Source organism: Macaca fascicularis, chromosome 8 (genome assembly GCF_037993035.2).
Source record: "Macaca fascicularis isolate 582-1 chromosome 8, T2T-MFA8v1.1".
In the NCBI taxonomy this organism is placed as follows: domain Eukaryota; kingdom Metazoa; phylum Chordata; class Mammalia; order Primates; family Cercopithecidae; genus Macaca; species Macaca fascicularis.
This window is the reverse complement of record NC_088382.1, coordinates 64,317,913-64,378,860: the sequence shown is the minus strand read 5'-3', so window position 1 is coordinate 64,378,860 and position 60,948 is coordinate 64,317,913. Positions and strand designations below refer to the sequence as shown.

Here is a 60,948-nt window from a genome sequence, read left to right as displayed (position 1 = left end):
CAGAAGAAGCAGTATTAGCAAAGGGCTGAGAAATGTGTGGGAGATGAGGAAGTCCGGATGATGGGGATGTAGACCAGCAGGCCTCAAGCCTCTTGGCCCTGAGAAATCTTTATACCCTAACAATTATGGAGAAACCCAGATGCTTTTGTTTATGTGGGTCACATCTATCGATAGTAAGCATATTAGAAATTAAAATTGAACACTTTAAGCACTGTTATTTATCCATTTAAAATAACAAATCTATTATAGCCAACACAAATAATATGCGCTTGTGAAAAATAACTATTTTCTAAAACAAAATTAGTATTTTAGATGCTCCATACCCAATTCATAAAGCATATTGCTAACCTACAGGTAATTGTGGACCGACCTTTCTCCTGGTACAAAATTTAAGCAGCCCACTTAGGTATCTTTTTTCTTTTTTTTTTTTTTTTTTTTGAGATAGAGCCTTGCTCTGTTACCCAGGCTAGAGTACAGTGGCACAATATCGGCTCACTGCAACCTCCACCTCCCAGGTTCAAGAGATTCTCCTGCCTCAGTCTCCCAAGTTGCTGAGATTACAGGCATCCACCACCGCACAGGGCTAATTTTTGTATTTTTAGAAGAGACAGATTTTCACCATGTGGCCAGGCTGGTCTCAAACTCCTGACTTCAGGTGATCCATCTGCCTTAGCCTCCCAAAGTGCTGAGATTACAGGTGTGAGCCACCGCGCCTGGCTCACCTATCTCAATCCATCTTCATCTCACAGATAAGAAAATATTTTAAATAAGCATTTTTATTCCTTTCATAATATAATATCACAGGTTATACTGCTATAAATGATAGCATATGCCATGTGGATGAGTAAAGACTACTAACAAATGTGTCACCACGTGATAGAATTTAGGAAACTCGTGTAAATGCCCTTTCCCCTAATCTTATCAGCAAGATACCAGCTTGCATCTTCTGACTACAATATTAATAGTAAGATAAAAAATAAAATACGTGGCTGGGCACAGTGGCTCAGGCCTGTAATCCCAGCACTTTGGGAGGCCGAGGCGGGCAGATCATGAGGTCAGGAGATCGAGACCATCCTGGCTAACACGGTGAAACCCCGTCTCTCCTGAAAAATACAAAAAGTTAGCCGGGCATGTTGAAGGGCGCCTGTAGTCCCAGCTACTCGGGAGGCTGAGGCAGGAGAATGGCGTGAACCTGGGAGGCGGAGCTTGCAGTGAGTCGAGATCGAGCCACCGGACTCCAGCCTGGGCGACAGAGCGAGACTCCGTCTCAAAAAATAAAAAATTAAAATAAAAATAAGATAAAATATGTTCAATTTCACTAATTGATAAATAAAAATTGATAAATAAAAAACTAAATAAAAAATATGTTCAATTTCTAATATCACTGCATATGCTGCATCTTATCCTAGAAACATCAGCCACATTCTTGAACTTTCCAGGTAGAATTAGAAGGATGCTTAAGTATGATATTTGAAATTCTGTCTCTGCAAATAAGATACCTGAGGCCCAAGAGCGATAAAAATGCTTATTGGGCTATTTAGGGACCTAGCTGCAACTAGAATTTAAGGCTACAAACTATTTCCAGTGCTTTTTTTTTTTTTTTTTTTTTTTGAGATGGAGTCTCACTCTTGCTCGGAGTGTAGTGGCATGATCTTGGCTCACTGCAACTTCTGCCTCCCGGGTTCAAGCGATTCTCCTGCCTCAACCTCCCGAGTAGCTGGGATTACAGGCATCTGCCACCACGGCCATCTAATTTTTTGTATTTTTAGTAGAGATGGGGTTTCTCCATGTTGGGCAGGCTGGTCTCGAACTCCTGACCTCAGGTGATCCACCCGCCTCGGCCTCTCAAAGCGCTGGGATTATAGGCATGAACCACCGCGCCTGGCCTCCAGTGCTTTTTAATGAAAAAATATTACAGTGCTTCTTCTTGAATTCATTACGGAGTGTCTTACTGCCCTTCTTCTCAAGGTTGCCTTTCTTTTTTTCCCTGAAAATAGGAGACGAGATGTCAGACAGTCCTCAGCTCTCCCTCCCCTCCTCCACCCAGAGCACACTCAGTACAAGGTGCTCCAGGAATGTGGCAACACCCAACACATCCTGTGGCCCTCTCTGAGACTCAGCATTTCCCATTCAACAGCAAAATCCAGAAGTAATTTATATTTGAGTTTAAAAGTCTAGATGGGGCAGTGGCTCATGCTTGCAATCCTAGCACTTTGGAAGGCCGAGGTGGGCAGATCACTTGAGCCCAGGAGTTCCAGACCAGCCTGTGTGTGTCTCTACAAAAATACAAAAAAAAAGCCAGGCGTGGTGGTGAACGCCTGTAGTCCCAGCTACTCAGGAGGCTGAGGTGGGAGGATCACTTGAACCTGGGAGGTCGAGGATGCAGTGAGTGATGACTGTGCCACTGCACTCTAGCCCGGGCAACAGAATGAAACCCTGTCTCAAAAAAAAAAAAAAAAAAAAGATCAGCATCCACCTACTAGGATGGATGGCTAAAAGTAAACAGACTGATAGTGCCAAATGTTGGCAAGGATGTGGAGAAACTGCAATCCTCATACATGCCTGGTGAAAATGCAAAGTGGTACAGCCACTTTGGGAAACAGTTGACAGTTTCTTTGAAAGTTAAACTCACACATACTTGTACAATGCAGAAACTCAGCCCAGAAGAAACGAGAAATACACATCCACCCAGGCATGTACATAAATGTTCATTGCAGCTTCAGTCGTAATAGCCCAAAACACACCAAATATCCATCTACCAGCATCAGTAAATAAAATGTGTATATCCATCCCATGAAATATTACTCAGCAATGGCTGAGCACAGTGGCTCATGCCTGTAATCCCAGCACTTTGGGAGGCCAAGGAGAGAGGATCACTTGAGGTCAAGAGTTTGAGACGAGCCTCCTGGTGAAACCCCATCTCTACTAAAAATACAAATATTAGGCTGGGCATGATAGCTTATGCCTGTAATCCCAGCACTTTGGGAGGCCAAAGCAGGTGGATCACCTGAGATCAGAAGTTCGAGACCAGCCTGGCCAACGTAATGAAACCCCGTCTCTACTAAAAATACAAAAATTAGCCAGGCATGGTGTTGGGCACCTATAATTCCAGCTACATGGGAGGCTGAGGCAGGAGAATCACTTGAACCCGGGAGGCAGAGGTTGCAGTGAGCCAAGATAGTGCCACTGCACTCCAGCCTGGGTGACAAGAGCAAAACTCTGTCTCAAAAAAACAAAAACAAAACCAAAAACAAATATTACATGGCAATAAAATCAAAGAACTATTAATCTGTGCAACAGCATGGATGCATCTCATAAACATTAAGCTAAGTGAAGAAGCCAGACATAAAATATTGCATATTGTATAACATTTGTATGAACTAAAAAGAAAAGGAAAAGAGGAAGTACAGAGACAGAAAGCAGCTAAATGTGTATAGGGTAGGAGCAAGAATTGACTGCAAATGGGCACCAGGGAACATTTTGGGGTGATGAAATGTTCTAGGTCTGAATTGTAGTGCTATTTGGGCAACCGTATACATTTGCAAAAAATCATTGAATCGTATATTTAAAATGGATGGATTGTATGGTGTGTAAATCATAACTCAATAAATTTGCTTTTAAAAAAGAGGAGGAAAAGAATAATGAAATCCTATGTCATCATTTTTTTCCACAGAGAAAGATAGCTGATCTCTCTTCTCCCAAAGGCCCACTCTTAACTCCAAGGAGAATAGCCCCAAATTTGTGTTTATATTCACACATGTGAGTGGGGAATGAGAGTCAACAACTAATTTTTCTGAAATTATTTTATAAATATTTATAATTTTGTCCTTTAGTCATCCCACAAATATATATTAAATATTCTGTGCTTACTTTCTTCTAAAACTATTTTATAATCCTCACACCACACAGTTCACCCATTTAGAGTATACAGTTTTGTGGTCTCCAGTCTATTCACAGAGTTGCATACACATTACCACAATCTGCTTTAGAATATTTTTATTAACCCCAAAGAAACCCTGATGTCACACCAGTTTTCCCAACTCTCCCAGCCCTAGGCAACCACTAATCAGCTTTGTCTCTATAGATTTGCTTATTCTAGACATTTCATGTAAATATACAATATGTGGTCTTTTCTGACTGGCTTCTTTCCCTTACCATAATTCTCTCAAAGTTTCCTCCATGCTTCAGTGTGTATCAGTATTTTATTTCTCTTTATTGCAAATATTCAACTGTATGTTTACCATGTTTTATTTATTTATTCATCAGTTGGTGACCATTTGGGTTGTTTCCATTTTGTCTGTTACAGTGCTGCTATGAGCACTTTTTTTTTTTTTTTTTTTTTTTTTGAGATGGAGTCTCGCTCTGTCGCCCAGGCTGGAGTGCAGTGGCCGGATCTCAGCTCACTGCAGGCTCTGCCTCCCGGGTTCACGCCATTCTCCTGCCTCAGCCTCCTGAGTAGGTGGGACTACAGGCGTCCGCCACCTCGCCCGGCTAGTTTTTTTGGTTTTTTTTTGCTGGGATTACAGGCTTGAGCCACGGCGCCCGGCCTGCTATGAGCACTTATGTGCAAGTTTGTGTGGATATGTGTTTTTACTATTCTTGAGAATATGCCTAGGAGTGGAACTACTAGATCTTGTGGCAACTGTATGTTTAACCATTTGAGGAACTTCCAGACTGTTTTCTAAAAGGACTGCATGGGCAGAGCATGGTGACTGATGCCTGAAATCTCAGCACTTTGGGAGGATAAGGTGGGAGGATTGCTTGAGCCCAAGAGTTCAAGACCAGCCTGGGCAGCATAGTGAGACCTCGTCTCTATAAAAAATAAAAATCAGCCTGGCATGGTGGTGTTGCCTGTAGTCCCAGCTACTTGGAAGGCTGAGGCGGGACAATTGCTTGAGCTCAGGAGTTCAAGGCTAGAGTGAGCTATGATTGCACCACTGCACTCCACCCTGAGTGACAGAGTTAGACTCTGTCTCTAAAATAATTAAGTAGCTAACTAACTAACTAAATAAATAAATAAATAAAATGGCTGCACCATTTTACATTCCCACCAGTATGGTATGAAGTTTCCAATTTCTCCATATCCTGTTAACATTTATCTGTCTTCTTGATCACAGCCATCCTGGTGCGTGTGAAGAGGTATCTCATGACAGTATTGATGTTCATTTCCTGATGACTAATAACAGCGATTTTTCATGTACTTATAGGCCACCTGTATATCTTCTTTGGAGGTATGTCTATTCAGATCCTTAGTCTTTTTATATTGGACAATTTGCTTTTTATTATACTTTAATATATCCTTTATTGTAGTAAAATATACATAACATAAAATTTACTATTCTAATCATCTTTAATCTACAGTTCTGTGGCATTACTTACATTCCTGAAGATGTGCAACCACCACCAGCATCCATCTCCGGAATTTTTGCATCTTCTCAAGCTGAAACTCTGTACCCATTAAACAATAATTCTTTATTATTTTCTCTACTGAGCCCTGGGCAACCACCTTTCTGTTTTGTCTCTATGAATGTGACTGCTTTCACATAAGTGGAATTGTACAATATTTGCCCTTTCATGACTGAATTATTTCACGTCTTCAAGGTTCATCCATGTTGTAGAATGTGCCAGACTTTCATTTCTTTTTAAGGCTGAATAACATTCCATTATATGTATATACCCCATTTTCATTTTGTTTATTGATTCACCCATCAATGGGCAGACACTTGGGTTTCTTCCACTGTTTGACTGTTGTGGATAATGCAGCCATGGATTTATAGATATTTGTCTGGATCCCTGCTTTTACTTCTTTTAGGTATATTCTCAGAAGTGGAATTGCTGGATCATATGGTAATTCTGTTTATTTTTTCAATAATTATCACACTATTTTATACATTGGCTGTATCATTTTACATTTCTACCAGCAATGCGCAAATGTTCCCATTTCTCCATATCCTCACCTATACTGGTTATTTTCTTCCTTTTTTGTTTTTTATTTTTGAGACGGTTTCACTCTTGTTGCCCAGGCTGGAGTACAATGGCACAATCTCGGCTCACCACAACCTCTACCTCCTGGATTCAAGCGATTCTCCTGCCTCAGCCTCCAGAGTAGCTGGGATTACAGGTGCGTGCCACCACACCTGGCTAATTTTGTATTTTTAGTAGAGACGGGGTTTCTCCATGTTGGTCAGGCCGGTCTCGAACTCCCGGTCTCAGAAGATCTGTCCACCTCGGCCTCCCAAAGTGCTGGGATTACAGGTATGAGCCACCGCGCCCACCTTTATTTAGTGTTTTTTATTTTGTTTTGTTTTTATAATAGCCATCCTAATGGATGTGAGTTGGTATCTCATTTTTGTTTTTATTTGCGTTTCCCTAATTACTAGTGATGTTAAGCATCTTTTCATGTGTGTATTAGTCACTTGTATATTTTCTTCAGAGAAATGTCTATTCTAGTCTTTTGCCCATTTTTTAATTGTGTTGTTTGTGGATTTTGTTTTTTATTGAGTTGCGTTTTTAAAAATTTAATTGCAATATTTCTTTATATATTCTAGATACAAGTACATTATATATGATTATATACTATATATATAGAGCCCAAATTTCTTCCCATTCTGTGAATTGCCTCACATACTTATTAATTAATAATAATTCTTAATTATTGGGCTGGGCACGGTGGCTCGTGCCTGTAATCCCAGCACTTTGGGAGGCTGAGGCAGGTGGATCACCTGAGGTCAGGAGTTCAAGACCAGCCTGACCAACATGGAGAAACCCTATCTCTACTAAAGAAGGAGAAATCCCATCTCATACAAAATTAGCCGGGCGTGGTGGCATGCACCTGTAATCTCAGCTACTCGGGAGGCTGAGGCAGGAGAATCACTTGAACCTGGGAGGCAGAGGTTGTGGTGAGCCAAGATCGTGCCATTGCACTCCAGCCTGGGCAGCAAGAGCGAAACTCCATCTAAAAAGTAATAATAATAATAATTATTATTAATTATTAAGAGAGTAAACTATCTTAATAGTGTCCTTTGAAGTACAAAAGATTTTAATTTTGATGAAGTTCAATTTATTTGTTTTTCTTATTGGCTGCTTGTGCTTGTGCTTTCAGTGCCATAAAAAATAATTATTGCTTAATCCAAGGTTATAATGTTATATTTTCTTCTAAGTGCTTTATAATTTTAGCCCTTACCCTTAAATCTTTAATCAATTTTTTTTTTTTTTTTTTAGATGAAGTTTCGCTCTTGTTGCCCAGGCTGGAGTGCAATGGCGTGGTCTTGGTTCACCTCAACCTCCACCTCCCAGGTTCAAGCAATTCTCCTGCCTCAACCTCCTGAGTATCTGGTATTACAGGTATGTGCCACTATGCCTGGCTAACTTTGTATTTTTAGTAGAGACAGGGTTTTACAATGTTCGTCAGGCTGGTCTCAAACTCCCGACCTCAGGTGATCCACCCACCTCAGCCTCCCAGAGGGCTGGGATTACAGGTGTGAGCCACCACACCTGGCCAATTTTGAATTTTTTTGTATGGCATGATTGTAAGGTCTCAATATCATTCTTTGGCATGTGGATATCCAATTTCCCCAACACCATTTATTGAAGATACTATTCTTTTCCCATTGAATTGTCCTGGTACACTTGTTGAAAATCAACTGACTATAAATGTTAGAGCTTATTTCTGAACTCTCAATTCTGTTTGTTGATCTATATGTCTATCCTTATGCCACCACCATACTGTCTTGATTACTGTTCCTTTATATTATGTTTGGGAATTAGAAAGCATGAGTCCTCCATGCTTTCTTCTTGTTCTTCTTTCTAAGATTGTTTTGGTTGTTCTCTGTTCTTTGAATTTCCACATGAATTTTAGGATCAGTTTGTGAGTTTCTGGAAATAAGTCAGCTAGGATTTTGATAGGAATTGAGTTAAATGTGTAGATCAATTTGAAGAGTATTCCCATCTTAACACTATTAAGTCTTCCAATCCAAGAATATGGGATGACCTTTCATTTGTTTAGAACTTTTAAACTTTCTTTCAGGCCAAGTGTGGTGGCTCATGCCTGTAATCCCAGCAGTTTGGGAGGCCGAGGCAGGTGAATTGCCTGAGGTCAGGGGTTCAAGACCAGCCTGACCAAGATGGTGAAACCCTGTCTCTACTAAAAATACAAAAATCAGCTGGGCATGGTTGCGCACGTCTGTAATCTCAGCTACCTGGGAGACTGAGGCAGGAGAATCGCTTGAACCTGGGAGGCAGAGGTTACAGTGAGCCAAGATTGCGTCACTGCACTCCAGCCTGGGTGACAGAGTGAGACTCATTCTCAAAAAAAAAAAAAAAATTTTTTTCTTTCAACAGTGTTTTGTAGTTGAGTACATGTTTTGCACCACTTTTATTATTCCTAAATATTTTATTTTTCTTTTGCTGCTATTCTAAATGGAACCATTTTCTTAATTTTATCTGTGTTTCTGAGCTTAATCTTATCCACAACAAGACTGATATTTAGATTTCATTTCTGGATTAAGAAAGAAGCTTCAGAGGAGGAAATCTCATTCTGAGATTCTTATGTCTGATCAGAAGATAAAGCTACAAATTTGACTCAGACTGTTTTAAGGATCTCAGATGATAAGTCTGCAGCAAATCTGGACACACTGTTTAAATACATGCATCTAATATTTAGATTGAGAAGACGCAGAAATAGGAATACACTAATATGATAGTGTGGCTTCCTGGAAGTGCTGATGGAAAAACTACAGAAGTCAGTAAGGTTACAGGGTAGACATACAAAGATAACCCACTGGCCTTGGGCAAGGAATTAATAACAGTTTGTATAGTATTTGCAGAGTGGGCTTCAAACAGGGGTGCCAAAACTCCAGCAGTAGACAATCTGCTCTTATGCAAGAAGAAAATATTAGAACTGATATTTATGTTTATTTACATCACTCCTTTAGTTTTTATTTTTGTTTATGCTCTATAAATGTACATAATATGATAGCATGGTGGTACGTTTACATACTTTGTATTAAATTAGCAGACAATTTGTAAGTTCATGCAAGATTGTTTACGGATGGAGACTATTGACTTAACTCACTGCGGAGCACATAGCAAGTGTTCAGTAAATGTTAACTATCATCAAAATAATATGATTGTCATAATATCATAATGAATAAGTCCAAAAGTATTAATTGTACTTTCCTGGTTCGTTTCCTTGCCACCACTGATGAGATTCTTTTTTTTTTTTTTTTTTTTTTTTTTTTTTTTTTTTTTTTTGAGACAGAGTCTCGCTCTGCCGCTGGGGCTGGAGTGCAGTGGCCGGATCTCAGCTCACTGCAAGCTCTGCCTCTCGGGTTTACGCCATTCTCCTGCCTCAGCCTCCCGAGTGGCTGGGACTACAGGCGCCCGCCACCTCGCCCGGCTAGTTTTTTGTATTTTTAGTAGAGACGGGGTTTCACTGTGTTAGCCAGGATGGTCTCGATCTCCTGACCTCGTGATCCGCCCGTCTCAGCCTCCCAAAGTGCTGGGATTACAGGCTTGAGCCACCGCGCCCGGCCCACTGATGAGATTCTAAAGCAAACAAAAGTCAAAGAAAATTATCAAAGTGAGTGGCCCATCAACTCAACCACAAAAATAATGCTTTGTATTATTATCATTTAAAAATACAGGAAGATAGGCCGGGCGCGGTGGCTCAAGCCTGTAATCCCAGTACTTTGGGAGGCCGAGGCGGGTGGATCACGAAGTCAGGAGATCGAGACCATCCTGGCTAACACGGTGAAACCCCGTCTCTACTAAAAAAAATACAAAAAACTAGCCGGGCGTGGTGGCGGGCGCCTGTAGTCCCAGCTACTCTGAGGCTGAGGCAGGAGAATGGCGTAAACCCGGGAGGCGGAGCTTGCAGTGAGCCGAGATCGCGTCACTGCACTCCAGCCTGGGTGACACAGCGAGAGTCCGTCTCAAAAAAAAAAAAAAAAAAAAAAATACAGGAAGATAATATAGTCCAAGAGAGAAGAATATATATTAATTTTCATGTCCTCAGTGTGTAAACACTAACCACACTGAAAAATACTTGCTGTTGGGCCAAAGTTAACATCTATTCAGTTTTCTTCTGTTTCTTGAAACCTCACTCATCTGAAGCACAGGATCCCTGAATTGTGGGAATTACAGACATCTCTGGGTTCCTCAAAGTGGCCAGGTCAAAGATTTAGGCGTCTAATCTGGGAATGGCTCTCTCCAGCCCGGCCAGCTTCCCTGCCATTCTTTACAAGGACTGTGTGTATGGCACTGGACTTATTTTCCCAGAAGTGCTTCTGGGACTGAAGTCTGCACAAAGGGGCTGTTAAATGTGTTTCCCTCCCTCCTGGCTCAGCTGGCTCCTAAGCCTCAGGGCACATACAGCTCATAGTTCCTATCAACTTTTCCCAAAGGACCCCTGGGCTCCTGCAGGAGCCAGCACTTCCCTGGAACAGGAAGCTCTATTTACACTGTCTTGGAGCCTGGTGCTCATCCATAAAAGGGAAAAGAGTCCTTTAGGAAAAGGGCAGGGTGCTTGGAAACTCTTTAAAAGTGAAAGCTTTGCAACCGGTTTCTGTTGTTTTACACTGTTGGTTAACACAATTTTTCAGAACATAAAAACACATGCCCTTTGGCTGAACAGTGCCTCTGAAAAGCTGACGTGCCAATAAACAAAAAAGCTGACGTGCCAATAAACAAAAAATATGGAGAGATTTTCACGGGAATCTTCCAGAGTGCACACCTAGGTCAGATCATCATTTCTTTAGCCCTGTAGAACATAATTCCAGACAGATATACTGGTTTACACATCAATTATCTAACTGTACTTTAAATAAGGAAGAAGGGCTATCTCAGCTTTGGAATAGCATCATGTTTAAGTCAATGAATGATTGTTCCAATTCTCCTTGCAGGTGCTTATCATGTAACTTATGTTCTACCAGCTAACAGATACGCTTGGTGAGTGATCTGAATCTCAAATGAGCAAAAGATACACCAGGAAAAGATTGCAATTGACGTGGGAGAGAGGGCATTACGAATCGGAGCTCTGGGAGGATTCAATCATAATGGTCAATAAATAATCATAATTTAAATTTTAGTAATAAATTTTTGTGGCTTATATTATTTTATTTATTTATTTATTTATTTCAAGACAGGGTCTCACTCTGTCACCCAGGCTGGAGCACAGTGGCACGATCATAGCTCACTGCAGCCTCGAAGTCCTGGGCTCATGTAATCCTCCCACCTCAGCCTCCCAAGTAGCTGGGACTACATGTGTATGCCACTATGCCTAATTTTTTTTAATTGTAATAGAGACGAGGTCTCACAATGTTACTCAGGCTGGTCTCAAACTTCTAGACTGAAGCAATTCCCCCACCTCAACCTCCCAAATTACTGGGATTATAGGCATGAGCCACCGTGCCCAACCTATTTGTGACTTATTATTAATGGTAATTACAAACAATTATCATGAGTCGTTACAAGGCATTGGGTTAAGTGCTATATACCTATAAACTCTTTTAACCTTCATGATAACCTTATGAGTTAGGCACTGTCAGAATTCCCAGTGTACAGATGGCTCAAAGAGATTAAGTAACTTGTCCAAAATCACAGTAAGTGGTGAAGCCAGTATCTGTGTCTCTAGTCCCATAGATGATGCCCTAACCATTACGTTTCACTGCCTCTTGTACTCTGTGCCTAACTCTATTCCTAGTACTTTTAAGTTAAATGACACAAATAATGTGGTAGAATTTCATGAACTAAAATAGTCATTCAACCATTTTTCATTTATTCTGTACCTGCTAGCACCTAGGTCCGTACTTAGGCTAAATATAGTGATTCTGATGTCATTGGGATTGGAGAGACAGACCAGAGGCCAAGATTTGAGCACCCAGGCATTCCTGGTCAGATTTCACCATGAATCCAGCTCCATATGCCATCCCCACACCATACCCCACGCCCCACACACACCTCACTTCCACCCAGGGCTTTCACAGTCCCGCGTGACACGAGCTTCCCTGCATGTCGCACCTGTTGATTTCACTGCCTGGAGTGCACTTCCCCAGCCTCTCAGCCCCTCCATTTCACTTCTCAAACTCCAGCCTGGGCACCACCTCTCCTGCAAAGCCTTTTCCAACCACTCCAGCGAAGGCGGCTCCCCACTCCTTCCTTTGTGCTCTGGGGCCCTTCTTCCTTGGTGGCTGCTGCTGCGTGTGGTGCCCACCACGTACCATCATTGCCCCCCACAGGCCAGTCCACAGGGCCTAGAGAACAGAGCTGGGTCTCATGCTGCTGTGCATTCTCTGGACACGGCCCAGTGCCTCCAGAGTATGCAGTCTGCACCTGTGCCGTTGATTTGTTGAACTGATGATGTAACCTTCTTCGGGAAGTCACTTCCCCAAACCTGCAAGACTCTTCCATCAAGGACCACCTGTGAAAAACACGTTAGGAGACTGAAAAGTGATTTCTTTTGTTTGTTTGTTTGTTTTGGGGTTTTTTTTGGCAGAGGGGGAGTGGGGGCAGTTCTGGTCATCTCAAAGTCATTGGTGACCTTAAGAAAATAATATTGAAATGAGATGTGAAAGTCCTAGAAGATGAAAAAAAAATGACAAGGCAACTCCACGGAGAAATCTGACTATGAAGGGCAGCAATGAATAGGCCAATAGGTGAGGGATGTAAGGCTGAAGGAGGGTTTTCGTTTCTTGTTTATGCAGTTTTTGCTACTGTTTAGAGGACTGAGACCTTTGTCTGTTTAAGGGCTGAAGGGAATGGGGAGAGAGGAAGAAAAGGCAAAAGGAATCACTGAGAGCTTAAGGTTTTGGAGATAGTAGCAATGGCCTCCCGTCATAATGAAATTGCTTAAATGAGTTGTCTATAACTGTCTTGTTTCTCTCTTCACCTAATTCCTTCTCATTTCACTTCAATATGGCTTTTATTAAGGTCACCAATGACTCCCATATTGCTGGGAACACAAAACCACTTCTCAGTACTTTAATGTCCAGAGCAGGATGGGAGATCAGTGTGTTTCAGAAGAGGAGTGGCCACTCCACCGTAACGAGAAGAGAGAAGAGGAAAACCAGGACAGATGCAGCTTGTGTTCCAGATTTGCTGGCCGGAAGGTGAGGGAGGTCTTGGCAGATATTAACATTTCTTTGTGTCACATATGAAGCAAAGTCATTGAGGAGGAAGTGAGACATTTGAGGCAGAAGGATATAGGGTTTGAAAAGCTTTTTCGGGGGGCAGGACAGTAAGCAAGTCAGAGAGGTGTAATGAGATGGCCAGCCGGACAGAGCACTGTGTGTGGTTGGTAACTGTGAGTTTATCGTGACCCCAACCTGCCTGGCTGGGGCTGCTCCTCAGTCCTCAGCTACCTGAGAGAGATCAGACAGCGAGTGTAGTGAGGGTAGTGGGTTCATCAGATTTCAAGTTTGCCAGCACATGCAACAGAAAGAGGGCACGGTTGACATGATGGGACAGAATCCAGCATGGATGTCAGGCAAGTTAACAGTGGCGGGCCATGAATAGGGAAAAAGTGAGGGTCAGGAAAGGTCACCCAGAAGTAAAGGAGGCTGTACAGGGAATACTCGAGCAGGAAGCTGCAGGGCAGGGTTTGCGGGCAGCGAGGAGGATGTTTGAATCTGAGATGCTGGAGGTGGAGCAGTCGCAAGAGATAACATGGTTCAGACTCACATTCTGCATCGTGAGAAAGGGAAGCCGTGGCCCACTGGAAAGCAAGGTCACTGGGTCAAGGAGCTAAGAGGTCACAGAGTCGGATATGTCCAGAATAAAAGCAAATGTGAGGATGGAGAGAAAGAAAGTGGTTGCAAAGTCTCACAAACAGTGGTGAGTGTCCAGGCAGGCCTTGGTGAGACCCTCAGTCATTCCAGCACTGGGAGCTTTATTGTTTGGTGAGAGACAGGAGATGGAGCAGGCTGGTTTTGAAATGCCTTGGTTGTCAGGCAAGGGTAGTTACCCTATGCTCCCAGTAGGGTGCATAGCCTTTAAAAGTCATCAACTAAATCTGTGTTATTTATTGGTGCCATGAAGAGGTAGTGAACCCTACTGTACAGCGTGGAGCCTGGGTGATAATGACAGGTGAGTGTGGCTTCCTCGGCTGCGGCTGACGGATCACTCAGGGGCAGGGTGTTTTCAATGGGGAAGGCTCTGCCAGGGTCGGGGGCAGGGGAACATGGGAAATCTCTGTGCCTTTTGCTCAATTTTGCTGTGAGCCTAATACTGCCCTAGAAAAATTAAGTCTTTAAAGAGAAGATTTAGGAGGAATAGATCTTTAGAGAAACATTAGAGAAGTTGGGAGGCAGTTAGGCCAAAACAAACTACACCCATTTCACAGTCTCACCAGGAGCCAGTGTGGTCTCCAGCATTGCAGACTGAACAATCCAAGGGACTAGGTTTAACACTTTCACTCACATTTTTATTGCCCCGGCCCTGAAATAAATGTAAGGTCCACAGTTCCACCTGCCTCTGGTTGATAGCAAATCTCACAAGAGTTGCTCTGGGTTTCCACAGCTGGAGACTTCTGAGCTAACACTCCACTGGGCAGTTCACCTTCTTTTGACAAAGATGGGCATAATGTCCTCAGAGTCTTGAGGCAGCTTTTTGTCATGTAATCAGAACTGGACCACCCTAAGCCTTCTTTCTCCTCCAAGATGATGTCTACATGCGTCATTTCACTTAATCTACACAATAAAGCCACTTTCTATGAGGTTCTGTTATTGTCATCCTCACTTTCAGGTGAAGAGTCTGAGACACAGAGAATTAATTTTCCCAGGGCCACAGGGAAGAGCTGGAGGTGGGATTTGGCATCAAAGGTGGCACTCTCAGCCTCCCCTGGTTAATGTCACCACATCCTCCCCGCAGGGGATGTTGGTGCTGTCCTCAGTGTCTCCTCCTCCCCGCAATGCCCACACCAGCCACTCACTAAGTCTTGTCCACCCTCCCTGGAATGCCGCCCCCTGACTGTTCCTGGTTCTGACGCCTCCTCCAGGCCCCCAGCCCCTCTCACTCCCAGTCTCCCACCTGCCGTCCCTTTTCCAAGGTCAGCACCACGTGCAGGCCAACCCCTTCACACTTCCAGTTTTTATTCTCACCTCTTAACTGCCTGTCCCCCGCTCCCTCCAAGCTCCTCACACTGAATTGAACTGGTCTGTGACATGCCAAAAGCACAAAACGTTCTGTCCCCCTATAGCCTTTTCCTCTGTCCTTTCTGTCTGAGGCACCAACTCCATCTTCTTCCCCACCATCTCACCGCCGCCCTGCATCATAAATGTCTCTTCATCCTCAGGACTCAGTTCCTAGTCCCAGCTTGAAGCATTCTGTAAGAGCCCTGTGGCGCTCAGTGCTCTGAAGTGTAACACCCGTTTAGGCGTCTGCCTCCCCTACTCCGACTGTCAGCCCCTCCAGGACAAGGCAGGGTCCCACTGATGTCAGCGTTCCTAGTGCCCAGCAGAACTCCCTGCCCATGGGAACCAGGTGTTCTGTCACTGTTGTTTGAACAAGTAGTGAAAAATGGGAGCAACATGAGATCACATAACCCCTCCATGTGTTCTTTTGTCTGATATTTGGACGGTAAATGAAGAGCTCATCAGCACCCAACACAGACAGGCCCACAGTGCTGTGGACTGTTCCCCTGTTAGAACCTGAGTTAAAGACCCATACTTAGGACTTAGCTTCCCCCCGCAACACGGGCTCTACCAAGGCAGGGCTTATCTTTTTTTGCCACCATATTATGAGGTAAGAAACTTGGTGCCCATGCCCATTATGTGTGTTTTGTATGACATGAAACATAAATAAAGAAAAGGTATCTGATCCTTACAACAACCCTATAAGGTTAGTATTCCCCATTGGAAACTGAAGCTCAAAGAGGTTAGTGTCCGAGGTCATCGTAAGACAGTTGGAAAACCTTACCTTTGAAGCCCACTTTCTTTCTACACTTCTGAGTTGCACTCCTGGATCTTCTTAGCTATTAGAACTGGACACTCACATCAAAGAGAAGAATAAAAGTATATTAATAAAATAATGCAAATGAGGCAGGATTTTTCCATTTAAAATCAGAAAACTACCACTAATAAAACTAGACTAGTCAAAGAAAAATTGATGGTGGACTTAGCACCTGGAAGAGAGTGAGCTTTGGAAGCTTTGGGAGAGAAGAGACTGGGCAGTCCGAGCGACTCAGTCCCATGGGGGAGCACAGCTCAGGCTGGAGGAGGCCGCTTTCTCCGGAGTGCACGTGGCCACCGGGAACTAGCCTGTGACCGCCCTGCTCATGGGCAACCAAGCCGCTCTTAGCCAGCACCAAAGAACACCGGAATTCAGCCAGTTTTGTCTCATACTCTAACAAAGCAGGTTGAAGAAAAGTCTTCTATTTTATTTATATCACTTTAGGGTCAGAAAACTCCCAAACAAGTTTCCTATATGATGAAACAGGCATTTTTTTTCTTCTCCCCCTTTTGCTTGAAAAAGTTTCAATTTCTTAGCAAAGATTACTCAGCTAGTCCTTACCATAACCCATGATGAAGGCAGTATTTATTTTTAGTTTCATCTTCACAGCAAGGAAACACACTCACAGATGGAAAACGATTTCACTAAGGTCATCCAGTGAGTCAGTGACAAGACCCAGTGGGGCAAATTAGGCACCTGGGGTTCGGTTATTAAACTTTGAGGCTCTACTAACAATCCAAGACCCAAAAAAAGCAGTCTTACCATATCTTCTGAAAGTAATTTTAATAGCAAGCTTTGTTGTACATTGATATCTGCTTATCAGCCATCGTACTGCAGCATTCTTTCCAATGGAAAGGCCCCACTCATTGTCATTTAGGGATGGCATGAGATATAGGTGTAAAGTACTCAGCATAACATACAGGATATAGTATCTGCTCAATTAAAAAATGCCCCCTTCCAATGTGTGGGAATTCTGTGTCATTTCCCATTTCTCTTGTATCTGATAAAATAAGAGCTACACCTGCCAATCCATGATATTTGCAAAGTGGCAAGTACAAATAAAACCATGCACAGCCAGCTTACTGCACTGTTTCTACTGGCTGACTGTAGTTTCCTGAACATGAATAAAATGAACGGGGCTCATTTGTTTTAGAGCATATTCTCAAATACTATTGGGTGGTTATAAAAATAACACCTACACAGTATTTTTAAAAATATGACAAATGCAAATAAGAAAACAGAAATCATCTATCATGCTAATTAAATTTTAAATGCATTTGGTGATTTCATAGGCCCCAAATAGATATCTAATTATTTTACTCAAATTTACATTTCTTCTATTTTTATTGTGGTCATAAGTACAGTTATGAATAGTCTGTTCAATACCTTTGCCTGTTTATCTGAATTTAGATGTTTTCTGTTGATTCTCAGTCTAAAATTTTAAGAAAGATTTAGGGACTTGGAGTCCTTCCCCCATCTGGGAATGGCCCCTCACATGGCCGTGGCAGGTTGTTCTCTTTATCAGCTACGAGGCCACCGTCAGAGAATGGCCCACTGCTAGACGTTTCGGAAACTAACACAGAAGATCTCACTTCACCTACTGTTGGTGTCTGCGTTTCACAGTTCTCTTGCAACCTAAAAGAGTGTGTCCCAAATCCTCGAATATCACAGCACAGCATCCAAATAAAACACGTATCAGGAATGAGAAAAATATGCTTGTATCTATTATTACCTAGTCGTACTTTAAAAAGAGAAAAAAATCTTGGCTTCTTTGTAAATCTTCATGTAACATGACCTACTTTTTGTGTAATTAAACTCTGAAATCTTTTTATCTAGATCAGGAAATGTGGTTTGATTAACATGAGAGATTTTAAAATAATCTCTCTCAAGTAAATGAGAGAATGAAGTGTGCACACTAAATGACGATGTGATAACTGCTGTTCAACTTAAGAGTTGCCTAGGCACTTGTTCATAGACTTTTTACGGCAGATTAATATTGCGGCACTTTCCTTATGTTGCAGAGTCCCAGACAGAGAAGTTAAATGATGTCTCCAAGGACAAACAGCTGCAGAATTACAGAGCTCAGCTTTTAAGACAGACTTCCATCAGTCAGTTCCCTGGGAGCACTAGTTCAGCTCTGCTCAGTTAAACATGCATTGTAGAAACCACTGAGCGCTGGACACTGTGCTGGGCTTTGAGGTTACGCAGATGCCAAGGAGACTGTCCTCTGGTGGGCATTTGTCTGGTGGTGAGTCACAGTCAGCCAACAATGTCTCCAGATTGTGGGATGCACAGGGTTCCCCCAGAAGAGGCTGCCTAAACAGAGTCGCAAAAATGGGAGTTAGTTGAACAAAGGCAGACTAAATAAAACAAGGCATTTATCTGTACAATCTGGGAGTGAAATATAAACATTGCCCAAGCCAAAGTTTCCAGATTTTCTTTGGCAGAGACACTAAAGCCTAACGTGTGAAACGGATAAAATGTGCAGCTTCCCTAGGGGAGGTAAGAGGCAGAAACCTCTGTCTTCCCCCTTCTGCCTCCTTCTCTGCATTGACAAAGGACAAGGTTGCCCTCGGGGTCCTGCGAGGGTAGAGGGGACTGACCAGAGGGGGGCACAGGGACGTCTGTGTGGCTAGCAATGACATGTTTCACTGTCAGGGAGCTGGTTACACAGGTGGTTCAAGTTTATAAAATTCACCAAGCTGAACCTTGTGGGCATTACGCTAAGTGAAATTTGTCCATCGCAGCAGGACCGAATTTGTATAATTCTATTACATGAGGTGTCCCGAGTAGTCAAATCCATAGAGACAGAAGGTACAATGGGGATTGCCAGGGCCTGGGCCACGGGGCAAGGGAGTGGGGAAACCGTGTTTAATGGGAATGAAGCTTCAGCCTGGGAAAATGAAAATGTTCTGAGATGGATGGTGGTGGTTGCACAGCAATGTGAATGTACTTGATACCACTGAACTGTGCCCCCAAAATGATTAAAATAATAAATTTTGTGTTATGTATAATTTATCACAATTAAAAAAATTAACCTGCGTATTTGTGACTTGTATAATTTTCTACATTAAAAGTTAGAAAAAAAGAAAAAAACTAACCAAATCCCAGTTTCAAACATCACACTCTGGAAACTTCTGGAGTATGGTGTCTCTCCTGTGAAGGACTGAGACCCGTTCCTGCTTTTTCATCTCACCTCCAAACTCAAACCAAGATTTGACAAGCTCGGCGACTCTCCCTTACTACTATTTCCTGAAATTGGTCTGTGGCTGTTTGTGCTTCTCTTTACTTTTCCTGCTTCCCAAATGGTCTGGGCTGACAGGCATTCTCTCCAGGGATGAGGCTCAGGTCTCACCAGGCTTCCTCCACTCTGCTCTTCATGAGAAAACCCCAGGGTTAGACTTGGATGGAGCCTGCCTCTGTGGCCCAGGCTGGAGTGCAGTGGAGCAATCTTGGCTCACTGAAACCTCCCCCTCCTGGAATGAAGCGATTCTCTCGCCTCAGCCTTCTGAGTAGCTGGGACTACAGGCATGCGCCACCACACCGACTAATATTTTTTGTATTTTTAGTAGAGATGGGATGTTGCCATGTTGGCCAGACCAGTCTCAAACTCCTGGCCTCAAGTGATCTGCCGGCCTCGGCCTCCCAAAGTGCTGGGATTACAGGTGTGAGCCACTGTGCCCTGCCCACTTCTCCTTTATTTTTCAGTTCAATTTGACCACACATTGAGAAGACCTACATTGATTCTGCATCTAATTGAATGCACATGACTGATCTCTAAAACTGCTGAAGGATTATTCAGACAACTCTTTGGCTACATTAAGGATTAACTGATTCTCCCCTGACTTTATAAGACATATTACTAATAACACAGTAATCATCCTATCTAACATTTACTGAGCATCTTCTCTTTTCCAGGCACTATTCCTGCACTTTACATGTTTAATCTCATTTCATCCTCCCAGTAACTCTATGGGACTGTTCTATTAGTATCCCCAATTTACAGATGAGGGTACTGATGCACAGAGAAGTTAAATGACATGCAGCTAATATGTGGCAAAGCCAAACTGCTGAGCAGAACTAACCCAGGTTTCTCCTTCATTTCATAACCACGTAAAAGGCAGATGCCACCAGCAGAAGTCAGACACCTGCAGTGCCTGTGAAGTGGGACATTTTCATTCTTCGTCAACTCAGATCTGCCCCCATGCAGGGTGCTGTTTCTACATCTGGCCAACACCGCATCCACAGTCATGTTGATACAAAGCCTGTGCTACCACTGGACCATCACGGGCTTGGGAACAGGGTCAGAACCTCTCCTCTCTACATCTAACATCCCTTCATTTGAGGTACTTCCATAGGCGAGGTCCCACCGGCCACAGACAGTCCTGAGCTTTGCCCAGAACGGCTCATACCTGTAATCCCAGTACTTTGGGAGGCTGAGGCAGGTGGATCACCTGAGGTCAGGAGTTTGAGACCAGCCTGGCCAACATAGTGAAATCCCGTCGCTACTAAAAATACAAAAACTAGCCGAGCGTGGTGGCATGCGCCTGTAATCCCAGCTACCCAGGAGGCTGAGGCAGGAGAATCACTGGAACCTGGGAGGCACAGGCTGCTGTGAGCCGAGATCATGCCACTGCACTCCAGCCTGGGTGACAGAGCAAAACTCAGTCTCAAGAAAAAAAAAAAAAAAAAAGGAAAAGAAAGCGTTGGGCCAAGAAAATCTGGTGCAACCTGGAGTCTGCCCAGTTTTAAATAAAAATAACTTTGAGGCTGACCTCTAATCTTTTATCACTTCAGTAAAGTAGGATTTAGAACATCTCAGGATTTCCTGACTTTACCTTTCCCTCTGAAGGAGAATGCTTCATTTGATAGCCAAGAAGGCCAACTATTTTTAATCAAACCCTTGAACTTTCTTGGCTTTTGAACACTTACTGGAGGGAAATATCCAAAGACTAATATTTCGTTTATTTTCAGAGCCTAAATTAATATCACCACTACATCTGTGGAAGATTCTGGAAAACAGCTAAAGCCAGGATGAGTGAGGTAGTGTCTGGAGACACCCTGGTCAGCAGAAAATGATATAATGAATATATGTGCAAAGCTGAGCACAGTGGCACATAAACATTCTGTAAGAGAGCTAGTTTGTTAAAATACCTCTAGAAAAAGCACATTGTGTAAATTAAGTGACACAACATTTATAAAGCTCTCCGCATAGAAAGCTCTTCACTTTAGCCAGGCGTGGTGGCTCACGCCTGTAATCCCGGCACTTTGGGAGGCCGAGGCGGGTGGACTACTTGAGTTCGGGAGTTCAAAACCAGCCTGGACAACATGGTGAAACCCCATCTCTAGTGGAAATACAAAAATTAGCTGGGCGTGGTGGCAGGCATCTGTAATCCCAACTACTCAGGAGGCTGAGGCAGGAGAATCGCTTGAACCCAGGAGGCAGAGGTTGCAGTGAGCTGAAATCACGCCACTGTACTCCAGCCTGGGTGACAGAGCGAGATTCTGTCTCAAGAAAAAAAAAGAAAGCTTCTCACTTATTAGTAGATTATAGTTTGCTAGTTTTACTCTGCAGGATCTACCTACACATATTAAAAGCAACAGATCGACACCCATGTGAGAAACTGAACTGAAAACCATGTTCTAGTTGTATTTCACAATTCACAACATGGTCTATTCACAATTCAAATTGAAGCTTCTCCTTAGTCTTCTTTTGAATCAGACTCTAGTCTGAGAGAAAAACCTTCATTTACCATGAAAAGTTTCTTTCTTACCTAAATACTAAGGTACTGATTTAAGTATAATTTTGATGAGATATCTTGAAACAGGTTATCTGGTAAAATGCCATTCTGCTACAAATATCAAACAAGAAAAACCATAGTGGTCTCAGGTATTTAATCTTCACCTTGAAAGAGGAGTTAATTTCGAAAGTTATGCAAAGCTTTGTGTGCATTATGTATGCAGTACCAAAGAAAAAAAAATTAACTTTTACAAGATTGAAGAGTTGAGCGGGGCCAGGCACGGAGGCTGATGCCTGTAATCCAGCACTTTGGGAGGTCGAGGTGGGCGGATCATAAGGTCAGGAGATCGAGACTATCCTGGCTAACACGGTGAAACCCTGTCTCTACTAAAAATACAAAAAATTAGCCGGGTGTGGTGGCGGGCGCCTGTAGTCCCAGCTACTCCGGAGGCTGAGGCAGAAGAATGGCATGAACCTGGGAAGTGGAGCTTGCAGTGAGCCGGGATTATACCCCTGCACTCCAGCCTGGGCAACGGAGCAAAACTCCGTCTCAAAAAAAAAAAAAAAAAAAAGTTGAGAGGAACTATATGAGAAAATGCTGAAGGAATTGGCATTATTAACAGCAAGACTAAAGGGCGGAGACAAAGAATGGAAATGGGAATGATCCTGCTTTTGCAGGACTTCCAGGGGCTAAACAATTTGCAAATGGCTTATACTAATAAATTTCTAGAACTTTATACTATTCAGTTGCAAAAAGTTTACATTACAGGTTTAAAATATGTTCCATACTAAATATAGTCAAAATCATCAGTGATCTAATACAGCCAACTAATACTGTACAGAGGAATCATACAAGTATCTCATAAAGTTCTCCATATTGTTCTCTATCTATGGAAGTCTCCAGAGCTCTGGATATACAAGAGCTTATTAGGGCCACAATTTCATGACTCTGCTTTACAAATAACAAAACGGGTCCAGCAGCTTATCTGTTCTCTGCAGGCTTGACAGTCAGGCCACATCTTAAAAACAGCAATCAGAACCAATTCATGCCCATCTGAATAGCTACAATTTAAATGTCAAACAATACCAAGTATTAGCAAAGATGTCCCACACTGAGATCTCCAATACACTGCTGGTACAAAAAGGGAAAAAAGAAAAGACTGTAACCATGTCAAATAAGCCTGAAGACCTACATTCTCTAAGTCCAGGTATTCCACTCCTAGGTACAGGCACACCTCATTTTACTATACTTTGCTTTATTGCACCTCACAGACGCTGTGTTTTCAACATATTGAATGTTTATGGCAACCCTGCATCAAGCAAGTGTTTTGGCACCATTTGTCCAACAGCGTATGCTCACTCTGTGTCTCTGTGTCACATTTTGGTAATCACACAAGATTTCAAACTTTTTCCTTATTATTATGGTGTTATTATTATTACTGTTATGGATCTGTGATCAGCAATCTTTGACCTTACTGCTGTCATTGTTTTGAGGTACCACAAGCCACGCCCACATAAGACAGCAGACTTAATTAATAAATGTATGTGTGTTCTGACTGCTCTGTAGACCATCTATTCCCCTATCTCTGTCCCTTTCCTTGGGCGTCCTCATTCCCTGAGACAAAATGATATTGAAATTAGGCCCATTAATAACCCTACAATGACTTCTACATGTTCAAGCAAAAGGAAAAGTTGCACGTCTCTCACTGCAATCAAAAGCTAGACATTATGAATCTTAGTGAGGAAGGCATGTCACAAGAGAAGAAAGGCCAAAAGCCAGTCTTCTTACATTGCGCAGTTAGCCAAGTTGTGAATGCAAAGGAAAAGTTCTTGAAGGAAATTAAAAGTGCTACTCCAGGCCGGGTGTGGTGGCTCATGCCTGTAATCCCAGCACTTTGGGAGGCTGAGGCAGGTAGATCACAAGGTCAGGAGTTCGAGACCAGCCTGACCAACATGGTGAAACCCCGTCTCTACTAAAAATGCAAAATTAGCTGGGTGTGGTGGTGCGTGCCTGTAGTCCCAGCTACTCAGGAGGCTGAGGCAAGAGAATTGCTTGAACCTGGTAGGCAGAGGTTGCAGTGAGCCAATATCGCATCATTGCACTCCAGCCTGGGCAACAGAGCAGGACTCTGTGTCAGAAAAAGAAAAAAAAAAGTGCTACTTCAATCGCGCCACTGCACTCCAGCCTGGGCGACAGAGTGAGACTCTGTCTCAAAAAAAAAAAAAAAAAAAAAAAATGCTACTCTGGGGAACACATGAATGATAAGAAAATGAAACAGACTTATTGCTCATATGAAGAAAATTTTAGTGGCCTGGATAGAAGATCAAGCCAGCTACGACATTTCCAGAAGCCAAACCCTCCTCTCAAGAGTAAAGCCCTAGCTCTCTTTAATTCCTTGAATGCTAAGAGAGATGAGGAAGCTGCAGAAGAAAAGTTGGAAGCTAGCAGGGTTTGCTTCCTGAAATTTAAGAAAAGAAGCCATCTCTGTAACATAAAAGTGCAAAGTGAAGCAGCAAGTGCTGATGGAGAAGCTGCAGCAGGTTATCCAGAAGATCTAGGAAAGATCACTGATGAAGGCAGCTACACCAAACAACAGATTTTCAGTGTAGACAAAACAGCCTTGTATTGGAAGAAGATGCCATCTAGGACTTTCATAGCTAGACAGGAGACATCAGTGCCTGACTTCAAAGGACAGGCCTGGCTCTCATTAGGGGTTAAGGCAGCTGGTGACTTCAAGTTGAAGCCAATGCTCATTTTACATTCCAAAAATCCTAGGGTCTGCTCAGCCTTCTCTGTCTGTGCTTTATAGGTGGAACAACAAAGCCTGAATGACAGCATGGCTTACTGAATATTGTAAGCCTACTGCTGAGACCTACTCCTCAGAAAAAAAGATTTCCTTCAAAATATTACTGTTCATTGACAAAGCACCTGGTCACCCAACAGCTCTGATGGAGACATACAAGGAGATTAATGTTGTTTTCCTGTCTGCCAACACAATATCCATTCAGCAGCCCACGGATCAAGGAGTAATTTCAACTTTCAAGTCTTATTATTTAAGAAATACATTTCCTAACTCTATAGCTGCCGTAGGTAATGGTTCTTCTGATGTATCTGGGCAAAGTAAATAGAAAACCTTCTGGAAAGGATTCAGCATTCTAGATGCCATTAAAGCATTTATGATTCATGGGAGAAGATCGAACTATCAACATTAACAGGAGTTTGGAAGAATTTTACTACAACCCTCATGGATGACTTTGAAGGTTTCAAGACTTCAGAGGAGGAAATAACTGCTGATGGTAGAAATTGCAAGAGAACCAAAATTTAAAGTGAATCCTGAAGATGTGACTGAATTGCTGCAATCTCATGATAAAGTTTTAATGGATGAGGAGTTGCTTCTTATGGATGACTGAAGGAAGTGGTTTCTTGAGATGGAATCTTCTCCTGATGAAGATGCTATGAACATTATTAAAATGACAACAAAGTATTTAGAATATTACACAAACCTCGTTGATAAAGCAGTGGCAGGGTTTGGAGGATTGACTCCGATTTTGAAAGAAATTCTACTATTGGTAAAATGCTACCAAAGAGTATTGCATGTTTCAGAGAAATCTCTCACGAAAGGAAGAGTCAATCAATGCGGCAAATTTTAAGAAATTGCCATAGCCACCTCAACCTTCAGCAACCACCATCCTGATCAGTCAGCAGCCATCAACCTCAAGGCAAGATAAGATCCTCTACCAGCAAAAAGATTAGGCCTTGTTGAAGGCTCAGATGATTGTTAACATTTTTAAAAAATAAAGTATTTTAGGTCAGGCGCCATGGCACATGCCTGTAATCCCAGCACTTTGGAGGGCCGAGGCTGGTGGATCGCTTGAAGCCAGGAGTTTGAAATCTGCCTGGCCAACATGGCAAAACCCATCTCTACTAAAAACAAAAACTAGCCGAGCATGGTGGTGCATGACTATAATCCCAGTACTCAGGAGGCTGAGGCAGAAGAATCACTTGAACCCAAGAGATGGAGGTTGCAATGACCCCAAATCGCGCCACTGCACTCCAGCCTAGGTGACAGAGTGAGACCTTCTCTCAAAAAAAAAAAAAGAAAGTATTTTGAAGTTAAGGTTTATACTTTGTTTTTTTTAGACCTGATGCTATTACACACTTAATAAGCTACAGTATGGTGTAAATATGACTTTTATATGCACAGGGTAATCCAAAAATGTATGTGACTCTCTTTATTGTGCTATTGGATTTATTGCAGTGGTCTCGAACCAAACCCACACTATCTCTAACACATGCCTTGTATTTGCCCAACAGACACTTGGAAATGTACCCCAAGAGACATGGATAAGAATGTTCATGGTGGCATTGTTTGCCACAGCCAAATACTGGCACAAGCCCAAGTTTCCACTGACAGAATAATGAATCAATAAATTAATTCTAAATAGTCATAGTATTAAGTACTATACAGAGGTTGAAAATGGTTCAAACTGATGTATTCATGTTCCATGTTTCTACTTGGATAATGCTAAAAATGTATTAATTTAAGAATAGCCTTAGAAGATTATATAGAGCAAAGAGCACTATCAAAAAAGTGAAAATATAGCCCACAGAATGGGAGAAAATATTTGCAAATCATATATCTGATAAGTGACTATATCTAGAATACATTAAGAATTCTTGTACCTCAAAAATAAAAAGATAATAAGCTGGGCGCAGTGACTTACACCTGTAATCCCAGCACTTTGGGAGGATGAGGTGGGCGGATCACCTGAGGTCAGGAGTTTGAGACCAGCTTGACCAACATGCAGAGACCCCGTCTCTACTAAAAATACAAAATGAGCCAGGCATGGTGGCGCATGCCTGTAATCCCAGCCACTTGGGAGGCTGAGGCAGGAGAATTGCTTGAACCTGGGAGGTGGAGGTTGCAGTGAGCCGAGATCATGCCATTGCACTCCAGTCTGGGCAAAAAGAGCAAAACCCAGTATCAAAAAATATATATAAATAAGTGAAAAGATAAGTAATTCTATTTAAAAAATGAATAAACGATCTGATCAGATATTTCTCCAAAAAAGATATACAGCTAGCCAGCAAACACATGTAGAGATGCTCAGTACCATTAATCATTATGGAAATGCAAATCAAAGTCATCATGAGATACCCCTTCACACCCACTAGGATGGCTAGAGTCAAAAAGATAGACAATAATAGGTGTTGGTGAGGATATGGACAAGCCAGAATCCTCACACACTGCTAGTGGAAATATAAAACGATGCAGCTGCTTTGGAAAACAGTCTAGCAGCTCCTCAAAAGGTTAAACATAGAGTTCCTGTATGACCCAGCAATTCCTCTCCTAGGTATACACCACAAAGAATTGAAGCACGTGTTCACACAAAAACTTGTACAGAAATATTAATAGCAGCATTATTCATAATAGCCAAAAGGTAGAAACAACCCAAATAGCCATTAATGGAAGAATAAATAAAATGTGATACATTCATACTATGGAAAATTATTTGGCAATAAAAATGAAGAAATATAAATACATGCTATAATATGCATGAATGATAAATACTGTGCTAAGTGAACAAAGCCAGATGCAAAAAGTCACACATTATATGATTCCATTTATGTGAAATTACCAGTCTAGGCAACCCTCTACAGACAGAAGACCCACTATTGGTTGTCTAGGTTTGGGAGTGGGGCAGGGTCGGGGAAGATGAGGGACCATTCATTGGCACTGGTAGGTTTTTTTGGCTTGGCATGAGCGGTGGTGATGAAAAGTTTCTACAATTGATTGTGGTGATGGTTGTGCAACTTTCCTAATATATTAGAAACCATTGTACACTTTGAATAGATGAATTGTATGGTGTGTAAATAATATCTCATTAAATGTATCAAAAAAGTATGTACATTATGATTTATATTCAAATTTTAAAGCATGCAAAACAATATTATCTATTGCATGTATAAACATATGTTTGGAAAATGCAGGCAAGGGTGGTATTTGAAAATTGAAAATTTTGTGCTGTCACTCTGGCCTTTAGACAGCTCTGGGAGCTTGAAGAACATCTGTCCTGCATGCAGGGGAAAGACGAAGTTCAGACATCGATCGCCTCTGCGCAGGGAGGGAGGAGCCCAGAGAGAGGACCCAGCAGGTTTCAACCATTTCTTCAAAAGAAAAGTAAACACCACAAAGTGTTCAGATTAAATAAGAGTTTGTGGGTACATAAACATTTATTCTATTATCCTCTATATTTCTCTGTATGTTTAAAATACTTTCTAATTTTAAAAAGTTGTATATTTCAAGGCCCCAATCTCTTGAAGGCCATAGCAAATGTCCCCATCAGGGCTGCTTGTTGCGGAGAGCTGGTGGTTAAACATTTGCCAGCACACTACTGAATCCAGTCCAAAAAAAGCCCACCCATTTTCACAAGGGCAAGTAGCTGAAGGAATCGTCAGGCTTCATTACGAGGGAGTAGATCTACTTAGGCACATTCGGGATAAACCAAGGGCCACCTTATTTGGAGCAGTTGTCATCCCATTTTACTGAAAACTGGGTTTGTACTGTAATCACAGGAATTCCCACGAAGCACAAAGCAGAGGATTCTGGCCCTGTGAGCCCTGGCTGCCCGCCTGAGGCCAGCCTTTTCTGAGCCTCCTTAAGTAGCCCATGCTGCATCAAAGTCCATGTCCCTGGGAACAGCGGCCTGCCAAAAAGCTCCTGACCTGGAAGCAGAAAGTTTAAGAGCATTTCTGGTAACTGTTGGATTAAACCTCTGACTTCTGGGAGCAGGTTACTGAAAGTGTTCACCCTTCTGACATAGGCACGTAATTTGAAAGGTTCAGTCAGATGCTTAAAAACCTAATTGAAATATTCCAAAGCCAAAAACATCAAACACGATTAAAAAAAAAAAAAAAAGAACCTTCTCCTTCATCTCCCTTGTCCTTTTCAACACATTGGTAGTACCAGGGTTTAGTAGGCTTTTAAATTTTTGAAATAATTTAATCCAATGGCCATGTTTGAGAGTACCATAACAGTTTAAACAAAATTCATTCAACATATATTAAAAGTAATCACTAGAAATTAAAATCAGGCTTTCTCCTCCACATTCACCCAGATTTTCCTCTTCTATTGCATCTTCTTGCTTTCCCAAGGATTCAAAGTGGGAAAGAGAATAAAGACGATGGACCAACAAGAATAAATTGTGTATGATGTTAATGAGTTTGGAGATCTTTCTGCTTTCCCCCATTATAAGAAGCTTCAGGCATTTGCCTACATTACATAAACTGTTTTGGGAGTTAATCCCTTTCCCCATGTGACTCATGATCGGTTCAGGTCCTTCCAGAGGGGATAAAAATACAGTGGATTACGGCATTGCAGCGTCTGCAATTCCCAAGGAAGAAATGGCTTTAGACATTCATACAGCAAGCCTGGCGGCCGAGTGCGGGTGAGTGTGTCCGAAAGCAGTTGGAAATCGGACAGTTTGTGCTGCAATGCAAGGACAGGAAGCATTGCGCGTTTCTGCAGCAGTGGTTGGCTTGAGATAATACCATTGTATACCCAGCCCAGCGACCGCTCCCACTGCTGAGAGCCCGGGGCCTGGCGTCTGGCTCCTTGGCTGCGGGCCAGGCTGAGGTCCTGCCGTCTGAAGGCAGGGTGTGTGTCCCCTCCCAGGCGGTCCACACACACAGTGCCGGCCACACCTCACCTTCCAGAGGAAATCTGGCCAGAAAGCCAGACTTCATGACTTCTCCTTTATGAGCTTCCCCCACCCCCAGCCCTAGCCCGGCTTTTGTTTTCCACTTGGGTGCAGCGGCTGTATGCACGCTGCGCTCAGATTGAGATTTAAAGTCCCAGCAACGCAGGAGCTGATGACAGGGTTATTGGAAAGATACAGTATCTCGCTGTGCCCTGCTGCCTCTGCGGTCAGCACTGGGCCCGGCTCTCATCACTCTCCAAGCTGCCCTCTTACGGAGCCCTTCCACCGGGCAAGAGCAAGAGTACTAACCAAGGACTATTTTAGACGCATTTAGCAGCAATATTGTTTGATTTTAACTGGACATTGTTCTAAACACACAAAAGAGTTCAAGGATGTGGCCGCTGGGTTTTGTTCTTCTCCATCCCCCCTCGTCCGCCACCCCCCACCCCCTGCCCCAAGAGCTGTCAGGTTTCTCTGGGAAAATGGGATGAAAATGTTTGGGGACATTTCCACAATAAAACACTCTAAAATTTTTTTTTTTTAAGATTTCCTTTCTAGTCTTGTCAGGATTGTAACTCAAATCCGCAGAAGTCAGGAAATTCCAAATTTATGTTGACACTTTCCCCTTAAAACCCTCATCAGATGATAAACAGTGTAAAAATTCTGGTTTCCATTCAAATGTTCCCAATGTAACACCGGGTGCCAGTTTCTCCTGGTGCAATGGTGCTTCAGGGCAAGAAGGAATGACCCTTTAAGCTGGGATCTGGGTCCCAGGGTCCAGAGTCCGCCACCTGCTAACACAGTGCATTCCCTATTCTTGTATTAGAGAATTTATTATGAAAATAAAATAAATTTTAAAAGGAAGTAAGTATTTCAGATGGAGAGTTTTCCTAAATTTCTTAGTAAAGAAAATGGGTAGTTTGGTTCCCTGATTAATTTTTTTTTTTTTTAGATGGAATTTCACTCTTGTTGCCCAAGCTGGAGTGCAATGGTGCGATCTCAGCTCACTACAACCCCCACCTCCTGAGTAGCTGGGACTACAGGCACGTGCCACCATGCTCAGTTGATTTTTGTATTTTTAGTAGAGACAGGGTTTCACCATGTTAGCCAGGATGGTCTCGATCTCTTGACCTCATGATCCGCCTGCCTCGGCCTCCCAAAGTGCTGAGATTACAGGCCTGAGCCACCGCGCCCAGCCAGATTTAATTTTTACACATGGAAAGGAGTTATGTTTAAAGACGGAAGAAAACGAAAAAGTAGTGGCATGCGTCTCAAGGTGGAAACGAACTCCACTTCCGGCTCTGACAGTCGTGAGCTGTGTGACGCATGCAAATCCTCGGACGTGTCCTCATCTGTGAAACAGACGATGGAGAGAGTATCTCCCTCATGGGTAACTGGAGATGAAATGAGATAATGCATGTTAACCACAAGTTTACCATTCAAATGGTAAACTTCTAAAAATTCCTCTATAAATAGAGAAAATAATCATCTGGGTAATAATATTCACAGTGTTAAGGAAAATCCACAGTTGGCTTGAGCTTCAGAGAAACATTCCAACATGCTTTAGATATGAGCAAAAAGGACCAGGGAAAATCAAATCTTAGGAATCAAAGTTTGCAAGGAATGTACTTTTAGTAGACATTGCTAAGGTCACAGAAATTATACTGACAGAGAAAGGCAGTGACAGAAGCAAAACAAAAATCAACCCCTTCTGTCCAGGGCCTGAGAAACCCATGGAGCTCCAGCTAAATTAAAAAAAGAGAGAAAGAGAGAGATAGTATGTGGTTTCCAAGTCAGAATCAAAAAAGCAAACCATGGCCAGGCATGGTGGCTTACACCTGTAATCCCAGCACTCTGGGAGGCCAAGACAGGCAGATCACCTGAGGTCAGGAGTTCGAGACCAGCCTGGCCAATATGGTGAAGCCCTGTCTCTACTTAAAAAGAAAAGAGAAAAAATATCCGGGTATGGTGGCACACACCTGTGATCCCAGCTACTCGGGATGCTAAGACAGAAGAATTGCTTGAACATGGGAGGCGGAGGTCGCAGTGAGCCAAGATCATGCCACTGAACTCCAGCCTGGGCGACAGAGCAAGATTCTGTCTCTGTAAAAAAAAAAAAAAAGTAAACCACAAAAACAAATCAGATGGAGCTTCTAGGACATGCAAGAGGCAACTGGAAAAAGATCTTAGTTATAGATGATCAAGGAAAACAACAGCTCTAGGAAGAGAATAGCACATGCTCCGGCCAAGGTGGGGCCTCTTTTCTCTTCTCCCAGCTTTGTGGCCATGGTGACTGGAATCTGTGAGCCCAGACCTGCAATCCGGTCGAAGGGAAGCCATGCTCCAATAGCACAGAGAATGCTGACACCATGGAACTCCCACGGATGCTCTCCGGTGACCCAGGGAAATTAAGCCACTTTTTAAAAACTATGGCATGATAAGGAAGTCTTAGAGGACTGAAAAAGGCTAACACATTGTCTCTCATGCTAAACTTGAAAAAAAGGACAGTTCTGGACATTGAATGGATAGATTAGCTTAATTTTCCTATCTGTAAGGATATTATATTTAAAAGTCATCTATCAATATACAACCAAGAAAACTGTGGGAAGAGGAAACCATTCCAGACCAATTTCACTTCCGTCTATGATAGACAGTGAGGCCATGTCATAACGGCAGAACAATGGACGTGGGATCCGAGGAAACCTGTGCCCCCACATGCTCCCGGCCAGGGCTGGCATGTGGAGTGGGAGCGGGCCAGGCGGGCCTTCCTCTTCCTCAGCTCTCAGGCCTGACCCTTCTCCCTCCCACCTGCCAGCCCGGGCTACTTCTTCCCCAGCTCACTCTCCAAGTGCTATTTGCTGTCAGCTATTTCCCAAGCCAACAGGGTCTGTTGTTTTCCAGGTTTCAGTGCAGTCCAGATTCTGTGCGAAAACATGGGTAGGATTTGGAGGCAGGATGAACGGGTGGATGCGTGGCTTTGCCATTCATTTACCGTGTGGACTTGGGTGAACCACTGACCCTTTCTAACTTAAATATCCTCTCTTATCAAAGGGGGATCAAAATACCATCCTGCCGTGATTACCATGAGGATTAGACATCACAGATGGCTGTAGTGTGTGGATCAATACATGTTTCATTTATTCTCAACAATTGATTTCACTTCTCCATCTCTGGGTTTTATCAGGGTCCTAGACCTTTATTGCAAAGTATGTTTATGCTTTCAAAAGTAACTTAATAACTTGATTTGTTAGGTTTTTGATTCTCTCCAAAGATCCCTGCCACTCCCATACACAGTTTGGATCAGCCCCCAAGCTCCTCCCTGAGGCCCGGAATGTTGGTGAAGGGAAGTGTATCCTGCTCCCGGCCAGTCCCCTCCTGCAGGGGCCTTTCATCCCTTCCTCTCTACATTCTTCATCTCCTTTCTTCCTTTCTTCTTCTTCTTTTTCCTTCTTTTCTCATTCCTAGGTCTTGATGTTGACAATGAGGAAACTCAAAGAGGCCACAAGCCTGAGACCAAGATCATTGTCAAGGCTGATTTTTCCGGGGGATCAACTGACAACAGCATTTCAATGCCTATATGAATAAAATTGGAGCCAAAAAACAAGTTAGTACTCTCTCTCTCTCTCTCTGCTTTTGTCTGCCCCTTCGCATCTGACCCTGAGTTGACTTGGCCCCAGGTCCTTGATATGATACACATGGCTGTCCACAGAGCTGGTAAATATTTGCCTGTGCAGAGGGGAGGACACGGTAGTTTCTGCATAGAGTAGGTGATGAGGCAGCTCATCTGTCTAGGTCCATAGTGTGAAACAAACAATGGCAGTGTGCGAGGGTGGCACGCTATCAGTTAGGTTCAGAGGAGAGGTCTACCAATAGCTGGCGCAACCGGACTCCATCTCTGAGCCTCTTGGAGTGACCAGTGAGGGCAGGTTGCTTTCTGCCCTGGGTGTTGGCTCTTGACTTGATTCTACCATCCTCATCCCCGAAGAAGCTATAGGAGCATGCCAATTTTCCCCAAAGGGCTTAAGAATCAAATGTGTCCATTGCTTTCTCATTATTCGTGGTCTGCTTGTTATCTCCAACCCCTAACTCTCTGCTAAAAGAAAAGAAAGGTGGTCAGGAAGACGTGGTCAGAGGAGTAGATGGAGAAGCAGATATGCCAGGGAGAAGCAGGAGTGGGCAGCTGGTAAATGCCAAGTGAGGGCAATGCCAGTGTAGGAAACTGCCCCCAGATTGTAGTCTGAGACCCCGGGGATGACTTTGCTACTGAAGAAAAGGAAAATTAGTATGGTTTCCAATGAACCAGCATCATTTCCTTGACTTAAACTATCCAGATTTCGGCCAGGTGCAGTGGCGCACGCCTATAATCCCAGCACTTTGGGAGGCAGAGGTGGGCGGATCACCTGAGGTCAGGAGTTCGAGACTAGCCTTACTAACATGGTGAAACCCCATGTCTACTAAATACAAAACATTATCCTGGCGTGGTGGCACATGGCTGTAATACCAGATACTCGGGAGGCTGAGGCAGGAGGCTTGCTTCAACCTGGGAGGCAGAGGTTGCAGTGAACCAAGATCACACCATTGCACTCCAGCCTGGGCAACAAGAGCAAAACTCCATCTCAAAAACAAAAACAAAGAAACAAAAAACTATCCAGATTTCTGTTCCATTATCTCTTTCAGTTAGGGCAAAGTGGGTCTCAAAATATAAATGGAATTGACAAACTGAACCTTCAGCATATCTGAGCAAATCACTCCCCTCTTTCAGGTATACAAAGCTTCCCAGGATACTACAATATTAGTTTATCATAAAATTACTTCTGACAAAAAAGAAAACCTAAGTCAGCACTACTAGGCATTGCTGATAGACATACTTTCCACCACGGCAAACATAAAATAAAACAAATAACAGTGCTTCGCCCCAACCAAAATGGTGCCCTATTATATAGATACATTTGTTCATAATTAACAATATATAAAGGATATATGTAAAACATCCTTTTGATATTTTAGCTTGAGGCAGGAGGTAAGGAAAGGAGTAAACAAAAAACAATAGGATGCCACAAATTGGATCCATTCTAATGAAGAGCACATCATAAGCTCAAGTCAGTTGATTTAATTATTATTTATACAGCAGTATCACTATATACTTGTGTGACATGTCTTCTTGGACTGTAGCACAGTCCGTAGGAAGCATTTGGAATACAGATTAGGCCTACGGGCTGTGGGCTCAGACTGCCTGGGTTAGAATACTGCCTCTGCCACTTTTCACTTTCTAGCTGTGTGACTTTGGGCAAGTTGTTTAATCTCTCTGTGCCTCAATTTCCTTATATATAAGATGCAAGACTAGCACCTCCCTCATAGAGAAGCTATGAGAATTAAGGGCAGTAATCCAAACCAATCATTGAGCACAGTGCCTGTTACAGAGGAGAAAGTAAAGCTGAATAATAGCATCATATTATAAAATGATTTATAGTACATATGCTTTTTTTTTTTTTTTTTTTGAGACTCTCCCAGGCTGGAGTGCAGTGGCCGGATCTCAGCTCACTGCAAGCTCCACCTCCCAGGTCCACGCTATTCTCCTGCCTCAGCCTCCCGAGTAGCTGGGACTACAGGCGCGCGCCACCTTGCCCGGCTAGTTTTTTTTGTATTTTTTAATAGAGATGGGGTTTCACCATGTTAGCCAGGATGGTCTCGATCTCCTGACCTCGTGATCCACCCGTCTCGGCCTCCCAAAGTGCTGGGATTACAGGCTTGAGCCACCGCGCCCTGCCTATAGTACATATGCTAAAAGCTGTACGGATGTCAGCTACATTTATAATCATCGTTAATGATATTTATTGAACACCACACTTAAAGCAATATCCAAGGTACAAAAAAGTTGAGAGAGAGAAGAGAGAACATTTATATTAAATAAATAAATAAAAGCAGCAGGGTGGTTCTTCAAAAAACTAAACATAAAATTATCATATGATCTAGCAATCCCACTTGGATGTATATACCCAAAATAAATCCAAGCAGGGATTCAAAGAGATATTTGTACACTCATGTTCATGACAGCATTATTTGCAGTTGTCAAAAGGTAGAAAGTAACCCAAGTGACTGGCCATCAACAGACGGATAAGCAAAATGTGATATGGACATAGGATGGAATATTGTTCATTCTTAAAAAGAAACAGAATTCAGGCTGGGCATGGTGACTCATGCCTGTAATACCAGCACTTTGGGAGGCCAAGGTGGGCGGATCATAAGATCAGGAGTTTGAGACCAGCCTGGCCAATATGGTGAAATCCAGTCTCTACTAAAAATACAAAATTAGCCGGCATGGTGGCGCCTGCCTGTAGTCCTAGCTACTCAGGAGGCTGAGGCAGAAGAATCTCTTGAACTCGGGAGACAGAGGTTGCAGTGAGCTGAGATTGCGCCACTGCACTCCAGCCTGGGTGACAGAGAAAGAATCCGTCTCAAAAAAAAAAAAGAAAAGAAAAAAAGAAACAGAATTCTGACACATACTACAATGCAGATAAACTTTGAAGACATCATGCTAAGTGAAATAAGTCAGTCACTATAGAACAAATGCAGTAAGCCTCTACTTACATGATGGAGCTAGAGTAGGATAGTGGATATCCTACAGAAAGTAGGATAGTGGATATCCTACAGAAAGTAGGATAGTGGATATCCTACAGAAAGTAGGATAGTGGATATCCTACAGAAAGTAGGATAGTGGCTGCCAGGGCCTATGGGGGAGAGAGAATAGGGAGTTATTGTTTAAAAAGAAGAGAATTCCATTTAGGATGATAAAATGAATTTTGGTAGTAATGGTGGTGACAGTTGTGCAATAATGTGAATGTACTAAATGCCACTGAACTATACACTCAAAAATGGTTAACATGCTAAGTTTTATGTGATGTATATTTTACTACAATGAATACACTGATAGATAAATAAGAGGTAGGCTAATTAGATAAAATCTGGAATAAAAACTCAAAACTCATTTTCTCATAATATTAATAGTATCTTGGGTTTGCTTCTTAGGAAAGCTGAGCCTTTGAGAAAGTTATTTTAGCCCTTGAGAAAGTTATTTCAATTTCATCATCTATAGAGTACAAATAGGAATATCTACTTCATAAATTCATTGTGAGGAATAAATGAGATAACGAATACAAAAATATAGAGTCTAAAACAATTCTCAGAGTAAATATCCAATAACTATTAACAGTTATTTAATTTTCATCTACAAAAATAAAGGACTAAGTTCCAAATTTCAAAACTGAAGAGAACGACCAGTATTCATTAATACTAGAAACAAAATGAGGTTTATTCACTCCCATCTGAAAACCTGTTTTGCCTGGCAAATACAATGGATGTTGGGGCAAGAGGGAGACTGTGATGGGAGGAACTTATTATTCATGAAATGAAGCACCTAAAGAAGTAGAGAGAAACTGAAACTTCACAATACCAAGTAAATAAAGTTAATAAATTTGAAGAGTTTTCAGTGTCATGCTCATTATGGATTTCATCACTTTATTGAAGAAGTCTCCCTTTGAACGACCAGCCAGCCTAGCAAACCTCTACAAACCCCTCCACTCCCCATCTTCTCTGTTCCTGATAATAGTGGCTCAAAATCACCCACCTTTACAGCCAGAAACAAAAGAACTCTTCCGGTTGCCTGTTTTCCTCAGCCCCCATCTAATCTGCCAGCTAGTTTCTATCTTTAAGATCTAGCTGCCTCCAAACCTCCCCAAATGCATCTTCTGCATCTTCACCATCAGAAGCATCTCCTGCCTGGACAACGGAGGGACCCTGACTGCTCTGTCTGCATCCACCCTGTCTGCATCCCCAACCCCCATTACCACACAGAAGCCAGGGTAGGGTTTTTTTGGTTTAATTTTTTTATTACAGCAAAATACACATAACATAAAATTGATCATCTTAGTCATTTTTAAGGGTAGAGTTTAGTGGCATTATATGCATTCACATTGTTGTAGAATCATCACCACCACCCATCTCCAGATCTTTTTTAAAATTTATTTTTAATTTGTATAGATGCATAGTACCTAATATTTATGGGGTACATGTGATATTTTGATACAAGCCTTCAATGTTCAAGTATCAAAACTGGGTACTTGGGATAACCATCACTTCAAACATTGATCATTTATTTGTGTTGGGAACATTCCAAATCTAGCGATTCTGAAATATGCAGCAAATTATTGTTACAGAACTTTTTCATCTTCCCAAACTGAAACTCTGTACCCATGAAACACTTACTACGCCCCCCGCCCTAAGCCCTTGGAAAGCATTCTCCTTCCTGTCTCTATGAATGTGACTACTCCAGATAGCTCACGTAAGTGGAATCATACAGTATTCGACTTTCTGTAACTGGCTGATTTCACTCAGAATAATTTCTAAGTTTCATCCATATTGTAGCATGTGACAAAATTTCCTTGCCTTTTAAGGATGAATAATACTCCATTGTATGTCTTATCACATTTTGCTTAGGATAATACTTTTTAAACATAAAATAGTGACAACATAATGAACACTTCCTACTTACTATGTTAGCCCATGGAATCCTTAAAGCTACCCTTTTTGCAGCCAAAGAAACAAAGACCCAGAAAAGTGAAGGGACCTGCCCAAGATGGAGCATCTTGTAAACATAGAGCTGGGATCCACACATGGGCAAGCCCCCAGAACTTTTGTTTGTTTGTTTGTTTTTTTGTTGAGACAAGGTCCCCCTCTGTCATCCAGGCAGGAGTGCAGTGGCGCTGTCTTGGCTCATTGCTGCCTCGCCCCTGGGCTCGGGTGATCCTCTGGCCTCAGCCTCCCAGTTTCCGGGGTAGCTGGGACCACAGGTGCTCGCCACCACGACTGGCTAATTTTTGTATTTTTGGTAGAGACGGGGCTTTGCCATGTTGCCCGGCTACTTTTAATCCTAGACCCCCACAACCTTCTTCTCAGACAGCCCTCCACAAAGCCCTGCCCAGGTCCCAGATACCAAGCACAGCGTCCAGACTCCTCCCCAGGCCTGCCTTTCCAGTCCCCTGGGGTGCTGGCTCCCGGGCTCACTCCCCTTCAACACAAGACCTTCCCTGGCCATACTCACCTCACGCGCCCTGGGCTGGGCGCTCCACCTCTCCCCAGGACCGGCCTTCTCACCAGGGGCCTTCCCGGAGGCCGCTCCAGTTGAACTCGCAGGTTATCCCTCACTCATCTTGCAGACATGTGTGCGTCTCTCCCTTTCTCTCTCGCCCATGGCCACATCCCCAGCACCAGAGAGGCTCCTCGCTACCAGTGGAAATCCTGAATTATGGGTTGAAAAAAATGTTCAAAAAATAAAGCTGTCACTTCTGTAACATTCAGATTATTCACCTGTGCTACACCTGGCTATCTAGTTACTTAATGGACAATCCCTTTTTAAAAAGTTGACTTCCTTGTTTTTGAGAACAGTCCCTTTGGCATTGTTTTCAGATGTGTTTTGATAATCTGAGTGTTCAGAGGAAGAGCAAATTTTTCAAGATAAACTCTTTTTTTTTCTGACATGAGTTCTTCAAGTGGAATAAACTTCATGTAATTTAAATAAAGTGAGGAATTTCTCATTTCTGTGGCTCAATAGGAAATATTTTAAATCAGAAATAATTTCATGTTCTGTGTTACATTTAATTCCTTCTAATAACTATAAACTCATAGAACTGGAAGCCACTTACTTTTACGTGCTGCAGCTTGTCATGCAATATATGCATGTCTTTTTTTTTTTTTTTTTCTTTTTTCTTTTTAAGATGGAGTCTCACTCTTGTTGCCCAGGCTGGAGTGCAATGGCACAATCTCGGCTCACTGCAACCTCTGCCTCCCTGGTTCAAGCGATTCTCAGGTCTCAGCCTTCCGAGTAGCTGGGATTACAGGCATGTGCTACCACGCCTGGCTAATTTTTGTATTATTAGTAGAGACGAGGTTTCTCCATGTTGGTCAGGCTAGTCTTGAACTCCCCACCTCAGATGATTCACCTACCTTGGCCTCTCAAAGTGCTGGGATTACAGGCGTGAGCCACCACTTCCGGCCTGCATGTCTCTTTTCATGATAACTCCAGTAGATGACATTTATCCTAAGTTTGAATTCCTCCTACAATGAAAACTCCACTGTGCATTATGTAGCCCACTCTGTCATTGGACTGATCTATTTAACTTGACTATTTTGAAAACATTTACTGAGGCCAGGTGTGATAGCTCACGCCTGTAATCCCAGCACTTTGGGAGGCCAAGGCGGGCAGATTACCTGAGGTCAGGAGTTCAAGACCAACCTGGCCAAAACGGTGAAACCCTGTCTCTACTAAAACTACAAAAAATTAGCCGGGCGTGGTGGCAGACGCCTGTAATCCCAGCTACTTGGGAGACTGAGGCAGGAAAATCACTTGAACCTGGGAGGCGGAGGTTGCAGTAAGCCGAAATCGCGCCACTTGTTGCCTGGGCAACAAGAGCAAAACTCCATCTCAAAAAAAAAAAAAAGAAAGAAAATATTTACTGAGTGTCTTTAATGTACCTGAGCTCTGTGTTTGACTGGGGATGGACACAATACAGTTCTTGCCGCTAAGGTGTTTATCCAGGTCAGCACTGCCTAACAGAGCTTGCTGAAATATTCTATAATCTGTGTTGCCCAATACGGCAGCACCAGCCACATTTTAAGTGTTCATTCCCTATGTGTGGTTATGGTACCTGACAGTACTGTCTCCCACAGTCTAGGAGACAGATTCACACAGGTCAACAAATGGGACAAAAATGTTTCAGCCACTACCATTTTAGAGGGCACAGTGGACTGGCTGGGCAGCAGGCCGTGGCCTGGCTTACTTGGGAAGGGAGACAGGCCGGCTTCCCAGAAGGATGGGCAGGTGCTGAGGATGTGCAGGAGCTTGTGAAGGAGAGAGGCTGGGAGCAGGGGAGGAAAGTGCTCCAGCAAAGGCACAGAGGCTCAGAGAAGTCAGCAACATTGCGCTTCCAGAGGCTGGTGCAGAGAATCAAAAAGGGGAAGACAAAATCAAAGGCTGAAGAATATGCAGTACTCACATGATGGATGAAGGCCTGGCGCTAGCCAGTGGAGTTAATGGAAAGTTCATCCTCCATGGTGTCAAAATCGGATTTCTGTAATTGTATCCATAAGAGCTAATTTTTCCATTTTTCTTTTGGAGCAATAAAGAAAAAATTTTACTCTCTCTCTTATAATCCAGTTCTTCAAAAAGTCATCTGAAAGTCATGCATAACAACACTTCTGACACCAGCAGACTGCATATATGATGGTGGTTCCATAAGATTATAATGCAGCTGCCCTAGACACGCGTGCGTCTATTATCTTTCATACCATATTTTTACTGCACATGTTCTTTGTTTAGCTATGTTTATATACACAAATACCATTGTGTTACAATTACCTACTACTATTCAGTACAGTCACATGTACTGTAGGTTTGTAGCTTAGAAGCAATAGACTATACCATACAGCCTAGTGTGTAGTAAGGTCACCTGTCTGCGTTTGTGAAAGTACACTCTATGATGTTCCCAAAATGCAGGATCACTTCATGATACATTTCTCAGAATGTATCACCAGCGTTAAGCCACACCGATAGGCCTCTACCTTGTTCCTCGTCCCTTTCCTCCTCTGTCCTAATCATCACTAGTTCTTAACACAACAAGGTTTCTAGACCCTTCCCATTCTAGGCACCCAATCTAAAGCCCTTGTCATTGATCAGTATTCTTCTGAAAACTCTCCAGAGCTTAAATTTTGTAGATTAAAGATTTCAGAAGTGGCCTGATCCTTGCAGAATAGGATGATAGAACACATTCTAGATTAATTAAAGTATACTATGCCTAAGACATCCATTTTCTGAGAACAGCTTCAGCAAGCTGGTCTAGGGGTACTTATACATCAGAATGATAGGTTCTCCATAATAGAAATGAATGCACACGATAGAGTCAAAATATGACCCAAGCATGTTTTAGATTTCAAATGTATTATTCTCATCCCTAAAGTGATTTTAGCAATATCCTGATTCCTTTTTTTTTTTTTTTTTTTTTTTTTTTTGAGACAGAGTGTCGCTTTATCGCCCAGGCTGGAGTGCAGTGGCGCCATCTCGGCTCACTGCAAGCTCCGCCTCCCGGGTTCACACCATTCTCCTGCCTCAGCCTCCCGAGTAGCTGGGACTACAGGCGCCGCTACCTCGCCCTGCTAGTTTTTTGTATTTTTTAGTAGAGACGGGGTTTCATCGGGTTAGCGAGGATGGTCTCGATTTCCTGACCTCGTGATCCGCCCGTCTCGGCCTCCCAAAGTGCTGGGATTACAGGCTTGAGCCACCGCGCCCGGCCAATATCCTGATTCTAAAAGAAAAATTTGTAATATACAAGTGTGCGTAGGAGGAAACAATAAAATTGAAAACCTCAAAATAGATAAAATTTTGCAGGCATATAAAACTATCACTGAGATTCTATGGTTTGGTTAGAATACAAAAACAATTCATGTAGACTTAAGCCATTGTTCGCCTTTCTATTATGTCTATTTTATCATTATAGGCTCTCAACAACATTTTGAATAAATAGAGTAAGTAGAACTGTCGAGTAATAAAATGGGCTGCCTCCAAAGATTATAATAGGAGAAATGTAAATTGCAATAAAATTATATCAGGAATAGTAACCATTTTCCAAATCAGCTGTAAAAATTTTAAAATTATATTCTAGCCTCCATTTAAATGATATATTTATTCTCCTTGAATAATTAGTCACAGGAAAAACATAGGTTTTTGGTTGAAATTTTACTGTACTATTCAACACACAAACACATTTCAAGCCTCCTACTGGCCAAATACTCAACAACTTTAGTATCAAAATAAAGGAAGAAAGTATATACATTATAACCCATTCAATAGGGTAAGAATTCACGAGTCCATATGGTAATCGGCAGGCAAACAGGGAGGGAAGGAGGGAGAAAAAAGAGATGGAGGGAGGGAAAGTGGGAGGAGGGAGGGAGAAAAAAGAGATGGCGGGAGGGAGAAAAGGAGGAGGGAGGGAGAAAAAAGAGACGGAGGGAGAGAGGGAGGAAGGAAGGAGAGAAAGAAACAAGGAAGGAAGGAGGGAAGGAAACAAGGAAGGAAGGAAGAAAAGAAAGAAGGAAGGAAGGACAGAAAAAGAAAAAGGGAAAGCTCTTCCCTTTTAGTACAAAGCTAACTAACATAGAAGAGAAAAAAAGGGTTTTAAAATATCATTTTGCAACTATTATAGTAAAAACTGATTCAGACAAGAATCATCAATAAATCTAAATCTGGGGCAGAGAGCTTGATGAAGAACAAGTTAGTCTCAGAGTATCTTCCAACAAGATGGCTAGTAACTAAGAAAGAGAAATAGTAACTACCCTGTGAAAAAACAAACACCACCTTAACTAAGTGATCAAAATTAACATTACCAAAATAAGGTAAATGAATGGACAACATGTGCTTCCAGGTGGGATGCCCTGAGAATATTACTTATGCAAACAGGCACACCGAAAACTAACTGTAAAAAAAATCAGAGAAACCCAAATTGAAAGACACTCTATAAAGTAAGCGTCCTGTATTCTTCAAAGATATTGATGGGAAAAGACAAAGACTGAGGAGTTGTTCCAAATTTTAGAAGATTCATGACACGAAAACAAATGATCCAGGACTGGATCTTATACCAGAAATAAAATTGCTATTAAGGACATTATTGGGATAATTGAGAAACAGGAATATGAAACACCTATTGGATAGAAGTATTGTACCAAATTTAAATTCTTTAAATTTGGTAACTAAGCTGTAGATACGTAAGATAAAATTCCTACTGTTGGGGAATACACACGGACATGACATAGGAAACTTACATTCAAATGCTTCAGAAAAAATATATATAAATACACACACACACACAGAGAGAGAGAGAGAGAGAGCTCAAATAAATGTGCCAAAATGTTAAACATTGGTGAATTTGAGTGAAGGGTGTACAAGGGTTCTTTGTCCTATACTTAGATATCTATTTTCTATATGTTTGGCATTATTTTGCCATTAAAAAGTTAAAAAAACAAACTTTACACTTTAAAAAAATACAAACATGGATTCTCAAAGGCAATGAAATCAAATTGTTGTCAGAGAGATAGCCACTGAGATAACTAAATTGATTGGTAGTCAGAGCACAGATAAACAATCGTGTGATACAGAAGTGGCACATTCATTCTTTGAGCACTCGTTCAACCAATATTAGCTGGGCCCCACTGGAAACCAGGTACCTGGTCATCTTGGGTGGGCATGGCCATGAAGGAGAGAGAAAGACCCTGCCCACCCATGGTGACAACTAGCGAGAAAGACACGCACAAGTCTGCAGGATCCGAAATGTGAGCTGCTCGGAATTCCAGTGGTGATGCATGCTGTCCAAAATGCAGCAGGGAGAAGGTTCAGAAAGTCTGCAGGGGCAGGGCCCATGGGAATGCCACTGGAAGCACTGTCACCTGAGCTGGTCCTGTTGTGGGGGAAGGCCCCTCAGTGGGAAGATCCTGGGTTCGGGCGAGTGCCTTGCCTAGGGAATGGTAAATGCAGTATTGCTGGTCTGGATCAGCCCAGGGCTGGAGAACAGCCAGAAATCCACTTGAATAACTAATGTACTGATTAACTAATGGAAGAGACTTAAAGAAAATATCTAGGTTGATCTCGTCATGAAATAAGAGGGTAAACATGCCGGGGAGCCTAGGTTACTGGCCTCTGTCACCCAGGTTGTTAAAGAGAGAGGTAAAACTAGCTCTACATCCTTTTGGAAGGTAGGATGTGATTTCCTTCAATGTCTTCCAAAACCCACTTCTCTCTTTATTTCTTGCTTCAACTTCTCCAAGGACATCTTCCTTGCTAGGCTTCTAGTTCTTGGACACACAACTGTAAGGAACTGCCCAAACCTCATCCTTAGCGAAGATCAAACAAGAATTAAACAAGCAAGTGATAAACATCGTATTGACTCAACCCAACCACATCAGGTTAATTCTAAAGGGCATCTTCTACTGGCTGGTGACGTGGTCTAATGGAGTGAGTTGAAATTTCATCATATGCGCATTGAACAAGTGGGACTCATATGCCCAAGCATTGTTAATAAATGATCTAGAATTGCCAGACAACTAGGAGGAGTCAATCTCCAGCAGGACTTAGGAGCAGTAGGGCACACAGTGGCCGTATCTTGATTGACACTCTCTTCAAAGGTCTACTAATCCTAAAATCTATGTGAATTGTTTTATGACACAAGGTGAGTTATCAGCTGGGTTGATGTTAATGGAAAATGCTCTAAAACAAATAGCATTTAGATTTCTTGCTTATCACAATAAAGATGAACATTTGCAGATAGGCCCCTGAAAACCATCCTATTTCTTTAATGACAGAGTTAAATTGACACTGGAGGAGAGAAAAGGGAACCCTCATTGCTCCTATGTTAGGTTAGGTCAATCTGTCCCAATCTAAAATATGGGCAGAGTTTCCGTGTCATTCTTTTGTTTTTTTGTTTTTGTTTTTGTTTTTGTTTTTGTTTCCTTTTTGAGACAGTATCACTGTATTACCCAGGCTGGAGTGAAGTGGAGCAATCATAGCTCACTGTAACCTCCAACTCCTGGTTTCAAGCAATCCTCCTGCCTCAGCCTTCTGAGTAGCTAGGATCATAGGTGCGCACCACCACACCTGGATGATTTAAAAAATTATTGTTGTAGAGGCAGGGTCTTGCTGTATTGCTCGGGCTGGTCTTAAACTTCGGGCCTCAATTGATCCTTCCTCCTCAGCCTCTGAAAGTGCTAGGATTACACCCGTGAACCACTGCGCCTGGCCTGTCATTCTTGTTATATCAACTTTCTCACCTAAATGGGTACACTGTATTAATTATTGAAATATTCAAAAAAGTGAGGCATGCAAATGAAAAAAAAATTCAAGAGAAAAAGAGTAAATGTGCATTTACATCTCAGCAAATCTATGTGATTCTCATTTTCCACTGAGGTCATGTGATTGCCACCGTAATTCATTGAGTTAATGACATCTGAGCCTTAACCAAAGGGTTGTCTTCCATTTAATTTAGTTAATAATACTCAGCTGTTTGTGGAATAATTTCCCATCATATTTCCTGCAGCCAGAGATTTTAACTAGCATGAAAGCAAGGCAGTGAACATTGCCTTACTAACCCAGGTGCAGGTGTGGTTACACACACACTACACACACACACAACACACACACACACGCCTATTGCCTGCTTGCTTCCATGCTGGAGCCCATGATGATGAAAAGAGGGAGCTTTTCAGTGGTCAGGAAGTGGAATGGGCAGGGTTTGGGGAGCCGCTTTGCAGGTTCTGGAAAGGGAAGAGGACCGAAAGCTACTGTTTTGACAGCAGTGATACCTGCTGGTCTTTCTCTCTCACAGGAAAAGGGACAGGGGAGAGAGCAAACAGCAAAGAAGGGAACAGCAGGGAGTGAAGGCGTCCTCTTACCAGGCAGCACTACTGCAATTACACAAAGCATGAAGATTCACTTTTATTATTCAACTAAACTAGGCACATTTATGCCTTCTCTGCAGCTAATTGAATGTGTTGCCTAGTCATCCATTCCCAGCTCTAAAAACTAAAGAGAACTTAGGAGATAAGCATGAAAATACCTTCCCTCATTTGATCGGTGAGAATCACTGTCCACTGTCCCCTTTGAGCACCCAGGAATCTGAACTATCTGTGGAGCCTAATCCCAATAGATGGTTTCTGTCTTTCCTTGGAATTACAATTTGCACTAGATTCTTTAGTCAGGTATCAGTTCTCATTGAAGGCCTGGAAGAAAGTGAACTCCGAGTTCAAATAAGTTACCCTTACTCTTTGATGCTGTGTAATTCAGTATGCAAGAGTCAGTCTACCTCTTTTAAAACTCTGGCACTAGCACACACTAGCTGAGTGAATTAGACAAGCCAATTAGGGTTCTTTGTGCTTCAGTTTCCTCATCTACAAACTGGGCTTCTTAGGGGTGTTGAGAGGATTAAATGGAACATTATACATACATCCCTTATAACAGTATCTTGTGCATAATATCCAGTTGGTTTCTGTTAGTCACTGTTATTGTTAGATAAATTAGATGATGTAATTAGATAACAACATTCTATTAGGTTGGTGTAAAAGTAGTTGCAGTATTTGCCATTTAAAAATGATGGTAGCCGGGCGCAGTGGCTCATGCCTGTAATCCCAACACTTTGGGAGGCCAAGGCAGGTGTATCACAAGGTCAGGAGTTTGAGACCACCCTGGCCAACATAGTGAAATCCCGACTCTACTAAAAATACAAAAAAATTATCTGGGTGTGGTGGCGGGCACCTGTAATCTTAGCTACTTTGAAGGCTGAGGCAGGAGAATCTCTTGAACCCGAGAGGTGGAGGTTGCAGTGAGCCAAGATAGCGCCACTGTACTCCAGCCCAGGTGACAGTGCGAGACTCCATCTCAAAAAAAAAAAAAAAAGATGGCAAAAACTTCTGTTACTTTTGCACCAACCTATGAGTGTCATTCATTCATTCATTCATTCATTCTGTTTACATCCAATTTGCACTCCATATATGAACTGGGGATACAGAAACCACCAAAGCCATTTCTGTTCTCAGGGCTTTAGCATCTACTGTGGAGAATGGACAAGTAACAGGCATGGGCAAGATTTAAACAGCATGGCTGCCATGCTCAAGAAGCTGCAAGGCCAGTACTAATGAGTCACAGAATTAGAGCAGGGCAGTTCCAGGTGTGGTAGGTCTTAAAGCATGTGTAACTTGGGCAGCCCTGTTTTTAAGAAAGGATCCAAAATGTTGCACTTTTCGTTAGGTGCGAACATGTATGCCGGATGGGCTCTCAACTTAAGTTGCAGGAGCTCCATGGCAACTCTGCCCCTGGTTGAAGGAGGAGGGAGCCAGGACTTGGCTGTAGAGAAGCAGCCACTGTTGGCATAGGGCCCAAAGTGAAGGCTGTTGTCTGCCATCCCAGGGGTTTTGGCAGATACCTGCAGGTAACCAGAGGCTTTGAAAGGATTAGTATAAGGGCATGACTAGGGGCAAGGAGAAGAGAGGAGAGTATTGTCATAAATCAGGTGAGAAATCTTGCTTAACGGCAATCATCTGGGGCTAAAAAGGAGAGAGTGTGTATGAAATATTAATAAAGGATTAGCAGAATTTCATGGTATGACCTTGTTTCTAAAGGTTAATTATTGAGTTAGCTATAAAGGGGATGGGTTAACCCAAAGCCACTTGACCTTCTGAATTTTGTCGGGCTATTCCAGATACATGGATAAGTAATGGCTTTTTTCTGTCATTCCTTCTCCTGGTTTCATGAATCTCCCTTGACCCCCTCTGTTCTGGTTCAACAATGAAATCAATGACATCGCCACAACTTAACGGAAAAAAATGGAGTCCCACAGACTCTCCAGGTTCTTTTTCTCAGAGGAAATTGATTTGGGTGTCCTTTAGTCAATGTCTAAACGTATTGAGGTTCCTATAACAGATGAAGCTGCAGCGGTGCAGGCGAGAAATAAAAGGCCCAGGAAGCATAAACTTTTTACTTAAAGAGCCAGCCCGGCTTAACAACAAACAATCCATCTCTCCCAATGAGAAACTGAGAAAGATAAGAGTTCTGCTTCAGCTACACCCGTGCACGGACCTGGGAGTAAAAGTTTTCCATCTTAAATGCCAAGGACAGGTGTAAACAGAAGCTCAGCGCTTCCTGGGAGGCGGCTTACAAAGAAGAACTGATCAGAAGCCTTTCATCTCTGACCCTTTACCTCCAGGTCTATTCCGGGGCACGGAGGTGATGGGGCTGCTGTCCTTTGCGCCCAAGGAAGTGACAGGCCACCTGCTGATCAATAGCTCCTCTGGTAATGTCTTCAGAACTTAGAAGAGGGCCAGGGAGCAAAGTAGAAATCAATACTCGGGTCTGGGGAGAAGGAGGTTATCATTGTATTAATTTCATTTCTAAAAAAGAGAGAAGACAACAAAGAAAAACTGACCCCCTTTGTGCTTCTTGAGAAATGAATGTGCTTTCTGAGGAAGCATGGAGCTGAGTCTTGGATCTTAGTCAACCTCATGCCCAAGGTGAGACGCTGCTGAGTTGCTGAGTTTTGATGTCCTCAGTGCCGTTCACTGGGGCGGCATTACCTGATTTACTTCTGAGCATCGCTAAGTCATTAACAACTTATAGCAGAAAAACATAAAAGGGAAGAGTTTCTGACAACACACCTGAGGCTTTAGGAATGAGCCGCTCAATAGATAAATGGGGAAATCAACAAAGCAAGTGGGAGAATGGAGGGATTGATTTATGGGGAAGATTGCTCCTTTGATGTTTTGCTGAGCTAATCAATGATTCTTTTTTTCCTTTTTTGACAAGGATTAGGGGACAGGAGATGAGTAAAGGATTAAGATGAGTAACCTACAAATGCCTAGAATAAATAAATTTACAGGAGAGAGAGGAATTCCTTTGGAATTGGCCATAGAGTTGAATATTATCTGAGAAATTAATTCAAAAATTATTTGTGTCTCAGCCCTTTGACCTCTGGTCCACTTGCCTTCATTGTTTCTTACATTAATAGATGCTCACTGGCTCTTTCTAAATTTTTAAAAATTTACAATTTAACTTCTTAATAGAAAGATGTTTGAAAAAAATTGCCTTCAAGAAACAGTAAAAACTCACCCCATGAAATATTTAAAATTACATCAGCACATAGGTTGTGTCAGATAGACATGAAAGGACTGAATTTGTCTCTTCCATCGCTGGTATATAAAATGATTGCATTTTATTAAACTTAGAAATTCAATAAATTCACTCTTCTAATTAGGGTAAGATTAAGATTATTTTTGGTAGATAAAATTTTTAAATTTTTTAAAAAAATGTTTGTTGTCTGAGTCTAACAATACAATGTCTACTTAGCTCTTATTTGATTTTTTAAAGGTAAGAGGAGGCCAAGCGCAGTGGCTCATGCCTATAATCCCAGCGGTTTGGGAGGCCGAGGCGGGTGGAGTGCCTGAGGTCAGGAGTTTGAGACCAGCCTGACCAACATGGTGAAACCCCGTCTTTACTAAAAATACAAAAATTAGCCGGCATGGTGACACATGCCTCTAATCCCAGCTACTTGGGAGGCTGAAGAAGGAGAATCACTTGAGCCTGGAAGGTGAAGGTTGCAGTGAGCTGAGATGGTGCCATTGCACTCCAGCCTGGGCAACTAGAGTTGAGAGTCTGTTTCAAACAAACAAACAAAAAAAAGTAAGAAGGGAGCAGAGAGGCGGTGCTCAGGGCTGTGTCACTACAAGCCCCTCCAGAAGACGGCGCTGCTCTCCAGGGATTCCCCCAGCAGCGCTAGGTGTGTCCTGCTCAGCCACCCACCTGGTCCCCATTCCTCCTCTTACCCTTCTCCTGTGCTCCACAGGCAGAGAACACTCTACTAAATGTACATCGGATCACGTCCTTTGCCTGCGAGATCGAGTCCTTTAACCCCTAAATGGCTTCCCATCATACATGAGATAAAACCCAAGCTCCTGCTCACACCACCGTCTACTCTGGCTCACTTCTCCGACCTCACTCGCTGTCACACTCCCCACCTCCCTCAGGCTCACTCCACCCACACACACACAAAGCCCAGTCCTGTGTCCGGGTCTCAGGGGTTCTCCGCAGATCTGGGCAGGGCTGACCCCCGCCCCCGACCTATAGGTCATGCTCAACCATTGCCTCCTAGAGGGGCCACTCCAACCAAGCTATAGTGAACAGCACACAGAACTCCTGTTACACTTTATGATGTTTTTCAGAGTGTTTATGTGTCTTTTGAATCATGTTATTTATTCACTCATGCATTTATGGTTTGTCTTCCCCATTAGCTAGTACATCCCATAGGCGAGTGGCTGTCCTGCTCACTGCAGGGCCCCCAGTGTTTGGGGCAGTGCCAGCACAGGGCAGGCATCTGATATGTGGTCACCTGGAAGAAAAAAAGGAAGGAAGAAAGGAAAGAAAGAAGGAAGAAAGGGAGGAAGGGAGAAAGGAAGTGAGAAAGGAAGGAAGAAGGGATAAAAGGCAAGAGGGAGGACAGGAAGGAAAGAGAAAGCAGGAAAGGAGGAAGGGAGGGAGAAACAGGAAGAGGAAATTAAGAGGGGACGAAAGGAGGGAAGGAATGAGGGAAGGAACGGAAGGAAGGAAGGAAGGAAGGAAGGAAGGAAGGAAGGAAGGAAGGAAGGAAGGAAGGAAGGAAAGAAGGGAGGGAGGGAGGGAGGGGAAGAGATGGAGGGAAGGGAGGAGGAAAGAGTGGAGAGAGGAAGAAAAGGAAGGAAAAGAGGGAAGGAAGAAGGGAAGGAGAAGGAGAGTGATACACTATGCCACGGTCATGGAGCTCTAGAGAGAGCCCTAAATACATACTCTAAGCTTCTCAAGAGCAAAATCAGTGTCTTTTCATTACCAGCACTTCTTGTGTCCAGCACATAATTATACATTCAAAAATTATTTGAAAGAAAGCAGAAAATAAATGAGCTAAAGTTTATGATCCAGCCAAGGATGGTCACAAAAAGGTAACAGTGCAATAATCACCAGTCAGCACAGTCCTGTGATAGTTCATTATAAACACAGTGTAGTAGGAATGCTCACAACATGCCGGTGTGAGGTACCCTTACTGTTACCCCCACTTTACAGTGTATAGCAGAAGAACCATCCACTCAGGAGTTATTTGTCCCAGGTGACAGGCTAGGGTGTGGCAGAGCTGGGATCTAGGGAGAGGCCATCTAGCTCCAGGCTCCAAGCCCATAGCCATGGAGTGATCAACACCACCAACCTGGTGGGTATCCCACTCACAAGGGACACGAGGCTCACAGGAGTGGGGAGTGAAGCATGAGTCCACAGAGCAAGGAGTGAGTAGTGCAGCCATGGAGAGGGTTCAGGAAAGGGGGGGGTATTCTCACACGGAGTTCTAGCTCTCTAGGGTGGACATGTTCAGTGCAGCCTTTCCTGACCTTTTTGTTTTCTGCATGCCTGAAGCACAGCACTCATCCATTGACCCCATGAGTAGGGAAGACATGCAAACTAGGAAAAGTGGTGAAAGCTAAGGCAAAAAGAGTTGGTTGGGCCCAGGCTAATGAGGGACAAGGATTTGGGACACATAGTAGAATTGAGCAGTTATTAGAAACTCTAGGTAAATTATTCATGTGGTGCATGAGATGCATTTGAAAGAGAATCTTTTAAAAAATAATTTCAACTTTTACTTTAGATTCAGGGGGTACATATGCAGGTTTGTTACCTGAGTATATTGCATGATGCTGAGGTTTCGGGTACCATTGAGTCCATCACTCAAGTAGTAAGTATAGCACTCAATATGTAGTTTTTCAGCCCTCATTCCTTTTCCTTCCTCTCCCTCCTAGTAGTTCCCAGTGCTTATTGTTCCCATCTCTATGTCCATGTGTACTCAATGCTTAGCTCCCACTTATAAGTGAGAAGATGCAGTATTTGGTTTTCTGTTCCTGCATTAATTTGCTTAGGGTAATAGCCACTAGCTATATCCATGTTGGTTCAAAGGACATGATTTCATTCCTTTTTATGGCAGTATAGTATTCCATGGTGTATATGTACCACATTCACTTTATCCAGTCCACCAATGATGGGCACATAAGTTGATTCAGTGTCTTTGCTACTGTGAATAGTGCTGCAAGAAATATCCAAGTGCATGTGTCTTTTTGGTAGAAGGATTTATTCTCCTTTGGGTATATACCTGGTGTATTAGTCCATTCTCATGCTGCTATAAGGACATACCTGAGACTGGGTAATTTATAAAAGAAAGAGGTTTAATTGACTCACAGTTCCATACAGCTGGGAAGGCCTCAGGAAACTTACAGCCATGGCAGAAGAAGAAGCAAACACATCCTTCTTCACAAGGCAGTTGGAGAGAGAAGAATGAGAGTTGAGTGAAGGGGGAAGCCCTTTATAAAACCATCAGATCTCATGAGAACTTATTGTCATGAGAACAGCATGGGGGAAACCACCCCCATGATTCAATTACCTCCCACTAGGTCCCTCCCACGACCCATGGGGATTATGGGAACTACAACTCAAGATGAGATTTGGGTGGGGATATAGCCAAACCATATGTATTAGTCCATTTTCATATGGCTATAAAGAAATACCCAAGACTGGGTAATTTATAAAGAAAAAGAGGTTTAATGGACTCACTGTTCCATATGGCTGGGGAGGCCTCACAATCATGGCAAAAGACAAGGAGGAGCACAGGCACATCTTACATGGTGGCTGGCAAGAGGGCATGTGCAGGGGAATTGCCCTTTATAAAACCATCAGACCTTGTGAGACTATTCACTATCAGGAGAACAGCACGGGAAAAAACCCACCCCCATGATTTAATTACCTCCCACCAGGTCCCTCCCACAACATGTGGGGATTACGGGAACTACAATTCAAGATAAGATTTGGGTAGAGACACAGCCAAACCGTATATGCCATATCTCCCAGTAATGAAATTGCTGTGTCAAATGATAGTTCTGTTTTAAGTTCTCCGAGAAATCTCCAAACTACTTTCCACAGTGGCTAAACTGATTTACATTCCCACCAAGAGTGTATAAACGTTTCATTTTCTCTGCAGCCTTGCCAGCATCTGTTATTTATTTATTTATTTATTTACTTTTTAATAATAGTCATTCTGACTGGTGTGAGATATTATCTCATTGTGGTTTTGATTTGCATTTTTCTGATGATTAGTGATGTTATTTTTTCATATATTTGTTGGCTGCTTGTATGTCTTTTTTAGAGAAGTGTCTGTTTATATCTTTTGCCCACTTTATAACGAAGTTACTTGTTTTTTATTTGTTGAATTCTTTAAGTTCCTTATAGATTCTGGATACTAGACCTTTGCCAGATGCAGAGTTTGTTAAATATTCTGAAAGAGAATAATCTTAAGACAAAGGGAAAAACTAGAACATTAATGGATTACTGTGTCCATTACAGTAATGGAATGATGATAAAATAGTAACTGATGTTATAGACTATTAAAGTGTGTATCTGTGAGTGAACGTATTAAACAAAATGTGGAGTATAGAAACAATGGAATATTATACAGCCTTAAAAAGGAAGGACATTCTGGCATATGCTACACCATACATGAACCTTGAGAACATTGTGCTAAGTGAAGTAAGGCAGATACAAAAAGATAAATACTGCATGATCCCACTCATAACAGGTGAACAGAGTAGTCCAGTTCATAGAGTCGAAATTCAATGTCGTTGAATTTTGCTGGTTATCAGGGGCTGCAGGGAGGGAGGAATGGGGAGTTATGATTTAATGGGTATAGAGTTTCTGTGCTGTGAGATGAACACATTCTAGAGATGGATGGTGGTGATAGTAGCACAACATTATGAATGTACTTAATGCCACTGAATCATATGCTTAAAATTTATTAAAATGGTAAATTTCATGTTATGCATATTTTACCAAAATAAAAAGAAAGAAATACATAAACGAATACACTATTAGCTAAGAGACAGAGCAAGTGAGAAATGGAAGACGGTTCAGCATTTGGGATTGGAATCCATGGAGGATGACTGAGCAGCGAAGTCAGGAGTGTGTCTGGCACAGCGGACAGGGGATCAGGACAGCGGATGGAGGAGTTTCCTGGAACATATGGTTTTGAGGTGCCTGTGAACATTCCACCTGAGTCACCAGCAGGTGAGAATACTCAAGTGGGAGGAATTCACAGAGGTCAGGGTAGTGGACCCCGCCAAAAGCTCGGTAGAGGCATTTAGTTCATTGATTTACTACTTACCTGCCTGTAGAGGAAGTAACCAGCTACGGAAAAATTGTCTGCATGGTAACCTTTAGGGATGTATCACTAAGTCTGCTTTGCTAGAATTCGTAGGTAGAAGAACATTTACTGGTGTCAAGTGCTAGGCACTGCCCTGGGAGTGCTTTCCCTTCGTGGACAGACTGCGCCACTGAGTTCTTTCAGCCTAAAGTTCATGGACTGTGCCTCCAGCCTGTGCATATTCACCTCCCCTTAAACTTAATTCACCTTAAGCGCCACAGGGCTCAGCGGGACCGTGCCCTTGGCACCATCCTATGCAACCTTGACAAAATGGATGGCTGTCTCTCAACTTCTCTGGGCTCCGGGAGGGATTTTCACAGGCCTTATCTAGGCCCTGGCATCAGCAGCTCAGACCTGACTCACCCCACATTTACCAGTGGATCCTGGAGGCCCACAATGTGAGGAAGTAAGCCACACACAATTGGGGAGGCCTTTTGTATGGCAACTGAGCTTCACTTTTCCTGGCTCTAAATAGCACCTATGCTATGGCAACGTGACGTGCAGCGTCGCTTCTATTTTTGGTTCTTCGGTGCTAACTTTCTACTGTTTTATGTTAAACTGAATGTCAAGAGATGTTTTCTTTGCTTAATATTATGGCTTCATCTACAAAGTGACTAAAACACATACCCCCTTCAAGAATTTTGAAAAGCTACCTTCTCACTTTGCACACTGGTGCAATGCCATCTAAAAATTTCCATCTTAAATCTAAACTGTTGCAAAGGATGTGATTTCCAGTGTATTCGAAATGTTTAAATATTAACATTTGTAAATAAAATTATTTCTCTCATCTTCAAACGCATCCAATGGAATAAACACTTCAGTCATTTGTTACCGACCACTATCTGTTTAAAATACTGGAACCAGATTTTCAGTAAAAATCAGAAATTTTACACCAATGCATTTCCTCTTCAAGAGCTACATTCCACTCCATGCCCCTTCAGAACTTTATTTTAACATAATATCTTCAGATGTTTGAGAGTTTATTTTATGATCAACTATCATATATCCCTGGAAAAGAATGTACATTGAAACTTAACATTTTAAATAATTCCTGTGACCGAATGGCTCTAAATATTAAAAAGTTTATTCTGGATGGAGTAATCAACACAATTTTTGCTAGTACGTAATTTGGCAAAACAATACATTTCCCAATTTTGATAAATAATTCTTAAATATGACAGAAAAATTTGTGGGAAGTATGAAATGTTGAGGTGGAGATGTTAATTTGGTTAAAGAAGGCAACATTTCCAATGGCTTCTTTTTTGATGCCTAGGAGATGTTTATACCGCGAGGAAACATATCAGAGCAGAATGCCCCTCTCTTGTCAACTGGGATCAGGGTCCCTGAGAAAGCAAAGGTGGCAAAGGACGCTGAGCAGCTTTAGGTCAGCTGGCTAAAGAAACCAGGTCCTAGCACACGGGCAGGGCAAGTAGGAAATTGACTGCAGGGACTATCCACGCCAGGCACCTTTTGGAAAGTCTTCACATACTGTGGGTGGAGCATGAATCCCAGAGTAAAGGCCACTCTTCTACAAAGTCAAGTCACAACACTGAGAAGAAATATGCAAATCACATATGGGTTCGCTCTACTTTCAGACCTGCAGACTTAGGCCACTTCAAACAAATGACAATTCATTGTATTATTGAGGGTTGTAAACATACATGGTTCTGCAAGCACCCTAAATAACACTATTTTTTTATTCTACCAATAGTCATTTGAGCAATTGCCATGTCAGGCCATGGCACTTAAGCACTGAGGATCCAGGGTCGAACAAGAGGGACTTTAGGGACTGCGTCAGTGGGACATGGATGGTGGGATAATGGGATAATGAAGGATGAGGGAGACAGAGGGTCTAAGATGATCCCCCATAGTTCTGCTTGGGCTACCTGATGGGAAGTCAGAAAAAAAAGCCAGGTTAGAGAGAGACAGAAATTAGTTTGGTCTCTGGTCTGTGTGACCAGGATGCTTGGGGGCATTATAGGTAGAGACAATTGGTTCTATGGACCTGAGGTTTAATCCAAATATATGACCAATCATAGCTCATGATTTTTTTTTTCCTTTCTTTCTTTTTTGAGATGGAGTCTTGCTCTCTCATCCAGGCTGGAGTATAGTGGCTCGATCTCGGCTCACTGCAACCTCTGACTCCTGGGTTCAAGCAATTCTTCTGACTCAGCCTCTCAAGTAGCTGGGATTACAGGCGTGCAGTACCACACCCAGCCAATTTTTGTATTTTTAGTAGAGATAGGGTTTCACCATGTTGTTCATGGTTGACCAGTCTGGTCTAGAACTCCTGACCTCAGGTCATCCTTGACACAGCCTTGACCTCCCAAAGTACTGAGATTACAGGTGTGAGCCACCGTACCCAGCCAGCTCATGATCTTCTAAAAAAACTGAAATACAAAGAACACTCATTCATTGAGCATATACTTTATACCACATGCTGTGCAAGTTTTGGGGGTTTCAAAAATGAAGAGACCTGTGCCTTGGTCTCCAGAAGCTCACAGACTAGTGGACGTAGCAGATATGTAAGAAAAGAGGAAAGAGGGGAATCCTTGGAGAGCAGGTTTGGGTTTGGCTCATCTGCCGGACCTGGGCCTAGATCAACCAAGCATACTAGAATCGGAATGCTGATAAGGCAGTAGAGTTTATCTAACTTGCATCTCTTATTTTACAGATAAATACTGAGGCAATTTCTCTCAGAACTGACATTCAGCGTCTGCAGATACCCGAGGGATGTCCTTTTGCGGGTACTGCACACTCTTCAGCTCAGAGCACCGCTAAGTCACAGAGTGACACTGACAGACCTTCTAGAGACCAGCGCCCGAAAGTGAAAGGCCACTGCTTACCAGTTGCATGCAGAGATGCGTGGGGACCACTCTGCTTGCTGCCCATCAATGCACATAAACCCCGGGCTATTTTCTGAGAAAGCGTCTAAAACCTCCTTAAATATTCTTCATGTCTTGCAGTAGGGGTTCTAATAAGAAACTATTCTTCATCCAAGTATAAACTATGCTTTTCCTAATAGGAAACATGGACACTTCATCTTGAACAAATCCATCTTTTAAGGTAGGAGGTGATGAACAAGCATGTGAAATCAAAGACAAGAGAAAACAAAAAGCCTCAAAAATGTTCCTGCCTTCACTTTGTCCTGCTGGTGTCTGATGACTCTCTGGCCCCGGGCCTCCTCACCACCTCTGGGACATGGGCCATTGTGTTCTCTAGCTCATCACATCCATGGGGACCAGCAACTCCTCCCTCATTCTTTATGAGAACCTCACTCACGCACCACACCAACTGTGGACAGGACACGGGGGCATGGACACAGTTCCCTCTGGAATGGCCATGCTGCCATTTGACAAGGCCAGCAATGGCAAACGTCCAATTCATCCAGATACATCTCAAGAGCCTTTTTCAAATCTCAGCACTGCATAGAAGCACAGGGCACATCCTTTACCAGCTCCTATATAAGCACAGCTTTTGTTTTGTTGCATAGAAAAGACCTGCCAACGATACAGCTTGGGCAGAATAGCTCCTTCTGTTCTCAGCAGGATTATTCAGCTCTCAGAAGCGAAGGCTGGCTTCAGAGCCTGAACTTCCCCTCTACCAAATGGGCCCCTTTAAGCACAGAGGAATTCTAGAATGATTCTTTTTCTAGGAAGTATGTGTCATTTTCTAAGTAGCAGACTAGAACTGAGATTTAGCCCAACTTGTTCTAATCTTCACTGTTGTCCAGAGGTGACTATATCTGAAGTTAGTGAAATTCAGTACCCCCACTTACACAGGTCCCTTCCAAGACTCCAAGACGCTGGGAAGGATATTAGTATTGTGTTCAACGTTTTTTTTTTTTTTTTCTTTTTTCTCTTTTTAGATGGAGTCTCCTTCTGTTGCCCGGCCTGGAGTACAATGGCATGATCTCGGCTCACTGCAACTCCACCTCTCAGGTTCCAGTGATTCTCCTGCCTCGCCCTCCCGAGTGGCTGGGATTACAGGCACTTGCCACCATGCTGGGCTACTTTTTTGTATTTTTAGTAGAGATGGAGTTATGGGGTTTCACCGTGTTGGCCAGGCTGGTCTCAATCTCCTGACCTCAGGAGATCAGCCTGCCTTGGCCTCCCAATGTGCTGGGATTACAGGTGTGAGCCACTGTGCCCAGCCTGTGTTCGATATATTTTTAAATTGAAAAAAATAAGATCTCTTACAGTCATCAGATAAAACCTCTGTGTCCTCCCACCCTGCCTTCTCACCGCCATACTTCTTCAGACAGCATTGGATTGACATGAGCGTGTTACACCTACAGCGGAGCTTACACAAAATCCATCAATGAACACATCCAAAATCCATGACACCACTCCAAGGAGAGCAGCAGTGACAAACTGATAATGCGCTGTCCATTCTAGAAGCATTTAAAACTACTTTACAAGCAAACTAGAAATGCCCTAAAATCCTACACTCATACATGAAAGAAACTGATAGAGATTTTTCCAAATTTGATAATAATTATAAAGATTTGCATAATATTACCAATTACAAGTTGTAAAACTGAAAGAAATTTTTCTACACTATCAAAACTGTTGTTTAAAAAGAATCTATCAACCATGCTAAAGGAAAGACTAGTCCATCTCTATATTCTCTTTATAGAAAATTGTATTACAAAATTAGTGTTATATAGAGAGGTGTTTAAAGAGTATGCCATTAAAGTACGAAGGAAAAAGTGTTATTGAGATATGTACAATTAGTTAATAAAATGCTATTTTTTTATTTTGTTATCATTTTGTGATGCATTAACTTTTTAAAATTTGTAATTTGTAGTGACTTTCTCATTCAAAGTAAACATTTGTATGTATTTCACACAGAGTACTGAAATGCTGAAAGTACAGATGCAATAAACTTAGGTATTGATTGAAACACTCAGTATTGCTTTATAGTAATTATTACTTGCTTAAAATTCTGACAGAGGCCGGGTGTGGTGGCTCATGCTTGTAATCCTAGCACTTTGGGAGGCCGAGATGGGTGGATCACCTGAGGTCGGGAGTTTGAGATCTGCCTGGCCAACATGGCGAAACCCCATCTTTACTTAAAATACAAAAATTAGCTGGGCGTGGTGGCGAGCACCTGTAATTCCAGCTACTCAGGAAACTGAGGCAGGAGAATTGCTTGAACCCAGGAAGCGGAGGTTGGAGCAAGCCCAGATGGAGCCACTGCACTTCAGCCTGGGCCACAAAGCCAGACTCCATCTCAAAAAAGAATAAATAAAAGTAAGAATAAAATAAATTCTGAGAGACTGAATATATTCTTTTTTTAATTTTTTCCATATTTTGGCTATCCTATTGTCATATTAATAGATTTGATGTATCAGGTTACAGTTAGATAGAATTTGTCTTTTTGTCTTTGATAAATCATCTAATTAAGAATACTTACACATTTAATAACTTTAATTAATGGCTACATGCTTATCTTTACACCTGGGCATAATATGTAAGACACCTAATCTGAACACTAAATTCATCAAAACAAAAATATTTACATTTATTATTAGTACTAGGGCATCACAACACACTCTCAGTTGTAATTCCTATAATTTAGTTTACGCCACTTGCCTTGTAGATACTTTTTTACTGGAGGAAAAAGGCATTTGCTAAACACACAAATTAAGATGTCAGCCCTAGAGTACTGTGTACTCAAATTATCTCAGAAAGATAATAAACTAATTTTCTCTAAAAATATTTTATTAACCAGGACTTTTCAGATTACAAATGATGGAAAATCCAGCTGAAACTGACACGAGGGAAAACGGCGTTTCATGCCCATCCAGGGGGAAGTGCGGGGTGGGTGCCTGGACTCCAGGGCACAGCCTGCTGTCCTCCCTGGTGGCTCATTCTCAAATAAGCTCTCCCCTCGCAGTGGCAGGGCTGCTTCCAGCAACTCCAAGATTAAGACTCACAACTGCAGACCTGGATGAAACGGTAATGGTGCCTTTCTCTCAACCACACCAGCAAAAGCCACCAGACTGTCTCCTGAGTTTTGGTGAACCCAGTCCAATACAGGACCGGGGCTAGAAAAACACATTCTGCAGATGGGTCAAGTCTGAGAGCAGAATGCTGGCTTATTAAAGGAGAAGGAAACAGATTATGAGCAGAAAAGCAATTGCTTAGTGTGATCATGAACTGATAAAGAGTCTATCTGATGTCATACTCAGGAAAGTGGTTTTGTAGATGCTGCCTCTGAGACCTGTTTTCCTTTTTTTTTTTTTTTTGGTTTGGTGCTTACATGAAAAACAAAATGTCCACCTACCAGGAATACATACCTAGTGGTGAGTGGAATTAAAGTCCTTCCAAGGCTGTCAGAAATGAAGCTCAAGTGAGGTCATGGCAAAATGTTGAAGCGTTATAAATTAGATTAGAAAAATAGTCACCTGCCAAAGCAAACAGTATGGGTGGAGGGGAAAGAGAGAAATGAGATGGCCAAGCTCAAAGTGGGCACGCTGACATTTCACGCGGTTCACTAACTCTACTTTGTGGCCTTCATAAATTTCACTCAGAATGACTGTCTGAAATTAATGAAACCACAGGCTGTTCAACAAAAGAAATATCAATCTGTAGCATTCCAGCGGGTCAGCGAGACCTCCACATATTGTAGGCGTGCTTCATGTCATCAAAAGTTGGGTGCTGAGTTGGCTTGAGTTACCTTTCAGGAATTTCACGAAGATTCTGTATCAACGAAGTTCAG

General features: G+C 42.5%; 2 long non-coding RNA genes across 2 annotated transcripts; both read left to right on the top strand.

The window, feature by feature from the left end:
• Positions 1 to 12,927: 12,927 nt before the first annotated feature.
• Positions 12,928 to 18,988, top strand: LOC141407411 (uncharacterized). The gene is made up of 2 exons (XR_012416430.1): positions 12,928 to 13,106; positions 17,967 to 18,988. It is a non-coding gene; the product is annotated as an uncharacterized lncRNA (long non-coding RNA).
• Positions 18,989 to 29,004: 10,016 nt separating this feature from the next.
• LOC135964534 (uncharacterized) lies at positions 29,005 to 32,990 on the top strand. Its single transcript, XR_010577017.2, has 2 exons — positions 29,005 to 29,134; positions 32,852 to 32,990. It is a non-coding gene; the product is annotated as an uncharacterized lncRNA (long non-coding RNA).
• The last annotated feature ends 27,958 nt before the right edge of the window (positions 32,991 to 60,948 follow it).